The sequence below is a fragment of the Ornithodoros turicata genome, chromosome 1 (genome assembly GCF_037126465.1).
Source record: "Ornithodoros turicata isolate Travis chromosome 1, ASM3712646v1, whole genome shotgun sequence".
NCBI classification, from domain to species: Eukaryota; Metazoa; Arthropoda; class Arachnida; order Ixodida; family Argasidae; genus Ornithodoros; species Ornithodoros turicata.
In genome coordinates, this window is record NC_088201.1 from 123,554,386 (window position 1) to 123,626,474 (window position 72,089).

A 72,089-nucleotide genomic window follows, 5' to 3' on the forward strand; every position below is an offset into this window, starting at 1 on the left:
GTCGCAGCACACGCCTGCAGATCGATGCAGACGACTGCGATGCAATGTTTTTACTGTGTTTGAGAGACAGGATTAAAGCCCTAACGAACCAAAAAAGAAAAAAAAGGGATCGCGCAGCTACAAATTGGGAAGCTACTGTTTGACTTGGATTTTGGGGAAGACAGTGAGCAGGAGTAATAATGTTAGAATTTACTTTTTGGTGATGAGTGATATATCGTGTCCTAATCCAACACTCTTTTTTAATACATGGTACAGCTAAAGACGACCCTCTGTAGACTGTACATGTACAATGCAATGCTACTATAGTCCTTCAATGCGAGTTCTGGCCAAACCTTTGAAGAATCTTAGACATACAGAGGTTCAAGAAATCAGGAAGAATGGAATGAGACCACCTACTGTCCCAACACACAGACCGTGTGCCTGACCGTAAACGGAAGGCGTCAGGGGATACAAGTTTGACACAGGGCCTGGCTGTACCTACTGGGAGCCACAGCCGATACCACATGTTAATGCAGGTGATGATGACACGACGTTTTTATTGAGACACAGGGGCAACATGAAAGCACTGTCGAACAACAACAACAAAAAATAAAAAATAAAGAAGCTCGCGAATACAAGAGGTCCTTTCCGACCATGAGGTTGATGACAATGAATGCAGTCACTAAATACTGCTTTGAGATGCAATATGCAACGTCATGGGAACAAGGTTAGACAGAGACACTCACGCTAGCAACTCAGCTTATACGTACTTGAGAAAAACAGGGTAGGACAAACCTGGCAGGTGTGTCTCCACAAAAGCAACCTCAGTGGAAGAAACGATTACACTTCTGGCTAACGTTAACATAACTAGCACTTAAAGTGTTGCTCCAACACTCTCGGGTGACGAATCACGGAGAACAAGCCTGTACTACCATTCGAGTTCACCAGCCTTTGAACAAAAAAGTTCGCAAATGTATTGCGAACTTCTTTGGCGACCTCAGCATATACGTTACTGCCCTAACGTCGTACACTGGCAAGGCTATCATCTTTTCGCCATAGTCCATCGTTCACTCTTCCATCCCTCTCTTCGTAAACTACATATCCTCGAGGGCAATATGGGCTGTGCCTCTCTTCAATGTCACGTGTACCTTAAGAAATTATGCAGGCACACAGTGGCCCAGACAATATCATTAATCTTCTCATGCGATGCTTGAATTGGTTGCCTCAAGATCCTCCGCCTGGAGACCAATATTCCGAAAGTGTTCTATGTAACGCGACATGCCCTTGACAAACGGTCGCTAAATACCTTTTTTCTGTAGGGGCAGTTTAGTGCCAGGGTTTGCCTCATCGAATTCGTCATGAGCGGAAATGCAGCGTCCCTCACAACAACAAGTGGCATTTTGACATCTCACTCTGGGAGCTCTTTGTAAGAAGGAATTGAGAAGTTACCTGACTTCAGCTTCTTTCCAATTTCGCAGTCTCGGGATACCCCACTGTCACTCCAGGTCCCACACTCCCCAACGTCTACCATTATAAACCTGTACTTTGCACCGCACAAAGCTAGCAAAATGACACTGTGGCTGCCCTTGTAATTGAAAAATGCAGAGCCCTCATTTGGGGGAGCCTGTATAGAAATGTGCTTGCCGTCTATAGATCCGATGCAGTTAGGGAAATTCCACACATGCCAAACATATTTAGCAATCGCCGTCCACGTTCGTGCTGTTGGTTCCTGCAGTACACAACACAGCAATGTTTGACCACTCTCTGTAGCAAGTATGACACACATGAAACTACCACGAAACATGCTATCAGCTAGAATTTGCTCTAATAAGGACACCCGTACCGGCATGTAAAGTGGCATCAATACCTTTCTCAAGGCCTTACATGTGTCCCTCACAATGGAACTTGTTCCTGTTGTGCTAACTCCGTAATGCTTTGCGATTATCCTCATTGAAGATCCACGAGCCAGGTAGCTGCAACAAGAACGTTTGAAAGGCATATTTAGGAAGAGACTGAGGCAAGTGTAGCCATACAAACCATTTCGGTTAAGATTTTGAGGGCAGTCGCTGGAGATTCAAACAGAGGTGAGGAGAATGCTATATCTATGGGTTTTGCACACAGGTGATTGGAGGTACGTGGAACAGTGTCTGACGTGATTACCGTAGTGCGAAAGATAGTCGTTCCTCTGGGGAGATGGACTCGCGGAACTACGTGTTCTGGCGCCGAACTAGTGGGTCCACCAGGGAACAGATGGTGTCAAACCTATGAAATTCCAAACGTGTGTTTCCTGTCAGAAGCATAACATTACGGGTGTAGAGTCTACATCAGCTCACTGTGGAACCAAGAAATTGCGAATGACATACCTTTCTTGTGGCATCCTAGAGTATTCGAATATTATTATTACCGTCGCGCCTTATTACCGTCGCGCATGTTTTTCACGAGGTGGTGGTATTCATCGTACGGCATTCTTTTCCTCAGCAGGCTCCCCACCCATGTTCTCGTTTGTTTTAACTTCTGCTGTAGGAGCAAGGCAGCGGAGGTGTACTGTGCTACAGCGGCCCCATTTACGATGTGGATGTCTCAATATAGCTCTCAAGAAAACCAGCAAAAGCGTCACAGAGCGTTCCATATCTGCCATATCGCGGAGCAACACAACGCAAAACGCTCGCTGCCTCCCCAATAAGCATGCGCAGAAGCAATGTGTGGGCGTTGGTTGTTGTTAATTCGGCCGACGGACGCACGTCCGTACGTGCTAGTGTGCAGATGCCGATGGATGAACTTGCGTCTCCACGTCGTGCAACGCCAAGGCGTGTTGCACGCATCGGTGCGCTACGCAACAGTGAGGACTAACCTTAAAGCATGGTTCACACTAGTGCGTCCTGCTGCGTGTGGGCGCCTGCGTTGGTATGCGTGCGTTGTAAGCAATCCGTTCCACTGTTCACATACCTGCGTCCGAATGCGTGCGTCACCAAACCGTAAGCCAATGAGCGCCGAGCGGAGTTTCCACTCCAGTGGCCGCCATGTTGAAAACAGTCTCGCAGAGAGAAACCTACTGCGCAGGCTCGGAAGGCGGCCTCGCGATTCGTTCTCCGCTTGTGGGCTGCTGCGTTTGTCCTTAAAAATTGAACTCGGGCTAACTCCTTGCGTTCTGCTGCGGGAGGTCGCGCATGTATCTGTTGCCACGGTAACCAGCGCCCGCACGCATCCGCACGCAGGAGAACGTACTAGTGTGAACCATGCTTGAAGCATGGTTCACGCTAGTGCGTTCTGCTGCGTGCGGGCGCCTGCGTGCGTATGCGTGCATTGTAAGCAATCCGTAAGCCAATGAGCGCCGAGCGGGATTTCCACTCCGGTGGCCGCCATGTTGAAAACAGTCTCGCAGAGAGAAACCTACTGCACACTCTTGGAAGGCGGCCTCGCCATTCGTTTTCCGCTTGCGGGCTGCTGCGTGCGTCGGAAAAAGTTGAGCTCGGGCTGAACTCCGTGCGTTCTGCTGCGGGAGGTCGCGCACGTATCTCTTGCCACGGTAACCAGCGCCCGCACGCATCCGTACGGAGCAGAACGCACTAGTGTGAACCATGCTCGAGTCGTCACATTTTGGGCTGGGTGTGTTGTGTTTCGTTCAATTTTTTACTTCATTGGTGTCAAACGTATGGCAGGAAGAAATGGTATCGACGAGACAACGTCGCACGATTTAGTGGGCCACGCATGCGGACGCTGCTTAAATAGTTGTGGTTCTCCCAGCTATCTCCACGCTGCCAATTCATATGCGTCAGCCCATTATCCACCGTGCTGGTGCTTTATGTGTGAGGGTCATCTACGAGCAGATCATTTTCTTGTAGGTAAGACCCTTTTCGCTTTCGTTTTTCTCGGATGAGCGTTTCCCGCCGTTGAAGATACGTGTTAACGATTCCTTGATCCGTTCTTGCAATAGCAGTTCGGATGATTATTTCTGATTATAGCACAGCACGATGTGTTGAGAGGAAACAAATGGATTTTCTGACTTGTAAAAAGCGGTCACGATTTTCGATAACGTGGGGGTCGTGGTGATGGTGGTGGTGCAAAACACGTGTGGAGTGCCACTTCTTAGAGAGCCAAAGATGATTTATGCGTTTAATGATATTCAATTAAATGCCATGTTGAAGGACCGTGTTACGTTTATGACTATTTCATGTAGGAGCTCCCTGTGGAGATGACTCAGGTCTTGCGAAGATCACCTTATCGGCATCATTTATTACGTCGCTAGCATATTTTCAAGTGTAGCTGTCTCATTCAAATACTTCAAACAGTATCATGTCTTTAGAATCTACTGTTGAACAGACATACGTAGCCATTTGACAATACCAGCAAGCACATTATTTTGTGCTTTTGACAAGAAACTTCTATTTCCAGCGTCCCCACGGCACGCTCTTCGTGGTCATGCTGCACTGCACAATACCCCACATACACCCTCAGCTGCATTAGGTCGTGCTCCTGAAATTTCTATTATGCGACACATTGTTGAAAGAAGTTCACAAGACTCGACTCCGTAAGGCGGCGACGTGTAAGTTGTAACTACTTCATGAATAATGATGCGTTTCTCGATAAACGCTACGTTTGAATACAATGAACTATACTTCAGTCGTTATCAATAATTAGTTTATGACTTGTCTGCTATAGATTTTTTGTGTGTATATGACTCATACTCTGTGTATCTTGATGTTTCATCCTGTGATATAACGGTCATTAAATGTTGTTACACTATAAATGTAAATTACTAGCTCACATCTATAGTCTACAGTTTATATTTCGATCTCTGTGTCAAGATGCAGATATGTAATTTCATATTATCCTAAACTATTGCAGGTATTGTAATTTGTTGGTTTATGGCTAGTATGCTGTTCATTTTTTGTTCTTTTTTTCATTGATATAAGGGCAGGTGTGCCCCATGCCTCATTATTTTCAGGCCACAGGCGCAGTATTCTATAAACACATGTATCTGTTATTGTGACCTCTTTCCTCCAATAAAGTGGAATTATTTGGCGAATTTTTGTTGTATTACGATTTAGATATGTGCTACTAACGCTGTGGGAAATACTTAGCTATATATCCAGATGTTCTGGTTTAAACGAGATAGCGGCGTACGCGGGCTGTGGAAAAAGGGTCAATCCGGTTAAAGTGATGCGTTAAAGTGTGCACTTGTGCTTCTTATTTTTCTTTTGACCTTCGCAAGAAATCTGGTATGTTACTTGCTTTGCGCAAGAACGTGCCTTTTATGTCTGTTATACACGTTGTGGATGCGCTTGTGTGTGTAATATGATTTTGCAGTGCAGTATTCCTAGCCATTGTGGCGTACTTGACTGTCAACAGCCACGTCTTTTAGATAAGCGACAAGCTATGCCTATACCAGTTTTATGCTACAGAACTAAAGCGGGAAACCGTTTTGTGCCATGTAGCATTGCCGCCCTCCCCCATCATGCCAGCATTGCCGACAGTTGCTTATCCAAAAGACGGTTAACACGACAATCAATAAGCCTTTTTGACATTCACAACGTCCTCCGTTTTTACTCTCCGTTTTTACTCAGGGCAAGGTTACGACGGATGGAATCACAGTCAACTACTGGCTCTTAAAATAAGAGTAAAAAAAACTGTTTAATTGTTTGCCTTTAATATCCGTCGCGGTATCCATCCGTACAGCGCTAACGTATAGGATACGTAATTAGGATGCGTAAAAAACGCATCGTTTTTTTAGATACTCGTACTATTCGATTTTTTTCCGAGAGTGTACAGGTTAACGGCCGTGGTGTTTGTGTTTATTAGCGTTCCTTTGAGACTCTATTGTTCTTCCAGTCGATTCAGCCCCCCGACTTCATGAAGATGAAAACGACCTGGCTGTGCTTGTAGGCACATTACCGCGCGTGTGCTACTTTTAACTTGTGGTCAACTCACTGTAGTTTTCATCTTATATGTTCTTTCAGGCCCGAACGGCTATCTCACTCCGCAAACGGAACAAAACTTCCCCTTGTGTTCCTGGGGATAGCCTTGCCCGTGAAGACGGATCTCCCAAGGAGTCATTTTTCCGATGGATGTCCCCCACATCTTCGAGTGGCCGCGGTTTGGACTTCCCACAAATATCCGTCGTTTGTTGTCAAAGGAAGTTACACGGAGATGCCAGGACGTTGCACGGACCTACTTGCATACGTTCTCGAGGCCCTGTATTTTCTCATTATTATTGATGCTGTTTTAGTGAGCTGCTGCGCAAGTGCACAGATTCTTACTGGGCCTGTAGGAGTATTTCTCTGCCATTTTGTCCCAACTTCAGTCACTACATCTTTCTTGCTCTGTTGCTCGTTTTTGTTTGTTTTCGTGTTTCCGTTACGTACAATGAGCACGAAGTTTTCAAAAGGGAAAATAAAGATGTACATATATAAGCTCTTAGAACCATGAAGATCGCCTAGATAGGCAGTTGCATACCTTTCCAAAGCGAAAACAGATACTATACAGGGTGTTTCACTTAAGAGTGACCCCTAATTATTAAAAAAATGTACTTAAGATAAAAATTAGAAACCTTCTGTGTCATTATCGTGAAGGATTTTGCCGCCCAAACAGGTGGTTTTCATCAGTGTACCTCATTGATTTGTCTAATTAGCTTAATTGAACTCAAAAAATTCCCAAGGAAAGGTAATGTATTTTTTCCGCTAATTAGAAAGCCCATGGCCACAACATCCCATTTCAGTCACAATTACGGTCTCTTTCATGATCTTTCCACAAAAATTTGACAACCTAAAACACTTAAAAACTGCCCGAAAAACCGTCGCTCATCAAGGCGCGCTCGTTCAAGTTGCCCCGCCTAAAGTACGGGGAGGAGGGAAGGACAACACAGGAAACAGCACAGAACATCCGATGTCGGTGATTATCTGTAACTGATGGCTGCGAACAGATGAGCTTCCGAAGACAAAATGCATGATGGGCGAGGTTCCCGCCCTCCCTTTATTCTTTTTTTCTGTTTTTCTCATGCTGTTTCCATGCGCAGTGGGAATGTCTTCGGGCCTTGCCGATAGCGCCACCACTGATGAAATCCGAAAACGGACTTGCAGAGATGGGAAGTTTTCAGGTGTCGAATTTTTGTGGAAAGATCGTGAAAGATCCTGTAATTCTGACTGAAATGGGGTGTTGTGGCCATGGACTTTCTAATTAGCGCAAAAATGTTTCCTTTCCTTGGGAATTTTTGGAATTCAGTGAAGCTAATTAGACAAATTAGTGAGTTAAACTGATGGAAACCACCTGTTTGGGCGGAAAAAACGTTCACAAGTATGACGCAACAGGTTTCTAATTTTCTATCTCAAGTATATGATTTTTAATAAGTACGGGTCACTCTTAAGTGAAACATCCTGCATATTGCTTGTTTCGCGAGCATTCACAAATTCGAGAGTCCTGTTTGCCTGCAAGTCAAACAAACGGGTGGGTTGTTTAAGTTTAATGCCATTGCGTATACCAATAATGGTGGACTGAAGAACTGCTTGACGTATTAACTCACTATGACGATAACGTCTGTGTTTCTTGCTGCTTTTGGTTTGAGGCATTGAGTTGGTTCATCGAAAGTCGAACTCACGCCGCAATGAACCTTGCCATGTTTCTCTCTCTCCTGCATAGAACCCTCATAATAACTAGAAGCCAAGTCAGCGAAGGGGCGCATCTCAACATGTGAGCCGCCATGATCGATACGGTAGGCCTAGCGTGTTACGAACGATGTCTCCTACGAGTTCCGTGCTCCCTTCTTTCATGTCGCCGTACAAGGTTTAAACCGTACGATGCTCGTTCCCTACGGAATCCAAGCGCACAGATGATGGCAGACAAAACAAACACACTTCGCACGCGGAGCACAGCGGAAGCGGAAGCGACTTGCATTGGATTGGATACCATTGCGTCGAACGCGGCTGGTGTTCAGACTTGGAAAGGCTCTGATCGAATCCGGCTGATTCCACAATATCGATTATGGTGCTTCCAGGACTTGGACATTGGGAGAGGGTCTTGTTTTCGTGCATCTCCGTTGCTCTCCCACATCACTCTCTCTCCCCCAGGTTTTCTTCTAGCCTGTCTACTTATTTTATGCTCCTTATTATTTTACTTATTATAATGCTCCATGTAACCCTATTCGGGCAATTCTTCAAACGGCCAATACAGTACACGCTGCGGATGTACTGTACGCACGTACAGTACACGTACACGTAAACGTACATACGTGCAGATGTATACTATATATCTTGAGGGTGTAAGGCTAGGGACGTCCATCCATGTAGCTCTCCGAGATGTCCACCTGACATCCATTTCAGGACATGGACATTGGGATCTATTTCGAACGTCCGCAAGAGATAGTGCGCAGCTCTGGGTCAGCGACTCTCGGAAATTGTCTCTTTGAGCAAGCTCGGAATTATTTACCGTCGAATACGAAGGTACAGGAAAGAATGCTGCGTAAATGGGAGGATCCTCTGACATTAATATGTCTGTATCATGTCTGTCTCGTTTTTCTCACTGTGCTTAGACGGCGGAACTTCAACCTTGTCGGTGAGTTCCAGGAATTGGAAAAAAACCACGAAGGAACAATTAAATCGGTAGCCGTTCATAAGGCGACAAAGGACCAGAGGCTACAGTTGCGCCGCTAGCAGGCAGGATACGAGCTAATTATACTGGTGAGTAATATGGATGATCTTTCTTATTTACATAAGGTGGTGATATTGTGATCCTGATCTGTATAAACGGACGCTGTATGGCTTGCAAACACAAATAACCACAAAGTGGTCTTGACGTAGGCATGAGTAGCTCATCAGTTGGCACTTCACGATACTTTGCAAATGCGACGTCCAAGTGCTTACGTGTAGAAATAAGGAGATGACCCCGCACAAGCATTCGCCAATACAGCAAAAGATAAACACGAGTCAAGTCAGCACACTTCAAGTCAGCACCTATGCCATATGTGCTTTGCGTAATAAAGTGATTCTATTCCCTACTTTCCTGCGAAATTATTTTTATACCGGACTTGGGATGTCTAAAGGCACATTCAAAGTGTTAAGGGGTATACTAAAATAAATGTAAAACTACATTGAACGTGTAACTTTTATCGTCATGACAACGTTGGAGAAACGTTGTCAAGCGCTGTTTATTTTTATGATCTCATGTCGTACAGCCTGGTACGTTGTATTCACATATAAACTGCATTTCATATGAAATGCAGTATATATGTGAATAAAACGACATGAGATCATAAAATTTCATGGCATGCATGGTCGATCCAACATTCATTTTGTTTATATCCAACGTCTTTTCTGCATCGAATAATTTACAATAGTATCTTGATTAGGATGTGACACATTGCAGTGTGCTGCAGCCAGCTGCACCGTTTGATTGTTTGTTTGCACGGTTACTTCTTCAACGTTACCTAAATAAATTTTATCTAATAGTTTACCATTAAATAGGAATTTTTCATTATGGCTTAGAATTATTTTTCCTTCGCGATTCCCCCACACTAATCTTGGTGACAGGTTCTCTCTCATTAAATTCCTTTTGTGTTGTATTTCCCACAGCTTACAGGATAATGTGAGAATAAGAAAATGTATGCTTCACGTGTCCTCAGCATCCTGTAATTGCTGCCACCGGCAGTTGGGCTAACAATCCAGCAACTATCCACACACACGCTCACAAAAAGAAAAAAAAAAGGAGAACACACGACACAGAAAAGCGGACATGACATGATTGGTTGAGAATGTGTCATGCTGTACATTTTTTTTCTGTGTCCCCGGCTCTACATTTTTATGAACATGTGCCATGTTGCCTACACCCTTGCCCCCTTGCCGCAAAAAGAGCTGTAGACATAAAAATGCAGATTCTGAGAGGCACATAAACGCACTGAAGCACTGAACTGTTGGCAGTCTTCTGATGTGCATTATACACTGCTCATTAACCCATGACAAATATGTCGACAAACATTGAAATTTCTCGCATTCAACATCAAGGTGCTATTCGTATTCCATCTAAGTGACTAAGTTACGTGTCTTCTAAGGCTTTTAAAAAATTGACTTCTTGAAATGTACACGAAAACTACCTTTCGCAGAGAATAAGGTTCTGGCATACAAAACCCTTGTACAGCGTGCCTTGGAAGCGGCGTGGGGACCCCTGTGCAGACAAAGATGTTAGAACCCTTGAAATGGTTCAATCGAAGGCCGTTAGGTTTATCATTAAAAAGCACACTGACGGCTGTTGATAGGCTTAAGCTTCTATGTCGGATCGTGTTAGAGGATCCATACTTCATCCTCCCAGGGTCCTCTTGACTAGGGTGTGCACATCATATGAATATTGTACCCTCTGTAGTCTGTTCAAGTATCAATGTGTTTAAGTACAGCTTTTTGCTTTCCACAATTGACAAATCAGATGCTATTGGTGGTGGAACCAGGGAACACACTTTCAACAAATTTTCGCAGACTGTATGCTTGCACCAGCCATAGCCATGATAATGGCTGCAGTTTGTAGAAATAAGTTAGAAAAGGCTGAACAAACAGGCAGCACGTATTGTGGTTTAGGTATGGTGAATGAGCAGGAAATAAGGTACTATTTCCCAAACTTTGGGTTGAGTCTCCCCCTTATGGTCGTAGCTACCGCTCCGCCAATAAAAGCCGAATCATCATCATCATGGGTCTCTCCCAAGACGTCCGCAGAAGTAGCACAGGGAACATGGACAGCTTGAGGAAACGGACAGACCTGCACACAAGTATGTAGACTTTATATCCTGCTGCATCAATTGAGTGCAAATGTCACCTTACTGACTTTAATATTGTGCTGTATTATATTGTGATGTGCATTATTATACGTGCTGTCCAGGACATGTATGTAGGTACTTATACATAGTCATGTAAATAAACTTTGTATTATTAGCATTTTTGCAGTTTGAAGTCCTTGAAAAAAAACATTGCACAACACCACAACACAAAAGCTACATTATGACCCCCTTTCAGCAACCTGAACTGAATAATGGACAGAGCGCTACGATGGATTGCCAGCTACCTCAGTGGACGAGCGGTCTTCATGCGTACCAGCGAAGGAGACAAAGTTCAGAGTGGTTTCTGGCGTTCCTCAAGGGGGTGTGCTTAGCCCCACACGTTTCAACGCCTTGTTGGCTCCCCTCCCATCTCTTTTACCGCGAGGAGTGCACATTAGCATCTATGCGGATGATATATGTCTATGGTCATCCGGTAAGTAGTGGCCAGCGCTGTGCGCTCGTCTGCAGAATGCCCTCGACATAGTTGCTGACTTTCTGACTCAGAGGGGAATAGACATCTCGCACGTAAAGACGGTGTGGTTACCTTTCACAAGAAAACGTCTTCAGGACTTTCATCCTCAAGTCAACGGGCAACGCCTGCGAAGAGTCACTCATCATCGCTTTTTAGGGATCGTCGTTGACAGATCGCTGTCCTGGTCTGCAGAAGTACGGCACATCAAGGAGAAGACTGACTCTACTGTTAATGTAATGCGATACATCAGCGGCACCCGATGGGGAGCGTCGTCCAAAGCTATGCTGACTCTACATCATCTGATTCGCCGGCTATTGGCGTATCATGGCCCGATTTTACATGGCTTGTGTAGAACTACAAAGTCTGTCCTCGAGAGTCTACTGGCCAAAAGCGTCAAAGTATGCTTAGGTGTCCACGCATCCACATCAAACAAGCTGACGGTTGCTGACGCAAGGGAACCACCGCAGGCAGCCCTTCGGATGCAACAGTCGCTTCGGCATTTCGCCCGTTGGTGTACGCGGCATGATCGCCACTACCTAGTTCAGGCCATGCATCAGAGGTCCTGCTCCTCGTACTCAGAAGCTCTCCAACCATACCGTGGTACTATACCCCGACATAGGTGGCTCAAGTCACCGCTTCCTGTCTGGAGTATGGCGATCCCGAGGGTGAGGCTGACGGTTCCGAATCTCTCTGTGAAGAAATATGTACTATCTGTGTCCAGCGGCAGCTGACTGCCGACTTAATACATAACATCCAGGACCGAGTGGTAGTATACACAGATGGCTCCACTACAACGACTGGATCGACGAGTGCCTTCGTCATACCTACCTATGGTGTTGAAAGTGGAGTGCGTTTGTCCTATGCGACATCGTCGACAGCAGCTAAACTGTACGCTCTGCTCATGGCTTTGGAATATATAGCGTCGGCTCATTCACAGACCAAGTGGGAACTACCAGTGCTGGTAACCCTGTAGCTGCTGATGTTGTAAAACTACACGCAGATGTGGTGGCTGCTGGACACGACATGTTCTTTCAATGGACACTGCGGCATACCTGGGCATGATGCGGCTGATGCTGCGGCACGCAGAGCACATCAGAAGCGTGCGTCACGACTCATATTTCACCAAGTCCGACGCCAGGGCCATGTTGACTGCTTTCCCATACAACCAGCAACGTTCAAAGGACATTCTGAAACGATCCCGACGTCCTGGTCCTTCATGGACGTCAAAAGGATGTGCACAAAACATTATTAGAGATGTCCCAGTGATATCAGATAAGGATTCCTTGTAGGATGTCACTCGGATTTTAAAATTACATCCAACTCGGACGTAGAGCTCGACTAAAAATACGAGCATATTTTCTGTGCAAAATGTTTTTTTGACCCCCATGATGAATGGTACATTATTCATTCCTGTGGTGCTGAACCCCTCAAAACAAAACGGCATAAAGCAGAAGTAGATAATATTTGAAACACTACGACTGCATTTGACTGGCAGCTACTTTGGTCACTTTTACCTTGCAATGTCATATGCAGCAAGGAGAAGCGCGAAAGCAGACAGAACACCTTCTCCACTGGAGATACAGAATATATCAACATGTCCATATCTAGAAATAAATGTCCGGTGGACATCTCTGGGACTTCATGGATGGACGTGACTAGCCATATATTCACAGCATTTCCCGCCACAGCTGTTTCAAGAATAGTCCGAATCAGATCCATCACAGGATGTTACATGGATCATTTATTGCAAGAGAGAGAGAGAGAAATGGAGGTTGTATACACAATGGAATTAAACTTAGATACCTCACCCTTCATTTTGATTCGTAGGTGAACAGGACCCTCGGATTTGTGTAACCTCGCGTGACAAACAATGTGTAGTATCTGTCTTACCCATGGAAATTCCTTGAGAGCTCAGGTTTCCCTTCAACTCCGCGTACGTACATATTAGAGGGGGCAGAAATGTGAGCCTGTTATCCTGCTTAGGATGAGAGCATCTTTGCTAAAACTGACTGCATTGGTGGACCGTGTCTTCGAATGTGACAAAATGGTCGCCGGGCAGTATTGCTTGCAGTACTGCTCCATGGAAATATTTTTCAATTTTGTGAGCTGTTTTGTCGGTCTTTCCCACTGTTTTTTTTTTGCACTTTAAAGCGCTGCTACGCTTATTGTTAGATGAAAAAGATCCATTTCAGGTTCGTAAAATATAGTTCGGGATGATATAAGGACTTCCCTAGGATCTCCCGGGATGTGACTTTGGCACTTAACAGGTTGTCCCACAGACGTCCCGGAAATGATAAAGGATGTCCAAGGAACGTTTTTATTGTCCGGAGGTGAACGTGCTGAGGACGACCACAAGTCATCGTTGGCTTGCTGGGTTGTGTCGCCAACTGGCTGAGGCACAGTGGCTCTCCGGCGGGGCTCGCGCCTCGGTGCTACACCGCGTTGACGCGGAGCTTGCCTCTACTTTCCCGACGTCGTTCCCTAGGCCGTTTGCGTCACTTTACCACCGGCTCCGCCTTAACGTACCCTACAGCCGACGTCTTCTTCACAAGCTTGTAAAGGCGGATTCACCCAACTGTGGCACCTTTGGGACTGTTGAGGACATATCTTATTATCCTGTCCACAGCATCAGCAGCACAGACAATCTCTACAAGCTTCCTTAGGTCGGCTGGATGGCAGACTATTTGATGTCGTTAAGGTTCTGGGTCCTTGGACACCCGACCATCAGTTTCACGCAGTGCAAGCGTTTGTGGGATGTTGCGCAGACTCCAAGTTGGTAGACACAGTGTGACTGACAGTGTGTGTGGACAGTGTGTGTGTGTGTGTGACTGACTGCGAGTCACTCATTGGTTTTATTGTAGATATGCATTTGTGTTTTCCTAAGTGATCTCGAGTAGCCGGCTCTCGTAAAGAGTGCCTATTTCTCTTTTATTTTATTTGCTAGTCAACTCAACTCAAACTTGTAACTCAAACATATAACACTTAACTCTTAACGGTTGTAAAAAAAGCAGTGTGGGTTAAGTTCAAGAATTAGCAACGCTTCATCTTGGTTCAGTTAAGTAGAGTTGGTGAAACCACGGAAGTCACCGAAACATTCATCACATCACCAACCAAAGTTGGTAAAAAGAACTGAATATTAGCATGAAGTTTTAGCAAGCAATGATGGCCAATCGTCAGTAGCATTTTGACTACTGCCTATATAGCTGCAGCATAATTACAACTAATCCAGAAAAAAGTAGTACAAAATTTGTAGTTATTCTTGTGTAGCTTCCTCTGCATGGTACTAAAAATTGTGATCACTCCAAGGGTTTAGCTTCTTGCACCATATTCTGTAGCATATCTATCGGCCATTTGTGTTCCCATTAGTGGTGATGTGGCAAACTAGTCGCTTCACCCACATACCAGCATTCCTATGTTACACAGAAAATGTAGTTACAAGAGTAGTTTAAACCACCTTGCGGTAGTTGCAAATGCTGCTTAGTTACTTTAGAATAAATGTAGTTAATCGTTCCAACTAGAACAACAACAACTTTATTTTAAGAAGAACAGGAAGTTTCATCGTCAGATGCCATACTCTACCCCACAGCTGATGGTGGTGCGAGAAAGGAAATATTGTCCTACGGAGTCCAAGAGCTCTGAGAGCAGGCATTCGTGGGCCATGGGCCAAGCAATTATAGAGACAGGAAGCAGGAGTCCAGGTTAAGAGATCCGAAAACGGGAGTTTGGAAAGGTTGGTAGTGTGGCCAATGACGGAAAATATGCTCTACGTCTTGTTCTGCACCGTAGTGACAGCATCTGAGCAACTTGCCTCAAGTGGTAATGCCATTGAGCTGCAAATGCCACATTCAGTCACATTCGATGAATTTATGCACAATCTTGGCGAGAAGTGTTCTGTGGCATCCGGAAACCAAGTTTTGGATCAACATTTCTCACTATATATAGGAGGAGAATGTCAGATGACCATTGACAGGAAGCCAATTCGTACAATGCATTCATCTGTTCACCGTTGGCACCTTGGTTGCTAACACCACAAATCGTTTTTAAACAAATCGACCTATCATACGAAGGAATTATTTTTTTTTTTTTTGTAAACATTGCCGGGTCAATTGCTTACCTCAATATATCCAGAATATGCGGGCTGGAGTCGTACAGCTGGCTAACCTTTTCAGTGACTTTCTCTTTCATCGTTAATTTCTTAGGCAAATTGAGGCTTTGTATGTATTTGTCCCTTCTATGTTGTTCCAGCCTCAGAACATCAGTTCTTTCGTGTTCATCAGTTGCCGCCTGCGTCGATCCCGTCGTATAATTGTGTGTGAGAGTGAACAAAAATGTAAGAGTGAAAGGAGGATGAGTGAGACAGAGTGGTTGGTTTGTCCCTTCAGATGATGCACCCTGGAACAGCTGGCTAACATTTTCAGTGACTTTCTCTTTCATAGACAACCCGCCATGAGATATTCATTTTCTCCAGCATATGGAACAATGCAGCAATAACAATTTTTTAAAACAGAAAAGTTTATTTTCACAATTTTTTAGAAACGCAACAATGCAACAATGCCTTTCAAAACATAAGAGATTGATTACATATAATTCAAAAACAGTTGTGCCTTTCCATAGCTTCTAGACGTGGAAAGACTAATCTGCAGGGAAGAACTCCATGCAGCATATCTAAAACAGGTAGTCCCCTGAAGTATCCTGCTGACTTCATACTCCAAGCAATTCTTCGCTTCCGTGCTGGTGGTATGCGTAATTAAATTAAACATAAGGTGAACAGGGATCACACGAGTGGATCACCTCACCCATCAACTTGATGCACGGAGAAAATGATTTGCGGATACTCCCTCTCTGTTCTTTCTTTCTTTCTTTTTTTGAAAACATTGTGCGCGTAGTCCTGGAAGATCCGGGGCAAACACGGGCAAAAAAAGAAAAGAGAAGACCAGACGTGCTATTTCCACTAAAACACGTGTCTTATGTTGTTTCTTCACTTCTTGAACATTCGTATACGTTGTATTAAAGGGACCATGACATGAGTTTCGCAAATTCCGTGTACTTTGCCGGAAAGGGTTCCAATGATTCCTAACTATATACACACATATGCTCTATACCGTAGTCACTGCACTGGAGGTGCAGTTAAAATAGCGGGGCGTGAGCGCAGGATACACCCCTCCGAAGCGGGCTTACGTCATCACTATCCAGTCCTCCCAGCCAACTGTGGACGACCCCGCGAGACCACGCTGATCCATCCTTTAGGTTTGGACAACAACGACGTTGTATACCTGCCGTCGAAATCAGTAGAAATATGGCAATATGCAAATTGTCAGCGATGGAGGAAGAGATTATGCGACGCACACTGCGGCTCTGGAATCGTTCCGTACGCAGCAGCTCCCAAAAGGCCACCGACACAGACTTTTTCTGACAAGGAACAGCAAAGAGGAAAACGTGCTCCGGTAACCATGTTGGCAATCAACGACTACATTACACATCCGGTAGGATTCTGTATCAACGATTAGATGCTGTCTTAACTCCGGGTCAAATTAAAACATAGTGCATGGCGAAGTTTGCAAGCTCGCTTGCAAATTTTACAATTTGCTCGCAAAACACCGTCCGCGAATCGGCAACATCCCTTGTGTACGATGTCACGGCCAGTTCGCCTCGTAGGCGGGTCGTAGCAGTCGCCGTTCACGAGCATGATTAATATAGAATATTTTCGTTGTCAGAACAATGCTCAACTTCATATTTGACAGGGTGAATACGTTAGTACATTTATGGCCTTCGCCGCTCGTGCACCAGAAAAAAAAAAAAAAAACGAATCATCATCATCATCGTCATGATCGCAGGCTTGTCAAATATCCTTTCATGATCCCTTTAACACTGCGTTTCGATTAGATCTGTATATGTGGTTTTCGCATACCATCAATTTTATTTCCGAGAAAATGATTCTTCAGCAGCTTCGTAAGTTCTACTACACTCCGCTGTAGACTTTAGAACACATGTATCTATCGTAGCCGATGGCCTTGATTGGGCCACAGAGATCTCCAGGCAACACGGGTCCACATTTTCGGGATCCACCACATCAAGGTAACAAGTACCCGCTGGAAGGAATAAAACCGAAAAATATTTCAATCGATTCATTCTATTTGTGGATTGACGAGCATTTACACGGTAAAAATCCCGAACCTATGAGTGAACGAGACTAAGGAGGAGATAATGAGTTGCAATGCTCATATGTCAGAATGCATATTGTCGGCGGTATTACCCTGATCGAAGACTTGCCCTGCTCAATCTCGGTACTGCCAGACTATCTGCACCTCAGGCTAGTGTGGCACACACCAAATTTAGGCCAGCTGGCTTGCATCTCAGTATACCTAGGTTCTACTGAATATTGTTCGTTTGTCGAAGAACACGAACTGGGGCAAGGGGGAATGTTCATATTTGACAGTCTCACTGATCCTAGTGCACGGTGCGCTGCTGTTAAATACATTGATGCATGTACGCATTTGTGCAAACATATGTTAATTCTCGCCGTCTATGAGTACATTATGCATTCTTCCAGATGAATATTTTATCGACAGATGTAATACAGTGGATGTCTCTATGTACGCTCTTTTGTTGAGTTGCCGCCTCTATCAAGTTTCCTGACGTTAAGTCAATCTCCTAGAATCGTAATGCAAGCCAAAAAGTAGGTTCTCTATAGGAAGGGTCGTGTTGGTGGACGTTTTGCCAGCGACGTGCACAGCAGAAATTTCCGTTCGTTCTTTCTACAACAGGAAAATGAAAGGAAAGTCCAAAACACGAAATGAAGAAGAAACGAAAATGATTGATGGCATTTCGTATGGAATTCTACATGTAATGACACTTTGAGTCTATTTACCTAAAGCTGGCTTTTCGATGTATTACAATAATAACCATCTGGAGTAACATGTCATGAATCCAGTCATCAGTATACTTGCCTAATTTGAGCCATCGCGTAACACGGTGTGGGGTACCACGTAGGTCAAATTCAGCGCCAGCAACCATAATTGGTTGATCTGTGCATGCGCGTTGAGAAGTCTCGGGGAACAACAAAATATTTGTGTACGTCCCTAGTAAAAAAAAAAAAAAAACCTGCCTGAATCCACTGTGGAACCAGCCTCGAAAAGCCATTCCAGGCTGGAGCTGGGCTGGCCAAGGCTGTTTACATGCTGGGTCTAGTGCTGTTTGAATTTCCATTCTGAAACCATCCAACTTCCATTCGGAAACTAAGATGGTTCCGTGCTGGAGCCGAGCTGGAAATGGGATTGTGCGAGATTCTTCGCTGCGAACGATGTGAAGATAATGTTGGCTTATATAAGGCAAAAAAAAAGCCAAAATTAATTTTAAAAATGTGTGCAAATAATTTATGCCCAAATATAAAAAATAAATAAATAAAAGAATAAATAAATAAATACCCAAAAGTGTGCAAGGTTATGCAGAGAACTCCACGTACATGAGTAGATTGCAAAAAAAAATATTGTTGATTGGCTTTGCGCTGCGAGACGTGCGCTTTCCCCGTCTGTCAAACCGAAACTATAGCCACAATGCTCTCATCGTAACATGCGACCAACCGCCATCGGCATCAACTCAGAATCTGCTTTGAATTGGGAAACGTCGGTTGTCGTGTTGGCGTCTAAAGCGCAGCCTGGTAATTTAGATGTTTCCTCCTGCATTTCACCATCGCCGACTGTATAAAAGTGTGAGCGTCTTTGCATTTGTGTAGTCGTGTGCTCTGTTATGCATTTTCTTCCTGAAACCGTGCACGAGCACAATTACGACAAAGGGTATGCGTCGTGTGTAGTACGGTTGATCCTCAAGTCCTAAATCTGAACCAAGAGGTGCAGTAGTGACCCGATACTTATCTATAGTTATCGGAACTGCCTTCATGATGTGTCATTGTCCAGCTTGCACCGGACGGACTTACTTTGTCGGACAGTTAAATGAGAACGAGCGACTAAGAAGTGACCTCTGTGATTTCGCACTTGCATCAAACTTTGCATCAAATTGTGTGATATCACATTATCGTCTCATAGTGTTGCCACTGTTGCTGCATGTACACTATTTGTAGTATATCTATTACCATACCTGTTGTGGGGTGTTACTTATTCTTGTTAAAATAAATATTTGAATTTATTGCTGATTGTCACTATATTCATTTGTTAGCGTGCTTCCAGTTTCTGCTTGTATAAGATGCTTCTACTTGAGCGGAACCTCCTGCCTTGGAACATAGGTTCCAGCAGAAGGTAGGCTCAAGTGGAAGCACTCCTACATCTGGACCCGATAATCCGGCTGGAGACATGCTGCATATCCAGCCCTGTCCCAGCCTGCGTCCACTGTGGAACAAGTTCTAGACCAGTCTTTCTCCGGCTGGATGCAGCCTGTTTCTGGCCTGGTACAAGCCCGTTTACAGGCTAGATACAGTCAAATTCCAGGCCGGAACCAGCCTGTTTCCAGGCTAGATCCACTCATATTCCAGGCTGGAACAAGTCCAATAACCCAGCTGGAATTCCCACTGCATTTCCAGCTGGAGTTTTTACTAGCGTGAGTCAATTTTTGTTCCCCAGCTTCGGGTCTATACGTCATGAACAAAATGATGTCTCTGGCGCGCGCAAGCAAATTTCTGTCTTGCCCTCTGAAGTAATCAGCGTTCTGCGACACTGCTCTTCGCAGTCATGTATGATTACTTTTGTGAAGTACATATACCAGGTACCATCTCGACAGCTGTCTGCAGAACAAGGTGTATTCGGGCACTTTTGGCGTTGTTGATAAGAAGCTCGGCAACGCGAGGCGTTTCTTCCAGTATTGGTCCACTTAGCCGTCATATATTTGATGGACCACCGTAGTTCTCCAACATGCAAGCACTAGCTTAAGAATTTGCTGTTATTATTATCTTCTGAATATATTTTATGTCCCATACGTTGTATGCCATCTTTGCGAAAGTTAGTACGGCTCAGCGCGAGTTTATCTGCAGTCAGTATAACTGGGATATGAGAATGCAAGTGTAGGATGCTGCCTGGCGGTCTCGTGTCATGTGCTTCTACCTGTATGTAAGCGATGTACGCTGCCACAGGGATTTCAATAAGAGCTGTCAGATATTGGTCACATTTCATAATTCTCGATGACGCTTTGGACGGTGACGTGACAGAAAATTGATAGGACGGCTACGTATTTGTAACGCGATATTCAGCGTCATCTGTGTCTGAATCAATGCTTGATTATTGATTGTTGTGCAGTGGCGTTGTGTAGTATGCAGTGGCAGATTGAATGCAGTGGCGATCACAGTCGGGTGTAGTTCCGTATCAGGACCACTCGTTTTGAAAATCAGTGAAAGCTTTAGGAAGGTAAACATTGCATAGAAGTGAAAGAAGGCCATATGCTGATTCTAAATATGTAAGAATGCTAAGCCTAACGGATTCAAAAGTTGCCATCTTGCAAAAGGTAAGGTCTTTGAATTGGGCTAAATCACGTCACTTTAGCGAGGTTGGGTTAAATTGGGTTGGGCGATAGGGGGGGGGGGAGCTCGAGGGGCGCCCCCACCAGGCACGCACTAGGTGGTGCGAGCGTGGAGACTGTTCATCTGGTTAGATCGGGTTAGTGAGTCCTCCAGTAAAGATGGCGGATCGCTTTCAAGACACAGGCGATGAAATTTGATTTTTATACGTTTCACGCAATATACGAGGGTGATTCCTGTTTAATTCTGTTACTAATTAGTTCCACCTTTACGTAAAAGCGTTTAATTTTTTTTTCTTTAAAAAAGAGCCAGTAGTCCCGATACATTCTCACAGTCAATCTCGAGATTCGGTCACCCACCGAGCTATTGTAGAGGGGATAGTCTTCCCCCACAAGATACCTCACCGCCGTTGATTGAATGTCCCAGGGGGCAGATGTTCGTGACCTCACGTCAGGACCATGCCGGTACATCTGACTGACTTCCAAGCCGTTGTCGTCTATGGCGGCAACAGACAGGCCGCTACAGACGATGACGACGTTATCTTTTCGCATGACAGGTTACGTTACCCCCGTGAGTATTATGCGGACGACGACTTGGGTGGGTCTGCCCTTGACCATATATTGATTCCTTTTTTCGTGTCAGTAAAAAATTGTTTCTCAATGTAGTAGAATTTTAATTAAAATCTGCTAGGTCTTCACGTGAGCGTCAACCAAATTCGTATGTGTACCATACATGATACACTATGCTGTGGAGGGTAGAAATGTGTGCCCGCAATGACTAGGGGAAGTTGCGAAAACGGTCCTTATTTTATACGTCTAAGTAAGCACAAACATTGCAAGTTACAATGAAAACCATTCCAAGTAAAAAAATAGACAATAATTTCCTCAGTGTGAAGCAAAACTGCAAGGTTGTGGCACAGCTAGGCACGTCTGAAACCAAAATGTGCCATAATATTCGCATTTCTCATTAGTAAATCTGCCCGCACACTGTTGATGGTAGAAGAAAGTAATACAGAACGGCAACGCTCGCATGAAAATACAAAAAAGGAAAATGAAAATTGAGTAAAGACACGAAGAACGAAAAAACTGCAGCCATGGCGGGTGATCCGGGAGAATACCAGTTCGCATTCAAGTGCCCGGGGAGTGAAGGTCAAGACGAGGTGTGATGGGGACTGAAGGGTGGTGGATGGGGCAGTCGGCTCTTGGACGGTGTGCAAGGAGGACAGTTTAGAAGAAGACTCAAGTGAATAAATGTGAGTCGGTATACTTTCCGTGTCAGAGTCATTCTTGGTTGGCAGTAGGGAACGAACTAGGCCATTAGAGCACACACCCGTGGGATAGGCTTCCTAAGTAGGAGCAGATCCCACAAAACATAGAATACACACACACAAAAAAGTTGTTTCACGTCAAATACTGTAAAACCCTTCTATTTCGCGAGCCCTTAATTTTCGCGAATTTCGCGAATCGTGAAAATTCGCGAACTTTAGGGGCGCGCGAATATTTCAAAACAGAAGGAGAAGAAATCGCGAAATTTAGTCGCCGCGAATATATCCCTGTTACCCGATTCCCGAAAATTTAGTGCTGCGAAATTAAAGGGTTTTACAGTATCAATTCCTCTGTCTCACATGCTACTTCTTCGTCTTCTTTGAATTGCTGGCTTCACAAATGGCACAACAAATGGGTGTATCTTTGGACAGTGTCGTATGACGTGATTAGGAATATGGCGCAGTTGACGAAATTAGGCCCTGCCACCTACATATAGATATATAGGGATGGAAGCGGTATGTAGCAGATAAGGAACATCATGAAATAAAGGGTGACGCTGGGCAAAAAAGAACAAAAGAAGAAGAAACTGAGATGGGCCACACTAGAAGGGTACAGAATGCAGGCTCGTTGAAATCTTCTCCGAGATATTTATCTTGATTGATCGAATCGTGAAATTCCCTACTACCACCTAGTTTTATTTCTGTTCGCCAAGACCATAGGAGTAAAATTAACCTTTATCATTTTTAACGGCTATTTTTTTTAGAATGCGTAGTTTTTCGAAACAACACCTCTATGGAACAGTCTGTCATGTGACCTTGTCCTCCCTTTTTCTAGCGATACCTTTCAAACGCTTAATGTGATATTCTTCCTATGTAATCATTTTTGGTAGCTGCATTTGTGAATCGTTTAGGTGCCTGTCTTTGTTCTTTTTCAACTTGCTCAAGTGTGACAGCCTTTGTACCTTCCAATCAATTCCCCCTCTCCTCTACACAATACCAGATAATGGAGCTGTATGATGTCGATAAAAGTAAACAAAATATATACTGGATTTTTCTCTAGCAAGTCCAATTTAGGAACGTCAATGTTCAATTTCTGAAACGGGTTACTATTTTGAACAAGATAACTATTTAAAGAGATTGAAACGTTTATTTTACTGATAAAGAAGCTTTCGGTAGCAGGATGGCACGAAGGACGGACTCCGTCCGAAGGCTTGTTTTTCAGTAAAATAAATGGTTTAATCTCTTCAAACACTTATCTTATTCACTTGCGAGTGCTAGACTTCTCCCATGTTTTGCCTGTAGTTTTTAAAACAACAAAGGCAACTTTTGAAAACGTAAATCCTTACCAGGAGTGCGAAGCCGGAACCTTTTTTTTGATTATTCTATCTATAGCATATATAGTAATTGAGGTGATAGCAGCCGGTTTTATTCTGACGTAGGACAATATTTTATGTTTTCCTACTGAAACACGACAATCGTATTGTTGGTAGAGAGCGTTTTCGGCTTAAACCTGGGTTTTCGTTTCGCGATTCGATTTAAGTAAGGTTCCTGTACGCAACGAGGTGATGCACGACCTTTTCACGTTGATTTGTTCAACAACCAAGTCTCTATAGACTTTGTCACACAAGCCAGGACTTGTATTGACAGCTTATTGTCAGCAATTCTTTGGCGTGTCACGAGACCGTGCTCAAATTGTCTAGTGGCAAATTGTCAAATCTTTGGCAAGATGTATTAACAAAGTATTTTCACATCATTTTACTCGACTTTTACTTGTAATGAGTAACTGATCAAGAGTTGAGGAGATTTATCTGATGTCGGTCATCAGTTAATTTTAATGATGCCTTTCCGGGCACTGCATATGGTGGCTTGTTTGACGACAGTCGGACATAGAAGCAACCTAGACGAACCTATGCAAGTAAAACCGATAAATGCTAACAAAAACGGCCAAGGAAACGCAGATGATACGAAGACTGTCATACCATAGGACATATCCTTGTACTAATTAAAGCCACAGGAATTATTGAAGTCTATTAGGAGTTGTGAATGAAGAATGAATGCCTAAACTATCTGCTCCTTAGGGTTTAATGGCTCTATGATGACCTTATACAGTCAAACCTCGTTAGAGCAAAACACGGTATAATGAAATTCGAGATAGAGCGAAATAATTTGGATTCCCCGGCAGAGGGCCATAGAGATCAATGTATTTGAAATCCCGCTACAACGAAATACGTTTTAGCCGCCATCTCGATACAAGGAAAGAACCAGATAACGTTTATAACTCCAGAGCCGACTTCAGGGTCACGAAAACAAAGGGCGCAAGCAGCGTCATGTTAACGGGGTGAAAGGGTAAACCAAAGACGCAATGGGGTCGGGAGGAATGTCGTGCCTAAAAACGAAGTCTGAGTCATTGGAAGGTTGGGGATTTTCCTTCTAACGCTTATGCTTTTGGCCCTGGCTTTGAACAGTGCAGTTGCAGCCAAGTTCAGGACGAAGGAAAGCGCATGAGACGCAAGGCGATATCGCGAGCGCGTGGGAAATGCTTCGTTGGCGCCCCAGCGTACCACAGAGCCGGCCTTAGACCGATGTGGCCAAACTCGGCATGCGCCGGGCGGGCCCCGCGGAGCAACTTGCAAAGCAAACGTAGATGTCGAACTAAAGCGTCAGTAAACATGCGCAAGAATTGAAGTCTAGACACCTGACACGGTGGTGGGCGACGAAACGGGAGTAGACAGACCAGACGCAGCAGGGCTGCTTCCTCTTTCGTAGTCAGGTCGTGTCAAGGGAGAAACACGATCGGTGAAGTCGTTGGCTCCGTTAAAAACATGCTGTTTTACAGCCACTTGAACCTCCCCACTCTTCATCTCAAAATAAAGTTGTTGTTGTTGATCCCCTCCTTAAAACAGAAGAAAAAAAGGAGGGGAGCGGGATGGGGGGAATTAAAGATAAAGAAAGGGGGAAAGGTCAGACAGGCCAAGGCCGACTTGCTATTCCCAAAAGAGAGAGAGAAAAAAAAGGCGGGATGGGGCGAGAACAAAAGGACAAGGATAGTATGTACACGATGCGGGTATGACTTTTCTCTAAACTGTCGACGGATTCCCTTCCCGCGCTCCAACAAATATGTTTTCTGAACAGCATGGGCAACTGCAGTTGTAACGAGCCCGGGGCGTTCGCGGATGTTGAGCTCTTGTGGGAGGGATATTTACTTTTTGTAAACTATATTGCGCCTGTCCCTCCCTTTTGCCGGTCCTTGTCTGTTCGATACAGTTAACGACCATAATTGGAAGAGCTAAGTCGATTGTTCTTGCATTGGGGTGGCTTGGGGGCTATTCGTCACGGAAGTGCCCGTGAGTATGGGGAACGAGTTTTAAACGCTTCACTGCATCCCTTTAAAATAGTTAGTATTCATTTCGTCGGATTAACGAAGATTTAGCTCAGCTCCATCTGCTAGTGGTGTGTGTGCTCGTGTGACGTGATTCCTGCGTGGGATATAGGAATCGTCGGAAAGGGAAACAAAAAAAAAGAGAGAAGAAACACTGTCAAGGAGCCCGCGAAGAGGGAATCACACACGTAACATGAAAAACGGTTAGGAGCAACTAAGATTTATTTGAACATGAACTTTCGTGCACGAGATTTGAAGTGCAATCTCGTGCACGAAAGTTCTTGTTCAAATAAATCTTAGTTGCTCCTAACCGTTTTTCATGTTACGTGTGGGATATAGGACGAAGGATCTTCATCGGACAAGAACTGCTGTGTCACCAAGCGGGTTCCCAGCTCTGACCTGCCCCGCCATATAAGATAGATCTATTGTTTAAAGACTACTACTCTACTCAGAACCACACATCAGGACTAACACGAATAGTACTCACGGCCTGGTGCGATGGGATTCCAAATGACGCAACTATCGCACTTGAAGTACAGGGCCCTCAAGGGAGAGCTTTCACCTGGGTCTGCAGTTGTAAGGTAGAAAGGAGGTGTTTATGATGGACATCCTAAACTCAGCTTTACAAGTTATTAACCGAGGAAACAAACCAGACAAACAAAGAAGGTCGATCTAGACACCCAGGCTTTCTCAAAAACAACCCTTCTGTAAACCACACAACATTTGCGTAAAACCTGCCCAGAAGTGGTCTGGCCATACAACGGGTCCAATAGAACGTTACATGTGAACTATCGACCATTGCTGATTATGTGGATAATGTCATTCAGTTACACTAATATGACTGTAGAATAATGTACAGGAGCAGTTACCGCGAATAAACTTTTCCTTTCCTTTTCTATTTTAATTTTATTCACTTCACGTCACTTGAGGTCGCACGTGAGGTTGTTCTTGTGGCATGCTTTCCAGATATACTGCACTTAACGCACACAAGTGAGTAACAATTGAAGCAAAATGACGCAAAAGTTCCAGAGAGCACTGACCTGTACACAATTCACCTACATGTGTGAAAATACTCCTTAAATTCCTTCTACAAGAACGCTCAATATTTGATTTGTTCAGACTAAATTCAACAATGCATCGAAATATCTGTTATGTGGATGAGGTGGTCCATGTGGTGTGCAAAGATTTGTAAAGTCGATTATTGTACCAGTTGTAGCAAACAACCATAACATTCAAGCCACTGCAAAGTGAAGCCGTGATGCGGCAGCGCAATGCACTACCTATAGCGACAAAATTCCCCGCATTGATGCCTGGAGAACCAATTATAACTCGAACCACTCTATAAGTGTAATGCTCAACGTGTGGTAGTACGTACCATGAAGAAATGTATGTTCTACACAGGCGAGACCAAGGACAGCTGAAATTGTAGTACCGGCCTCGGTGGCTCGGTCGGTAGCGTGTTCGCCTTCTGCTCCCGAGATCATGGGTTTGAACCCGGCCGAGGAAGCCAGCAACCTGGTGGCAGGGTACAAGTTGCTTAGACACGCCGTCTTCCGCGAGGGACGTTAAATACAGGGTGCCGTGTGACGACCTTTCATCGCACGTTGAAGAACCCTGAGGTGGGCAAAAGCAATCCACGGACCGACCGCTGTGGCGTCGCTCATGATCTCAGTTGTCTCGCGACGTAAACCCCCAATTATTATATGAAATTGCAGCTGTTCAGAGAAAAAAGTGTGGTGGCGACAGCTGTCAGGTCTGATGTAGGTCAGGTTCTTCGATGATGTATTTCCTTGAGGTGTCCAAGCTGATGCCGCATGCAGCCGCGTCAATACGCCTGCTACCATCCGTGTTTAAGACCCCAGTTCGCTAACGTATTCGTGAAGGTGCGCAATCTAGTTCCGACATATTTCTAAGGATAGTACTTGTCGCGCAGTCGAGTGATAAGGCTACCTACTTCTGACAATAGGAACTACCATGGGGCAGAAAATAGTCGCAGTTAGAAACCAGCGTTTTTCTGGCGTCGGGGATCGACGACGACCATGATGGCACAATAACCTAATTGATTTCCTACTTTCAGCGCTTTTTTTATGTCACAAAACGCATACGATATGATTCCGATATGATTGATTCCTAATTGGAACAAGGTTCACGTAATCGTCCGGATTCACACGATGTGCAGCACCGCGAAATCATCCACGATATTTCCGTGGGGAATGACACGATATTCTACCGTTAAGAATCCAGCGTTTAAAATCCCGGATGTTCAAAATCCCACATTTCTAAATTAAAGCTTTAATATGAAGAATGCCAGAATGATAGTGTTGGGTAATACATATTACTGAGGAACCTCGAACATTGCGTGATTTTGACGTCAGTAGAAGCCCGTGTCGTGAATAAAAACTAGGGTTTTTGCGACCCCTAGGCTTAGCATAGCGTTCATATCAGAGCAGCAAAAATCATTAGATTTTGGTTAGGTTAGGTTAGTTTTCAAAGTTTAGGTTAGCTTAGGTGTTTTAGGTGTTTATTTTACAGTTCATCACGCCGTTCGGGGGCTCCCCACAATTGGGCATGCATGCGACGCTTCCGTAGTCCCGTTTATGATTTTGAGCCTATGGGACTTAAAACTGTGGATTCTTGAAGGTGGCAATACGAGATACCCCCTTTGCGTACAAAGGCTCACACGTGAAATCCCAGGTATGAAATGACCTTTTCCTTGTCCTTACTCACATGGAAAATTGTTAATATTGCTGACGTTGTATCCAGGGTCTGCGGTCCGTGTTCCCAACTGCTGGTATCGCTTGACGCTGCACAAGAGGAGAGACATGATCAATTATAAGTATATTGGAGGGAAGTCTGTATCGGGTTAGGAGGGATGTTTACCAATTGAAACTGGAGGCTATAGACTACGGAACTGGCAGAGTTCAGTTCACGAGTGGTGGTGCTTGTAAGACCTAGGTAACTTAGCGTGACCTCAAATACGACGCGAGTGTATTACATCACATAAGTCTGCCAAAGAAACGCTTAGTGGGGGAACTCCTTTCCAAAAACACAGAAACCACCGCGATGAGTCACTACCAGCGTGCTCGTCCAACGCTCTGAACATGCCCCGCTTGCGGTAACGGTATAGTAGAAAAGTGAATATCTTCCCGTATTCCGCTAACATCTGTCTAGAACTGTGCACGACCTGGCAGGCGGATATGTAATGCTCAACTGTTCCACACTGCTCCGCATGTATGTCCAGCCTACACAGTTTCGGTCAAGTAATACCCCTGGAAAATTGAATGTCATTCCCACCGAATGATATTCGCACTAAATGACATTTGTTCAGTGTCACACGTTGAAATCAAATGGCAATGCGAATGATATTGGCCCAGCGAATGAGTTCCCCAAACTCATTCGCTTTTCCCTCTCGCATCGGCAGCGTACCCTCGCAGTAGAGAGCTATCAAAAACGACAACGATAAATCGCTTGAAGAAATGAGAAACGAATGAAAAGTTCTACTCCAATATTTTATCACGACTTTGATAACTTTTGGCGCGAAGGAAGGAAGGAAGGCTAAACACTGTTTTTCGGAGAACTACCCTCGTTCCCCGTCGCCACGTTGCGAAGTGCGGTTCAGATGGGCTTCTTTGTTACATTTGCTAGTGGTACTTAGCCAAATAAGTGTCTTTCAAAAAGCAAATAATCTAATGTTTTGGTAGCTTCGAGCAAAATAAATAAAACATAACTAATGTATCTGTATAATGCTTCAGATGTTTGGCCCTGGTGTCTTAATTATCGACACTGACATCATTGACGAATGACATTCTGTTTCTTCGTGTAGTCGGTGTCAGACAAACGAATGACATTCGGTGCGATTGCCATTCGCTGTGCATGTCATTCGGTTGGCCGTGTGACAGGGGTATAATATTTCATTCTCGACTTTGACTTCTTCATTCTCCTCACTTGCTATCTGGAAGTGACCTTTAGCGTGTGGGGTATATATTTGCACATGTGTACCTTCATACAGAAATCGTGGTCGACCAAAACAAACAGGGTAGTACTGAAAATTTTATGTCATTTAGCTAGACTGACGTGGGCCGTGTATAAATGCTATAACTCCGGCGCTAAAGTAACACAAAGTAAAGTGGACGCTGTGTGCACAACAATAATCATGTGCGTGATCCCTGAGCTCCTCATACACTGTTGCTCATTTTCGCTCTCTTTTTAGAAATCAAGAAACGCTAAGGAATGTTTCCATGTGTCCAAACCCATAACCTGCTTTGCTCTGTATCTGGACGCGCATTAGGTCCATACTAAATTGAATTTAAGCGTGTGTTCTGCGTGAACAGGTGTCGATCGATATACCACAAATTTAGCCATTACATATGACGAAATGCAGCTATGCTGCAGTAACATGAACATACATCACTCATGAGCAGTCAAACAATGGCCAAAAACATGTAAATATTGATTACTTTCTGTCGGCGAATTATTATCATCAAACGAAATGTAATCCCTGATTCATGTAGGGGCCACCGCTTTGTCGTGGGAGATACCTTACCCGCATCATATATCAACCTGAACATTTTCCCTCTTTTCTTTCATTCTTCGCGCAAGTTTTGTTATGGACGAATGGCTTCCAATTTTTTTTTCTTTTGTGTTGGAAGAGGAGATTGGAGAAACATCTCGGGAAGGTTACGTTCAGTACGTGCACGAACACTAGTATTAATGACTGGACTCTCATAGTGCACAACGCTACAAGGCTTCTGGACACGTTTAATTAGCAATAAGAGCTAATTGGGACCCCCCACATTAATCAGCACCCTCCAGGGAGCCACCACACTAATTGGGGAACGTCTATCTCGTGTCCAGACCACCCGAGCGTTGTGCACTACGAGAGTCCATAAAAAAATAAAAAAATAGGTAGAGATAGAGTGGAGAGAAGGAGTTTAATTGAAGATCAACGACGCCATCTTGAAGAAAGCGGTCCGGAACGGCCGCTGACCGTCGCTGGGCGACGAAGCACAGAGGCAGGTTGCAAAGCATCGCAGCTATGACCACCAGTTCCGGACATCCTGTGACGTCAGCTGTGACGTCATCATGGCATGTCTGGGCAAGTTAGGACAGCTCTGGACATGCAAGGAGAACAATACTCGTAATACAGAGGCTGGGAAAGCAAGAGTATGCAAACCATCAATAGCTAACAAGAAAATAGAATTAGTTACACAACAAATGATCCCACCACAACAGGAGCGCAGAACGATGCGACTGCTCTATCCGACAGCCAGGCAGAGAACTGACTCGTAATGGTTTTGTTCTCCTGTATAAAGCCCCACAGCTGCACCCCCTAGCGGTTACTTTCTCAACTAATCTCACAACAAAATTATTAAGAAACACGCCAGCGCTAGTGCCGTTCCCAAGGCAGAAGAAGACAGGAAAATGGCGGGGATGACCGCACAACAGCAACCAGCACCCGACGTGCACTGGCACGAAAATCGCAAACAAAGCGGGAACAAAGTTGACGAAAGCATTAGTTGCACAACAAATCACCTCACTACAGCAGGAGCGCAGACCGATACGACTGCTCTCCGCGACAGCCAGCCAGAAACTGACTGAGGCGACGGGCCGCGGCAGCTACGCATGCGCGCGCGCTCCTAGCGCCCTCTGGGGCGACCACCTCCGAGAGGCTAAGAGACAAGAGCATTCCTGCGCCCCCTGTTGGCCGTTCTCATTGGTCGAGACGTCATCCTATTGTCTCAGGGCTACACTTTTTCCACTAATGCTCCTTTGGACAAGGTCAATCCAGAGGAGGCACAGTAAGCCGGTTTCGCCGCCGCGAAAATAGTGTCGCCGCTGGCATTTCCCGCCAAATTCCGGCTATTTACTTTCCATTGGCTCCGGTCCCCCACGTGACCTTTCTGGATCATGATTGGCTAAGGCTCATTTAACTGGTGGATTCGCCCGCGTTCGTTTCTCCGAGGCGCCGACCCGTCTGACCGTTGTGTAGCTCGCGTCTACGTATGTGAGCTGGCGGTGATTTCGTTTCGTGGATTTCGAAGATCTTCGAGCCATGGACGAACGCCTGAATGAAAGGTAAGCAGACAAACGTATGATGCATGTCAGTGATCAGACGTTTAATACTGTCGCCTAACTGTGTGCATGGCTTGTCCCGTATTACATCACTTTCAGCCGGTTATCAGTCATGATCTGGTAGATGATTCTGTGTGGTGTTACTTGTTGCGTTTTGTTCCACCATTTGAATGTGTCTGATGTTTAATACACTGGTGTGCATGAAAAGGTAAACAGCGTGCATCGCGTACGCAGGGCTCTTCGCATTTTGGCATTAGTCGACATTAGGCGCGTAACGCTGGCATGTCTTACAGAGCGTATTCATCCAATTAACGTTGCCTGTGCTCGGGTTTACCATAATATTAACAGGTTCCCTTGTTTTTTTTTGTTTTTTTTTTCATTCAGACACCGACATCAGCTGCTCGTGGCTCTGCGATCCGCGAGCATGTGGCCCCTGTCATCGGAAAATTCGAAGTTGTGCTGGGATGAAACGGATGGCTTCTGCGACTCATCACGTGCTATATATATGTATAATAATATCTACTTTCTCCAAACCGAATAGGTTCCCTTAAGGATTGTATAATATGATAGTCACGCTTTCTGTTGCTCGGCACTATTTATTCTCTATTTATTCTGCAGTATTCTGTAATACTCGTGTAGATTTACTTGCATTCAAATGTTGCTTCTTGTGTATATGTTTACCGTGTCAATAAATCTGTACATGTGAATTCCTTCGTCTTCTGGATTTTCATTTTCTGTTTCCCGATAATATTAGCAGATAGCCTGGCGAAGCGCTCGGAACATGGGGGGGAGAGAAGATGAGTGAGAAGGTGTGGAGAGGGCACGCAGCGCACATGCGCAGTTCGATCAGCCAGCGCGCGCTTTTTGGCGCCGTTTTCCGGCTATTTTGTCGTGATTCGTTACGGATGATCACGTGGTGAAGGGGGGGCGGTGGTTTTCGTGGCGAAACTGTGGAAGCTACAGCTGCACTCCACTGGTCAATCTACAATGAAGCGATGGCATGACGTCATCATGCACCTGCGTGGCTCAAGGACGCGTGCGCTCTAGACAGGGGACCTATTATTTATTGAATCACTATCTCAAGATTATTTCCTTTATTCTTCTATAACGATTGAATAGGAAGCTACTGCAGAAGAGCACCATGCATGAAAGCTGATCGTAGGAATTCCAAAGTCTTACTAAATGAGACTTGCCAAAGAACAAAATATCCTAACACGTAACTCCATCAACGGCAAATAAGAGGACTAGGCACTCAACAAATCAACACAGAGTACGGGTAACAAGGAGCGCAGAACGATGCGTCTACTCCGTCCGACAGCCAGGGACGGAACTGAGTCGTAATGCTTTTTCTCCTCTATAAAGTCATGCATCTATCCCTCTTGCGGTTGATTTCTGAACTAATTTATTCGCGAAATTATTAAGAATAGCACTATTCCCATTCAGGGCAGCACTATCGTCAAGACAACAATGTTCCTTGTCAAAAATGAAAAAATACAAAGCGCCAACAAATGAAAGCATGCATGTCGGGGCAAGTCAGAACACGTCAGAACAAATTGCACGACTGCTGGGCAACAGAAGAAAACAAACACTTGAACAGAGTGAAAAGACACTCACCATCATTTTTCACGTTCACAGCATTCCCCCATTGTAAATCCGCTCGTCACAAAATCCACCTACATCGTCGAACACCATTCACCAGTGACAAACCACGCATCCGCACCCCATCAGAGGCAGACAGAACCCCACCGAAGCTACGCTCTTCCACTGACAGCCAACGCAATTACCAGGAGCAGAATTTGTGTGTCCAGACCCGTCAGTGTTCAAGAGAGAAGTGAATCCTTGCGCCCCCTGCAGGCCGTTCTCATTGGTCGTGACGTCATCCTATTGTCTCAGGGCTACACTGTTTTTTTTTCACTAATGCTCCTCCAGACAAGGTCAACCTGAAACAATACTGCTGCGGTATGACGTCATCATGCAGGTGCGTGGTTCAAGGACGCGTACGCTCTAGACAGGGGACCTGTTATTTATTGAATCACTATCCCTAGATTATTTCCTTTATTCTACTATAATGATTGCATAGGGAACTAGTGCAGAAAAACACCATAGACAGGAGGCGATTGTAGCATTTCATTCCCAAAGTCTTGCTGTACAGGAAAAAAAAAATTCAGCAAGACATGCCCATCCCAGCCGAGAGCCATGCAGCTAAGTGAATAATGACGCTTTGTTCCTCCTGAATAAAGTCACACACCTGTCCCCCTCGCGGTTACTCTCTGAGCTAAGTTAATAAGAATAGCTCTTCTCTCATTCAAGGCAGCACTATCGTCATCGTCAAGAATATTCCTTGTACAAAAAGAAAAAAAACTACATGTAGAAGGAAAGCATGTCAGAACAGGCCCAGGCATGTCAGCGCATGTTTGTCAGACAACAAGGGGGAAAAAAGCGAAAAGAAACAAAGAAGAAAACCAGTATCAAACTATTTCTAAGCAAACGCACTCCTCTTATTCAAAAACAGTGCGCATCATAAATCCGTCCAGGGCAATACACACCATTTTTCTATTGCTACACTTTTTTTCCACTAACGGTCAATGGATTGCTACAGACTGCGTGACGTCTCACATCCTGTCTGAAGCAGAAGACACCGGCAAAGACTCCTATTATTTATTGAATCGCAAGATTATTTCCTTTGTCCTACTCTTAATGACATTCATTCTCTCATTAAAATTCAACAAAAAAAGCACCCCGCATATTAACGATTTTCACACCAAAGGCTCATCATGGTCATTAGAATTACAGTAAACTACCACTGCTCTTTTAAAATAATAAGTGAAACCACTCAACATCACCTCCAGGCTTATGTAATACATGACCCTTTCTATGTTCATATATTCGTTGTCTGAGGCTACACCTGCGAGCAAAAAGGCGCGGAAGCCGGGTGGGCAAAGTTCCATTCGCGCACGCCAAAGCACAAGACACAGAACGCCTTTACGGGAACATGATGGCATTACCACCATATTAATGATTTTCTACCTTGCATTGCAGTTTAGAAGAACTACTACAAAACTATAATTTTACGAGCCCATTAAAATTCTACTTTCTATGGAAACTATAATTGCCCTATTACTTGGATCGCTATTAATGAAGCGCTCCAATTTTTTCTCTCTTCCCATTTCAGCCTTGTCATGCAGTGAAGCAGACTCACATCCAAAATAATTCATTTACACTGAGGGTGCCGTGCTTCAGGAATTCCCATCCTGCGCTCAGATGCAAGCATTTCTTCACGGATACCTTTAACAGCTGACTTCCTCAACATACCGAGCTCCTAACAACATCTAACAAACAATCAATCAGAGAAACCCTCTTCTCAGCTGTACCATGCGACTTTCTTCTGCGTAAAATCGGTGATTTGAGGAAGAGAGCAGCGAAAAATTGCGCGCACTTGTGCTTGACTTAAAAAACCTGAAGCATATGCTAATAAACTAAGAAAAAGACACTCATGTCTGCTATCTGATCGTGCCACATACGCAGACGCATTGCCCTTGCGTAAAGAAAGCACAGGAGAGGGATACACAAATTTCCTTAGGTGAGCAGGGAAAAGGCTTAAGACCTCAGGTCACCACACATCGTCACGCGGCTAGCACAACATGACACCAACAAGATACTAGCAGCAGGAAGAACTGCAACACTGCTAAACAAGTCGAGACATGCCATGATGACGTTACAAATCAGGAAAAAAGCACACGCATGCACGCAAAGTGGACAACGCATTAAACACACGGAGCGCTCAGGAATAATCGTAGCGTTACCGCACATCGCTACGAAGCTCAACGTCTAACGCAAGATGGCAGCAACAAGATATTAGCGAAGGGTAAAAATTGCAACACTACTGAACAAGTCCAGACATGCGACGTCGCATACAAAACACTGCTCATCGGGGAAAAGGCCTAAGCCCGCGGCGGATCATCATAGAGCATACACAACTTCATTTTTCTATTTCGCGTAAACTAAACGCGGTCTACTTGGAAAACGACGTACAAATTTTCTTAAGGATCAGAGAAATATAGAAATTGCTACTCCGTGCTCAGATACCAGCATTTCTGCTCAAAAACCTGCAAAATTAAGCACTGCTTACTTCGTCAAGATATCGAACACCCAACAAAATCAAACAAACAACCCCACTTCCACTGGTAGAACACTATTCAGCTTTTACGCAGGAGGCTTTCTTCTACATAAAAGTAGAGAAAATAAGAAAAAGAGCAGCGAAACATTACACGCACTTTTGCTAGCATAGCTATAAGAGAAAAAATAAATAAAATAACGACGCACACGCTAATAAACTGTGACACCCATTTCTGCTATCAGATAATTATTGCATAATGCCAAATACTGATTTGCATTGTCCCTGCGTGAAGAAAGCACAGGGCAGGGATACACAATTTATCTTAAGCGAGCAGGGAAAGTCACTTCTACTCGGACAGCTTAATACCATAAAGTCTGAATTTTTGCAAAGAAAATAAAGCTTGAACAGCGCTTCGAAGGTGACAGACACATACTAACAAACAAAAAAACAAACACTTCTATTCATTTCTATTGATAAAGGCGTAAACCACACTACAAGAACAAAGCACACTGCTTCAGGAAAGCGTATCAAATGCAACGCAACAGGACCGGCTCTCATAAAATAGCCTGCCCAAAAGAAAGACTTCACCAGGTTCGCGAGGCAATTCCATTAAAAACGCTCTCGGTCTATCCTACAGATAAGAATGCAAGCGCTGCTACCCTTATTTTTTAAACCACTATTCCACGCAATAGTACATAAATGTATCACTCGTGTCACATGAAAAGGCACACACAAAGAACTTACTTGTCAAGTGGGATCCCTGGTTCAGAAAAGCGCGCGCACTCACATTTTCACACTCACAAACACAAAGTCTATTCTCACAACCACATAAATCCACATTATTCCTCAGGTCAATAATTATCCTACCATCGTCAAAAGATGGCTCACTCTTGTATGCGATCGCAAAGCGATATGTCCTCGTTCCGGATGTAATAGGATATCGCCACTCGACCGACGCGAACCAAAAAAGAAAGAAAGGAATGCACGTTCGCTATACCTCCACGAAGAAAACGGTGCCGTGCTTCTACGCAGCGATCATCATACAGCAGTGAATTGTCTTCTTCGTTTTTCTTTTATTTTCTTGCACCCATATATTTTGCAAGAATACTATAAAGACCCAACAGAGCAGTGCGCTCCCGTCAACACACCTTGGGCTGACCTTACACACCCGAAGCCTTTTCTGAATACATTCTGCTGGCGCTGGAATAAAAAGATGTATCGCCAGGGTACAACAATGTCAGCTCTGCTTCCGTTTAAGTGATAAAACAGTGCGCCCGAACCGCGCCCCACGCGAGCCGCACGCGGGCCCGTTCTCGGGACGCGACGCGCGCGATTCCCCGTGCGAGCGCAACGCGGGCCTCTCGGTTTGGACGCGCGCGATCCGTTTCCCCGAGCAGGCGCACTGTTTTATCACGTACGTGAGGTACGTATGCTTTTGGAACGCTCTATGGGGAGATAGGCAGTGTCCGTTAACTGAAACGATGTTGGTGAGTCAGTTCCACATGGGCCGGTGTTGCGTTCCTCGCTGTCGCGACAACAACGACAAGAGCCCAATAGTGCATGTGTTCTCGTTCCCAAAGGTAGAGGCTCTCAAGGTTTCAAAGCTGAAGGCGATTCCACGCGCAGATTTTAAACCCAGCATTCGTTCCAAGGTATGTAAGTAAACTTAAAACCACTGCCGCTGAAATGCGCTGTGGGATCTTGCTTACATGGTGATTCTAATACGGTCGTCCTCATTCTCTCGCAGGTCTGCGAACTGCATTTTCAGCAATCGGAATTGTCGCGAAACTCACGCACAGCGATGGGGCCTCTGGGATGACGACTAAAATCGAAAGCGATCGACTGCGATTGGTGCCAGGTGCTGTGCCTTCAGTTTATTTAAACTGCCCGGCCTACACGTCATCTACGCGTGCTCGTCGCGAGTCAACGAATTCCAAACGCGCCAGGATGAAGAACACGTCCCTTCAGAAAGCCCTAGAAATTTCACTGGAACCAGAAGGGAACCAGAAGAGAAGACATTATGAAGAATTCAGCGTCTTCTATGACGACCTAAAGCAGGTTAGGAGGCATCTGCAACACCAATTTTGGACAATGAGCGTGACCGACAAGTGTGTGATGTTTCTCCACATTCAAAGCAACCCATCATCGCACTTCAGGTTTTATGTAACCATTTAAGTGTTCGAAGGAGTAAAGTAGTATTTTCAACGTTCGGATAAATATATAAACTTACAAGTGCTTCAGTCATCAGTTGGCCCTGTTGCTGAGTTGATGCTAAATTCGATTACGTGTCTTAAAACATCGCTTTGAACAACAAGAGCGCGACGTCGCTTGCTTAGGCACGCTCTGGCGACCGTCCAAGTAGCAGAGGGAAGCAGCAGAGGGACAACTAGCGTGACGTCACGGCGTGCATGAAGAGGCCTTGTGTTATCTAGGTGGTGTTGGCTGTACTTCATGAATAAACGATGACATCGTTCCATCGTTCGAGTCCATCATCATTTCAAAGGCAGCCAGAGCACTACATAATCTTAAACGCATGACAATTCGTAGAGGCTCTAACGTGATACATTTCTGACCACCGTTGGGTCCGTCCTTTGGGAAACCTGCATCCGATTAAGACACGTTCCTATCAACCCCGCCTTAAAGGAGCAGTCTAGAGGCACACAACTTTGTTTCTGTTTTTGGTCGGTATGGAATGTTAGGCGTCAGAAAGCAGCTTTCCCCACAATTAGTGCAACCGTAACGAAATTAGGACGCCCGCAATAGCTCCCTGAACCTCCCGTGCGCAAAACACCCTCCTTCGCCTTCACGATAGACAGGTGACGGACTCCAGCAAGCGCGACACTATGTGACGCGAGTGGTAGGGACGTTCCTAATTGGACCTGGGATCACATGATCAACGTGAGCAACACCGCGCAGGCCGGAGCGTCTGCTACCGCTTCGGAGACGCCATGCGTTCTCCAGCTGCGTGATGTCCGAAACGGAGGATTTGATGGCTGTCAACGACACAACCACGACTTTTTGGGACCGCAGACACCACGGGAAGAACCGAGTGGTGCAGCCCGAAATTAACTGCGTCTTGTACAGCGAAACCCCAGTGCTACCCGACAGTGTGCAGCCTCTCTGACAGTTTTCACCGCACAGTTGGTTCAGTGGCTAACAGGTGGCGCCATCATCGCCGTCATCGCTTGCTTTCTGCTATGTGAATTTTGACGTTGCACAGAAGCCACGGACATATTACTCTTGTGATTGCAACCTTATTGTGTCAAGCTGCATATCTGCTTTTTTTTTTTTTTTAGAAAACGTGATATAAATCATATAAAGGATAGAGGTCAACAAGACACCGCTCGCAATGTTCGTAGCAGACGGTTTTTCCTACCAACGAATGAGGAGGCTCTCTACCACAAACGTCACACTTCGCGTGGGTGATTTGAGAGAGTGGGTGGGCGATTTTGCAAATTAATTGAGTCGCGGTGAAACAACTTTGGACAAAAATATTTTTGGGGAGTGCTTTTCACATACTGCTTTACAAGATGACAGCAGTTGGCCATGTTAGATACCACTTTAATGCTCCTTTAAAAAGGAGACTTCGGAACGATCTTTACAAAAAATGTTGCACAACGGTTTTGGTACATATTGGCCACCACGGGGGTCAGACTAGCCCGGAGAAGTGTTGCCGCAGCGCCGCCGCCATACTTTTGGCACGGAGTCTGTTGCTTTCCTCTCGGGTTTCCCTCCCCTAAGTTTGGCGGACGTTTTTATTGTGTGACGTGCTCCACACGGTGTATGCGATCTGTTTGTCATGTACATTAGAAGAATAAAGACGCAATAAGAGCTTGCCAATAATCATCTGCCTGTTTGTCGTCATTCGCGTGTCACTTTTGTGTGCATGTGAAACGAATGGTTTCGGTCTCCCCTCCCCGCCCTCGTCTTGGTACTGTCGCCGTACGTCGTCCATGCTCGCAGACAGCCAAAAATGCCGGTTAGCTGCGCGAAGTGCAAAATCAGATACAGCAAATCATGCGGCGTGACGTTTCATGCGTAAGTATTAAAGAGCGTACCCAATTTTTGACGGCCTTCAATGGCATATATACAAGCTAAACCGCCTTTTTCCGCATGCTTGAAGAGAAACGAAACTGGCGGCAAGCGTCCGGAAAAAGTCCGTACTGTTGTTATTATATGTTCCTTGCGTTATCATCCAACAGTTTTCCTCTGCATAACCCGGACTTGCTTTCGAGATGGCTGGAGGCCCTAGGAATGCAGGGTTTCGTTCCTACGCGACATGTGAAACTTTGTTCCCGGCACTTCGACGCCAGCAGCTTTATGTCTGGATATCGCCTGAGCATGTTAAAAAAGGATGCTGTATCAAACGCAGTAGTGCCAAGCACATCTCTGACAAGTATGGCGCCAAATCCACTTTATTGCATAGTGCCAATACAGTCAATACAAATGAAATGAAACATCCTTGGGTGCATTGTGTGCATGCCCATGACTGTATCCTACATCATTACAAAATCAAAGCAATGGAATGTCATATTGCACTGTAGAACGAGAACGCTTTACTTGGTAATTAATATAGGTGCTCCCTGCTTTTCATGTTTATGCACTGAAAGCATACCCTCATCAGCTTGATATTTGTCGATTACAGTAATCATGAATATCAGGCAGCCATACTCTTTGTGTCTTTCCGTGTGTGTTATTATGCTGACTCCGTGTTTGTTTTTACAGGACAATGAAGCAGGATGCAGTACGGTGTTGGATCGGCCAGCCAATCCTCTTACACCTGCTGCACCCCCTGTAAGGAGCAGTTTTCACTTGTGACTCCATCCTAAAAAGATTTTAGAGAAAATTTTCAATCACGGCCAAACATGATGTAAAAAATTTAGCGTTACAAAAGTTAAGACAAAAATTGCTATGCAGGTACATATGCCAATGCAGCTTCATGAGGAGCATCCCTACTGTAGACTGCCAAGGAAGCACAAACTGGTAAATACTAGATCACGTTTCTTCTTCAGTATGGGCATCACGCCGCTCATAGCCATAGTTGCTTCGTGGTGCTAACATGAAAGTAAAAAAAGAAAAAAAAACTTTGTGGGCATCATTAGCCAAAACAAGCTTCACCTTACTGCACTTTTAACAGACCTCGGTCTTGATTGACACTCACGAAGCTGGGCAGGAATCCCCATCACAACCATCACACATGGGAGAAGACAAATCAAGCCAGCCAAGTGCATCCCCGGATGTTGATACTGCAGGTGTTGAAAATGTCTGCTCCGAAACAGTGACCTGTACACCTCAGGAACAGGGAACACCGAAAAGGCGGAAGGTACATTTTATGAAACATTAAGCTGCTAGACGTGTGCTCTGTAATTAAATAGTGCATACTGCAGGTATCACAAGGTGACACAAATATTGATAGTCCCACTACACCAAAGAGCACAGGAATTCGGAAAGAGCATGCTTACGAAAACAACTCCCAAGCAAAACAACTCCCAAGTGAAGTGTACGGCAACTAAAGCAGGGGAATCTTCACTTGAGTGCAGTTCGCCGCCGTCTGCAGGTGACACTGAAAAGAAGACACACTAAAATAAAGAAGTTGGACGATCTGATTGCAGAACTGAAACTGAAACACCTACTGGCAGAAGAAGCACAGAGCAGGATTGAATCCTTTGGCGAACTGCCCAAAGAAATAATCGAAGAATGTAAAAAGAATGTGAAACGTCCAAAAATGGGCCGTAGGTATTCTCAGGAGACACGAAAGTTCGCCATGACTCTGCACTTCTATTCCCCCCGGGCCTACAACTATGTGGCAAAAATGTTTCCTATGCCAGCAGTTGACACTCTTCGTCAGTGGTCAAAGGCCGTAGGAGCGTGGCCGGGATTCACTAAAGAGGTGCTTGACCATCTCAAATCCAAACACCAGAACAGTAAGCGAAGGGACAAGCTGTGTTCCATTATGCTCGACGAGATGAGCAGAAGAAAAAAATGTGAAGTCGACAAAGCCACAGGACGCCTCATTGGGTTTAAAGATTTCGGGGAGGCCCACACTCCACACGAAACTGATGACGCACCGCTGGCGGGTGATGCACTTGTGTTCATTGTAGCGGGTGTGGCATCACCATGGAAGATACCCTTTGGGTACGTTCTCAATAAAGGACTATCGGGCGAAATACTTAAAAACCTCCTGACAGAAGCCATCACAACAATAACGGACTGCGGCCTAGAGGTTGTAGCAGTAGTGTGCGACGGCTTGTCATCAAACGTAATGATGGGACGCCTCCTGGGGTGTCGAATACATGTCGACAGCACAGAGGACTTCAAGACGCATTTCCTTTGACAAGGAGAAGAGAGTCCATCTAATCTTCGATGCGGCCCATGGCCTCAAGCTGCTTCGAAATCTAGTGGGAGACCACAAAGTGCTTCACAGTACCGGTGAGATTTAACAATATCTGTATATCTGTACAATGCAGTACACACAAGTTGAAAAAAATTGCTCTATTCTCAGACCGTCAGGTGGGACTTCATTGAAAAGCTACAGAAGTCCCAAGAGGCCGAAGGACTTCGAGCCGCCAACAAGCTAACTAGAGCACATGTTGAGTTCCGCAGCCAAATTATGAAGGTTAGACTGGCTGCTCAGACCTTCAGCTCGTCAGTGAACAAAGCGCTCGACTTCTGCAGATTGCTCGGAATTGCAGATTTTGAGGGCAGCGAGGGCATTGTGAGGTTCATCACAAATGTGGATCACTAAGGAACTTCCACCCTTTCTGATAACTACTGTCCTGACATCCTTTCCTTTTTTTACTAGGTCATTCGACATACTAAATTCACATAGCCCCGTAGCGACTGGGTTCAAGGCGCCGTTGCGGAGCTCCTCCGTAACACAACAGGAGGAAAAGATGATAAAGCTATCCTCAAGGTTAATGACGCTACACTTATCCTTTGGCGTGCCGGTCACCCAGCACGGTCGTCGCATGTCTGTAGCCTTGCCTTTACACTAAAGAGCATAGTAGAACTTGCGGAGGAACTCTTCCAGAACGACGGGTGCAAGTAAGTGAAAAAAAAAAAAGCCATGAGGACTTGGCAAGAGAGAAATATCTTTCCTACAGGTACATCACAACGTATCGGCTGAGTCAAGACCACCTCCAAATTTTCTTCAGCTGTATACGACAAAGGGGAGGCTGGAACAATGATCCCTCCGCGTCACAAATTGCTGCTGCATGCTGACGTTCAAGCTCCCAGTACAGAAAACATGTCTCCCAGCCTGGAGGGCATTGAGACCTTGTCTCACCAGGGTAGACCACGGCAGCAGGCATCAGAAGGAAATTCACAGAGCAGCTCTACTGAGGAAACCCAGGCAGAAACCAACTTTAGCACATTCCTTGATGCTATTGATCACGACTACGGTGTCCCGTCGGGTCTAAGCAGATTCATCGAGGACGTTGTAGCGTACATGTTTTGTTGAACACGTACGGTTTTGTCGTCAGAATAGTGTCAGCAAAACTCACATGTGATGGGTGCCTTGATACCCTTCTTGATGATGACACGTCAAACCTTCTGATCATCCTTACGGACAATGGTGGTCTGTTGAAGCCATCTTCCTTTGTACAACGGCTGCTTTGTTGTGCTGAAGGAATATTCCGGCTTCAGCAGTCCAAGTGCAGAGAGCTCACAGTAACCAACATTGTCCTGAAATCATTCAACTATTTCATTGCTAAACATGGTTAAAAGTTACCGAGGTGTAACCACTATGCTGATGAGCCGAGCCATATTATCTCCCTTGCAAAGGTAACACTACAGAGATACACAAACATCAGGCTGAAGGAACATGCACGCAGGGTTACTGTGGCAAATCGTGGTGTTCAAGTAAGGCAAATGCTCACGAAACAGATTTTGTTTCGTAACCAGTAGGTGTGCTGTGCAACTATGAAGGACATTTGGCAATTTCCGCACATTCTTGTAAATATTCTATGCATATTCTATGCTTTATTATGTGCTTCTAAATATTCTATGTTTTGGTATTTCCATGTTGATACAATGTTTTAAATGCCTCACTAGTTACATTGTGAGGCAGTTTTCTGCTGGTACGAGTGATATTTGAGGTGATATTTCTATCAGCATAGAGCAATACGAGCAATATAGCTGATACGAGCTGATATTTCTATCAGCATCCATTTCGATATCGATGTGAATATCAATATTGTTATCGATAAATATCCACATTTTAACATTATCGGTAATATCGCAGGCATAAAATATTGACAATATCAATAAGAATATCGATGTCGTTCCAACCCTACCCTGTATGCTTTCCATTTGACTCGGAGAAGCGCAACGAAGTTTCTATAGAGTCACAGGTGGACACGGACTGTAACGTCCGCGTTGCACGGGTGTTCGCCGCGTGTGACGAGTCTTCCTTCAGAGCCTCATCTAAAATCCATATCTTTTTAATTGTATCAGACTTGTGTCGATTAGCAAAGGAGGTAATATCAACACCACATTGTGTATTGCATACCTGTTTGAGTCTCCTTTTGGGTACGCACGACGTCCAGTTGGCATAGGAGCACCCGGGAAGAGCGTAGGAACAGCGTGGCTCGCCAACACTATGTCGAACATCTCAGATTTGAAACGGTCGGAACATATTCTATTCTGTCGAATCATCCCACTCGATTCCAGTTTTTCGGAGCGCTGCCTCCCACTCAAAGCAACGCTATTAATCTCTCGGGAAGCGTAAATAAGGAACACCCGACGAAGAAATCGACTTGTTGCCGGAACTTTTGAAGCAACACCTCGCGTCACCTCTCTTTTCACTCATTGTTTCAGAAAGAATGAGAAAACTATAACGCGTCGAATGTACACAAGCGCAGGTCACGAAGGCGCACACCCAGTGACGCAGGACGGCCGCACAGGGTTGCCTGAAACACGTCCTCTTCACACTTCAAACGCAATTTTTGTAACGTCTGCACCGTTTTCAGCAAAGATATTTCGTAACTGCGTTTCAAACTTGTCGATAACCGTAAAAGTAAGAGAAGCCTGCAACCGATTTTGTTTCCAAGATTTTGTTCGCAACGGCTAACAAGTTGTGAGACACTTTATGAAAAAACGGGTGGTGTTACCTTACTTTCACAAAGTGTCTCACAACTTGTTAGCCGTTGCGAAGAAGTTTCAAGTCAACCTCGTTTTCAAGAACAACTTCCGTCTTGACCGCCTCACGCCTTTCGCCAAACCTGAAGTTTTTGCAAGAATCACCGAAATAAATGTGTCCCCTGTTCTTCAAACGTTGTTTACCAGATCCCCTTGGCCTCTGGTTTCTGTTATATTGGCCAGATAAAACGTTGCTTAAATGATCGTTTGAGAGAGCATTCATTAAAAGTAAAAAATAAAGCTTAAAACTCTGAAATTGCAAAACATCTGTCTGTCCCTTCGTGTTCCCTAGTCTCGGGTTTTTTATATTATGCAACAGAAGCATGTCCACACGTTACACTACAGGTGCGCCAGACTGTTGCCATACATTCTTTGAAAGAAAAATCGCTGTGGAGATTGTCGTCGGAATCTGATAGCATTTATGAGATCACCGCGCGCATGTTAAGTCGCCACGGTTTTCGTCACTCCAGTGAACTCACAAATGGTATTGCCACGACAGTTTCTGAACACCAGTTTCTGCCGTAACTTTGTTATGCGGATATTAAACACGGTACGAACTTTGAAATGAACTAATCGAAAATACGTTGAGGATGCTTTTTAACCTTTATGGATCTTCGGCAACGTGCGTGGCTTGCTCCGTAGGTGCTTCTCCGACGTGTTGTTGTGCGGATGCCACGGACGATTCCATTGGAAACGTTATAGATGATGTCACATTTTGCAGTCCATGCTAGATCACTGCACGGGCCTAATTTTCAGGCCCGTGCCCAGCCCAGGCACGGCTGCTACGGCCCGTACCCGGCCCGGGTCCGACGTCTTCTATAGATTTCCAGCCCGGGCCCTGCCCGAGCCCGACTCCGCGGGCCCGGGCCCAGCCCGTACCCGACTGTTTTGATGCTCAGGCCCGGTCCCAGCCCGCCTCTGCTTTATATTTTCTCGAGGCTCGAAGGCGTATTTAGATTTACTAAAGAGCACAAATGGTACTGTGGTACTGTGATGTTACACGCAAGGTTTGACTGCGCAGTGTGGTGATATGCTGCGCATGCCGCAGGGTAGGACTGCGGATAATTTGGACCACCTGGGGTTCTTTTGACGTGCGCTATGTTCTGGTCTCTGCTCTGGTCTCCCTTCAAATCCGCGTATTGAAAGAGCGCAGCGAGGAAAAGGATGCAGGTAATTGGTGGAGAGTGAGGAGGTACGCTCTGTGTATTACAGGCTGTGTTCCTTTGCCGGCAAGCCGCTGTGTGCTTTTTGTTTGCTTGCTTGGGAAGGCAGCGCGCAGTGGCGCGTGGGCGATATGTATGTACCTTGCGGATCAAGAGAGACTCATTTCCGCTCTATTGCGCATGCACCGGTGTTATTCCCCCTTCTCACACTCTCACGCGAACAGAATATGTCAGAACACCTAACCTAACTGACCTTCGTACAGGACTCTCACGGGAACGAAATATGTCAGAACACCTAACCTAACCCTCATACAGGACTCTCACGGGAACGAAATACGTCCTAACACCCAACCTAACTGACCCTCGTGCCGCACTTGCTGAGCGCGCCCGCCACACCAATCGTCCCCAAATGTGTGTGAGTGCAGTGTGAAATCCAAACCCATTACACGAAATAAGCATGATCACATATAAAAAGGTGATAGTTCTCAGATCAGAATACCATGGTACACCATACCCAATGAAAAAAAAAAGTGACATTGAAATTCAGCTGTTCAGTCTCGCCAAATATGTTCGCGTACATGCACGACCATGGTCGGCGTTGTCAAGCCTGTACCCGGCCCGGGCCCGGTGGCTGAAACCCGAGCCCGGCTCAGGCCCGCATAAAAAACGCAAAGCCCGGCCCGGCCCGCGGGCCGGGCTCGGGCTTTCGGGTAAGCCCGTGCAGTGCTCTAATCCATGCAGCAACGTGCGGGGCTTATAACCCTGGCAACTGCTTGCGCTCACGCAGCATATGGTTGCGGCTGGTTGCGACATCTGCAGGACCGCCTTCTCTCACAGCGGTTTCTAGGTCGAGAGTGCGCCGAGGCCCTTTCTGCCGGCGGTGGCGTGCAGGTCAATTTGTCCTTCGCGGCTATGGCGTAAGCGCCCAGCGCGTACTTACACAAGGCGGCGCAAGGCGGCAGAGAACGACATATCTAATATATCTTAATTTTAGGGTCACCAGGATCAGCTTTAACCTTGTGGGCGTCAAACACATACCATATGCAGCAACAAAGTTACATTTAAGCAAGCGAACGTATCCTTCAAACGCCTTTGAAGTGTCAGCGTGACGCTGACACTTCAAAGGCGTTTGAAGGATACGTTCGCTTGCTTAAAGGTAACTTTGTTGCTGCATATGGTATGTGTTTGGCTCTTACAAAATCCTCGCCCGCAGCGCGTCTCGGTTTTCCGTCGGCGCACCCTTTCTAAAGTTCCGAAATAACGCAACATATAGCTTTGATTGCTCTTCGTATTGAGATTTACTTAAAACAGAAACAACATGTAAATCTTGAGTATCGCATGGGTTGATTCACCGCTGGAGAGCAGTACACTACCCCGTAACACGCGAGACATTCAGATGTGAGGTACGGGAATGAAAAAAGTTATGAAGTGAAGTTATATCGAAGAACAGCAATTGAGCTCCACGCGCGCTGCGCCACGCCCTGCTCAAAAGGAAAATGAAAGGAAGAAGAAGATAAACACGAAAGAAGCACCAATGGTCATTGGGATATAGAGTATGACACTACAGCTTCTGGAGCAAACCGATAGACGCGGGGAACTCGAAGAACATTAAGGTTGGTCCTCACTGTTGCGTCGCAGACCAATGCGTGCGACAGGCCGATGCGTTCAACGCGGTAGCTGACGGACATCGCTCCGTCGACATGTCCTCACTGGCACGCACGGATATGCGGTAGTCGACAGCCAGCGCCCACGCCTCCCACATTGTCTCGGTGCACATGTGCGTACGGGGACCCAGGCAGTGTCGTGCATCGTCCGCTGCCCCACGAAATGGCAGATGCAACGTTACCGACGCTTAACGATGCTCTTGTTGAGTTTCTTGCCACTTATATGCGGACAGCAGATACTATAGACTGGCCCGCTGTGGCGCAATACTCCTCCGCGGCATTCCTTTTACAGCAAAAACTCAAACAAACTAGGACGTGGGTTGGCAGTATTTTACGTAAAAGGAAAACACACGGCGAGTACCATCACCTAGTAAAAGACATGCGCAGCGACAGCACGAAAGACTTTTTTGAGTACTTCAGAATGTCAAAGGAAAGGGGAGTTGTATTTAATATATTCTCGTTCCAAAATGAGGTGATGTAGTGCCCACATATCGTCCTGCGTGGGTGGTATGGTACTTTTGCTAAAAACACAGCTTTGACTTTCACAGGTTCGACGTCATCTGTTCCCTCGTGGAGCCATTAATTTGGCGACAAAACACACTTTTCCGTGAGTCAATCTCACCGGAGGAGCGCCTGTCCTTCACATTGCGGTAGTAACGGCACAAAAGTGCAAAGCTTTCGCGATTCTAGCCTTATTTCAGTCCTCCTTTCCAAATGCAACGTAACTAACAATAATATTCTTTATTTCAGCTACTTAGCCCATGGATCATCAATGCGAATCATTGAGAAGAATTACAGGATTAGTACTACAGCAGCAAGTGCTATTATAAGGGACACATGCAAGGTTTTGAAAAAAGTTCTGATGCCAATCTACATGCCGGTATGAGGACCATTAGATAGGTGTGGTGGATGGATTGTTAGCCCAGTTATCGTAGAAGATATAGCAGGCAGTACCCTTGTTTTTTTGCAGGAACCGACAGCACAAACATGGATTGCAATTGTCGAGGACTTCTGGCATTTGTGGAATTTTCCTAACTGTATAGGAGCTATAGACGGAAAGCATGTTGTGATCCAGGCACCACCAAATGAGGGCTCAGCATTTTTTAATTACAAGGGCAGTCATAGCATAATCCTGCTAGCTCTGTGCGATGCACAGTACCGATTCATAATGACTGATGTTGGGGAATGCGGGTCCTGGAGCGATGGTGGCGTATTCAGGGAATGTGAAATGGGGAAGAAGTTAAAAGCAGGGGGATTTTCGATTCCCTCCTACCACGGCTGGGCAGGAATACTCAAAATTTGTATTATAATACAAATACATAATACTTGCTAAAAATGGTATTATAATACTAATACATAATACATTTTGTTTTCAAGTATTATAATACATAATACTATTACTGCCCTGTATTACTCAAGTAATAGTACTAGTGATTCTTTTGTGCTGTGGCAGACAGTTATTAGAAAAGGAATCCCAGACACATTTCTGAAGCCACCGGTTCGGTCAACGCATTTTTATTTCCGTTGATTGCACTTAAGAAGAAACATCTTTTCAAATGCGCCATCTTCTAACGATCATCTGTTTGGTCTGTGTAGCAGGTTCACAAACAAAAACAATCAACCGGCATGGACGAACATAAATTAGTGTTGAACTTTAAGAAAACACTCTTAACTGATGGGTAGTCGTCCAACATGGACAAATCTACGCGCTTGTCATCGAGGTACTTGGGGACTTCCAACTTCGTACGGCACAGTGCACAACTCTCAGGGCATTCTCTCGCGGGACGCAGGGGTGTGTGTCTATAATCCCCTTTTTTCTGCCTTACTTTCTGATGCACCGACCCTGGCTCCATTATATGATATGACTCCCTAAGGACTCCGGGTTGTTCACCCAGAGTGGAGAAGTTTCTCAGAAATTTGAGTCAGCCAGTTCCTGTAATCCTCCCTTTGTTGCACGTTGAAGTGTGATCCTCTGTTGGCAGAACTAGGACATGTCATAAGTATTACGAGTTTTGCAGTAATACAATGCAAGTAATAATCGATTTTTTTTGTATTATAATACGTAATACAAATACACTTATCAGATGGGTATTATAATACGTAATACAAATACTCTAAAGTATTACAGTAACGGTATTATAATACAATGTATTTGTAATACTGCCCAGCCCTGCCTCCTACAAGGAACTTCCGAATTCAAGTGTCAAAATGCCACTTGTTGTTGTAGGGGATGCTGCATTTCCTCTCTTGAGAATATGATGAGGCCATTCCCTGGTGCAAACTTGCCGCTCCAGAAGAAAGTGTTTAACTATCGTCTCTCAAGAGCACGTCGTGTTGCTGAAAACACTTTTGGCATATTGGTATCGAGGTGGAGAATTTTACGACAACCAATACAGGCATCCCTGGAGACCATTAACGCCATTGTCTGGACCACTGTATGCCTACATGTATGTGACATCCAAGAAAAGTCCAGCTCATATTGCCCACAAGGGTATGTCGATTATGAAGACAGAGATGGAAAAGTACATACTGGACTATGGCGAAAAGATGGAACCCTTGCAAGCGTAGGTCGTCAGGGTAGCAACACATACACAGAAAACGCCAAAGAAGTTCGGAACACATTTGCAAATTTTTTTCTGTTCAAAGATCGGAGAGGTGGAATGGCAATACAAGATAGCTTTCCGTGGTTCATCACCAGAGGATGTTACAGCAGTGGTTTGAGAGCTCCACTGCATGCTACTATCTTAAGCAACATCACACTATCATAAGTTTCCAAAACGCAACTGCATAGTTTATTATTGTCAAACAAAGTAATGAGCGAGCTAGGTGGTGTATACGTGATGAAGGCACCATCACCTTGAACCTGAGGAGGTGTGACAAATATCAGGACGACAGGGCAGAAACAGGGCGTCCGGTCTTGCGTGTATTTCTGCCCTGTCGTCCTCGTATTTTTCACCGCTCCTGAGACTCAAGAAGACTTTGCCTTCATCATATATGTAGTTATCTTATTCACTCTCTTCACCAAATTCCAAGTCAAACAGCACCTTCTGGATCTGTACCTGCGCGAGTCTCTTTTTCTTGTTTGACAGAGTCTTAAAACTGTCCCGTAGACTTAACAAAAACATTGTGTCACAGTCATCAGCATCAATATGCAGGCGTGCATTCCGGCTTCCACTCGCCATCTGTGCAGTTGCTGCTGCTAAAGCCTGTGTGAGGTAGCTCGTCTTCCCTGATGCAGTCTTCCTTTTGGATGGTTTGTGGGGTGGAACAGTGGGAGGCTCGTTTCGCTCTTCCTGGTCTCGTAACCCTCTGTATGTGTCCGATGATTCAAAGGTTTGGCCAGAGCTCTCCTAGGAAGCAATGTTGTATAAGTACTTTGTGTACATGCAAAAATTTTGTGTTCAAGGTTTCACCTCGCTTTGATTTATTTCATGGCTTGTTTCGTCTGTGGGCGACGTAAATGAATCCTCGTTGATCATTGTGAGGAGAAGGCCTAAATAAGAAACGTTATACAGCGTGGTGCACTGCAATAGCAAATGAAGTGAACACAGAAAGCACCAGTACCGTATACTTGCATGGACAAGCAGGTATCACATTATGTAAATGATACATGGTGACACTCACTTCTCCTAGTACTTTATGGGCATGCACATATATATATAAGGTCTGACCTCTTTCTGTCAAACGCCTCTGGTTAAATTACCCATGTTTTTGTGTATATTTACTTGTGTATTAAAACTTTAACTGCATTTTACACTTGTGTACATATACAACCCTTTTTCTTTCCTAGTCTTGGAAGGGTTTTCGTCATGGATTGAAACTTCCGTCGATATCCTGGCCAACCTATTGGGTGTTTTTTAAAATGTCAAAAAATGGTTCACCGCCATTCTCACTCTATCATTAGCAGTCTAGCGTACATACCCTGTGCAGTGGTCCCATGGTATTCCTCGGAGTTGCCTTTGGCATCCACAGTGTTCTGTTCTTGTAGCCTGCATTAATCATAACATCATCAGGCAGAAGAGAGATGTTCCATGTCTAATGGGGATAAAGCCCTTGGTGCTGAGACAAGATGACAGACAAACACTAAAAGAACTAACTGCACTGTTCCTGCGTCATCTTGTCGAAGCAGTGGCTGTTTAATTACTGATATTATCATAGCATGCATTAATTATTACACATTTACTGCTATAATAACCGTGGTTTGACTTTTTTTTTCATTCCTGAACTCCACTGCACACCCACTGACATAGAATCAACAGGTGGTAATCACTGATACACGAGTGCTGGTTACAATTAAGTTATTCCAACGGGAATTAGCCGAGAATGATTGATTTTTTCAAGTGTTTGCAGAGGGTTGCACTTGAGTCTGTTAAGCTGGAAAATGTCCTTCGGTTAGATAAAGTTAATTAAGGATGTTGCAAATGTACAGTCGTCGTTAACATTGCTCTGAACTAAAATGCGGAAACGTGAAAATTGCGGAGTTCCCAATGAATTGCAAAAAGCACAACACCTACGGCGAGGAAGCTTTCGTATACAACAAGGGAGTTGCGCTACAGTGGAGCTATACTAATACATACTTTTTACTCTTTAAATGAGGTTTGAGGAACCCCAGATACTTATAGAGTGGCCATTTGGAGGTGACGACTTCGTCACTCCTGGCACCGCTTCTTGGCCTGTCCTCTCTCGTCTGTCTGTTCTCCCGGGCGTACCTGTCTCGGATTGTTCGCCACTGTTTTTTGCACTCCTCCGCTACAATCCGTCAGGGAGCATGAAGCGCGAAGTAAAATGCTTACGAGACATGGGTCTACAACAATAACAACAAAGTAAAACGTAAAACCTACCGTTGAGCTTCAGGGTGCGTGCAATTGCCTGCCAGGCGTTTGCTCGCTTCAAGGTGTCTTTATATTCAGACCTAGTCTTAACATACAACCATGGATGCTCTTCAATCTCAATGCAAAGCATTTCCTGCACGGTTACGTCGGTACATCCAGAATTTGCCGACTTTGCAACAGGCATACACAGCACAGTTCTGTAGTCCGCCATTACTGCTCGCGAAGCAACAGCGCATGCGTCAGATTCACTCCTCTGATTGGCCTCTCTGTTCCGTCGAACGCTTTGCCATGCAGAAAAGTTGAGCTGCCGCGAACTTGTGCAGGTGCGTGCGTCGGAGCTGTCCGTCAGCTCGTTGCCATGGTAACTGACGGACACATACCGACGCAACGGATGCCTGTGCGTCAAAACGCAACAGTGAGGACCAACCTTTAGAAGACAACGACGGTCCTGCACGTGGTTTTGACATGGGTCAATAATTGGAGGTTGAATGCCTGTCTGCTAACAGTACCACGGCTGCACTCAACTGAGCAGAGAGTTGCCGCCTCTCCGTTTCGTAGAGCCACTGGTAGAGCTCACATTCTGTTAGGACGGGTTTAATGTTGCGTTAGTTAAAAATTCTCACTGGCCTTTCGAAACCTTGCCCGTGCCAGTAACAGCGGACTCGTCGTCGTCCTGCATATCAAACCGTTCACAACCGTTTACGGAGAGGAGGCAAGGCGGTTCCTCTCCTCCCTAGAGCTTCAAGGTCATTTGTGGAAATTTTGCACTCGTTATTAATAGATCGTCGCCTTTTTACTCAGACGTCATAATAATATGAACCTCTGAACACCCGCACAACCCGCAACGTCTGTCTCCAGGAAAAGAGGCGAGGGAATTGCACGCTTTCCCCTATGCACGTGCCCATTCACCATTGGAAAAAAAATCGTGGGAACACCCATGATCCGTACACAGTGCTAGCACACACGAGCACAGACACAAAGACACAGACATACAGACACAGTTTCTGACAGTCAAAAACTGCTCAAACTTTGCTCAAACTGCAAAACTGCTCAAACTGCTCAGCCAATCGTCAAAAACTGCGACCGTTATTGCTCAGCGGCGGTGGTCCGCGTAAGAGCTGTCGCGGCGGCGCACACCTCTAGATCTAGGTGAGATGGAATACGAGATGTCCAAGCGGTGGCCGATGATCCTGCTTGCCTGATTCCCTGTCTCATCGATTTCATTCCGCCGTCACCGGTTCCGTGGAGAAACGTCCGCAGCTGGCATATTTTTATCCGGAGGCACAGACAGCTATGAGCCACGTCACTTCCGCCTGGCGCGCCACCCTCTTCTGTGTCGGCGGTGTCGCAAGTTGTGACTGACTGATGCCTGCGTCATTTCTCTCGTGTCGGTATCATATCTGTGTCGTTCTTATTAGACTCCCTTGGCGGCATAACTTCGGAACTTCGAATTGGGTGGTTAGTGCCAGAGGTTGAAAAACACACGAAGGAACAAAGGAATGGGTGATTGTTCACAAGGCGAGAAGGGACGACAACCTGACCTTCAGTTGCATCGATTCAAAACAACAACTTTATTTGAATGATGATTGGGGAGTCTCATCGTCAGGGGCGCTGAATCTTTTTCCGGCGAAAAATGTTTTTATCCCATTTACAAGAAACATTAAGGCCGACGCTGAGCTATTTGGAAACATACATCAGATCATTTTATTACAACGAGGACTAGCTCGCTATTTGTTACTTCGCGATTTTTGCGGAATATTTCCTGCAGCGTTCAAGATTTCAAAAGCAAAAATATGGAAAAGTTCGAGCTAGAGTAGCGATGTAGCATATCAGGAAAGCATGTAGTGAACGCTTGGAACCCAATACTTACTTGTTTACTGAAAGTTTGCATGTACATGCTCTTTTGTATTGTTATCATAATGCAGTGGAGGTGCAGCAGTCGTGAACAGTAATTTTTTTGTGTGAAAGGGCAGTAAACATCTGTGGGAAATTCATGCAGCTGCACCAATAATAGATGCCCAACTAAACCACTCCACCGACAAAAATGACAAAAAAATGATGATAAACATGCAGAAACTGATTTGAAGTTGTAGGGTCATATGGCTATACCAAGTGCCAGACAGCCCCATGGTTGGGTATAGCTATCGGCACTGGAATGGCCCATTTAATGGCGCATGCTCCGTTACCCTGACGGCGCCAGAGTGGGTTCACTACATATCCAATAGATGACGCTGGCTGTGGTTCGGTGCGCGCCGAACGTGTTGTGGTCGACAGCCGCAAGGATATGACTCGAATGTGAAAAAGTCAATTTGGGCCTGTTGGTACGAGTTCATTGTTCTTTGAAGAGTCAGCATCAAACACAGCACAACACACACACACACACAACTCTACGACAACGGAACAACGACAACTCAAAATGACAACAAGCTGCTCCATCTTGTTGCTTGCGTTTTGAGCAGCTTGTTGTCATGCGTTGTGCTGTGTTTGATGGTTTCTTCTCAAGGAACGATGAGGGTAAAGCTATTTCACCACATAGGCGCCGACTGCGGGGGGGGGCGCGGGGGCCCTTGCCCCCCCGGAACATGAACTAGGGGGGCGCCGCCTCCCCCGGGAAGTCCCGCTAAGAGACTCACACCAACCTTTGGGGCTCGGCGCGCCCGGGTCAAAAGAGCGAAGAGACACCAACCCCAAAAATGCATCTTGCAATTTGTAAAATATGTATCCGCCCACCATACTCATTATCACAGTAGAAAGTGAGGCGAAGAAACACAGAGGATGACACAACACATAGCCTGAATTTCGCCCAAAGCAATCAGATCAATGAAACGAAGCAGTCGGAAAGGTACCAGCAGTTGCCAATGAGGTGTAACGGTAGAATCTTCGGAACGCATATCCGTTGGGAGCGGGTTCAACTCCCGCTGCTCCATTTCATTGACCATATCCATAATATTGCGCGCATTTCGGGTCAAACACCGATGATTCAATGCATTTTTTTCCTTTTGCAGTCAGTTTTCAAAGGCGTAATGCCTTCAGTTGTGCACATGTTCACTGTTTACGTTCTCTCTGTTTTTTTTTCCTTTTTTCTGTTCTTCCTTCCTCTTATTTTTATACCAGTTCTGCATACATCATAAGATCCCGCCAGAGTGTGTGATTCTTCAGCTTTAGTTTTGTGTTCTTCATTTTTATTTTCCTTTTCTTTCCTTCTTTTTGTTTTCTTTTGCTTTCTTTTTTCTTTGCTTTTTTTGTCTTCCCCATTTCACTCTTTTTTTGGAATAACACACCGACATCCATCTGGCTTTCTTTTTTTCTTAATAAACATATCCCCCCCCCCCCGCCAGAGTACTTATTTCGCGGTGCGCCCTTGCCCCCCCTGGGAAAATGAAAACTCTCCGCCTCTGTTTCACCATACCTGGCGAAATTCCAATTCTAGACTCCATGAATTCTATGCTTGAATTCAATGCTTCAATCAATGCTTCATCAATTCTATGCTCGAATTCGAAGCATTCTACGAAAACAATACGCCAAAGAGTGCTGCTTATGTAGAGATAGAACATAACTCCACCTTTCTGGACACCACAGGACTTCGATCCTTATTGTGAAGGGGCTCACTATTTCATTCCCCGCATCAGCACCAAGACCTACTAAATAGAGAGAAGGCCTAACCACTACGCGCTCCTCCCCGGCCGCCCTGGCAGTACGTAATTCCGACGCTGCCGCGAGGAGTGGCGCTGCCAAACCACTGTCCTCCGTGCACGCGTGTAGCGTGTAGCCTGCCCATCACTCGCCGTGGGCGTGTTTACTTCCGACTTTGCCATGCTGCTGCCGTTATCAGCACTTGTTAAGGAGTTGTAATTGTTAGTTTCGCGTGTGTTAGGCTGTTACGTGTCATTTGGTGAACTGTTCACATGGTCTACTGTTGCGTGCCCATCTGCAAGTCTGACGGGAACAAGGTTCGAGATGAAAAAGTTTCGTTTCACGAGTTCCCGTCGTCCGGGCTTCGTGACGCGTGGATTAAGGCTATTTCAAGGTGTGGTGAGTAGCATGCTTCTGTTTTTCTAAAGTACAGCCCCTTCTCCCAAGTGATTGCGAGCGCCTTTCTAACGATAAGGAATCTTATTACACATAGGCCGCAACAACGAGCTGTGGCGACCAAACGACCGATCCCAGGTGTGCTCGCGGCACTTTATGCCCGAGGACTACAAGGAAGGGCTGAAGATAAGAAAGCTCAAGCCAACAGCCGTGCCTTCAGTTTTTCCACAGTACCCAAGCTACAAGCAGCCCTGCCCAAAGAAACCACGAAAAGCCCCAAAACAAAGGGCAGAGAATACTGGGGGACCAGCAGAACGGCAAAAGTAATGTTCGCACGCTTCTGCACCGTATTTGTATAACGCTTAATAAACTTTTATGCAGGCGCTCCTCAGGTGCCCCCAAGAGACAGCCTCTCCAAGAAGCAGATGAAAACAGGGACCCCACTTTCCATCGGCTGCCCCTGACAGAGGTGGAGTGTGACCCAGCAGAAGGGAACTGTACTGGTGAAATCAGTAATCCAGCACTAGCGGCAGTGTAGCACATAGAACAGAGTTGGCAAAGCTTGTCCTAAAAAAGTTCCGAAGGCCATATCTGACTAACATAACCGTCGATATAGCAGCAGAGAATACAAAGAAAAAAGTGCAGAACAAACCTCTCTCTCGAAAAGTGCTGAAGTTGTAAATTGATGTGGGTTGTTGAGCATGTAGTCTCTTGTGAATAGAATTTTCATACTCTGAGCTTGTTTGGTCTGTTATTGATTTATCATGTTTCATCTTATTATGCGGAACTAGCTCTACGGGTACGAACTTGGAAGTCACGTGCGTGTCATCGGACCGCTAATTAGTTATCGCACGGAATCCACCGCGTATTTATTTACCACAAAAAGAACTAGGTTAACCATCGCAGCATATTTACGTCTAAATATAGGCAAAACATCCGATTTCGTTGCTGCGAATGCTTGTTTAACGAGCTGAATTGCGCTGATGTGTCGGGCATTGAGCGCGATTTCATGGACACTCCGTAAACAACTGCTTAAACGCATAATATGGTACTGGCCGCAGAGAAAACGACTTACAATCGTAAGAGAGTCACATACCGTGTCGTACCGTACAGTATAATGCGAATATTTGAAGCAAAAAAGTCTTAAAACAGCGTTATCTCGGGACCATCGTGTAGTCCACCGCCCAAAAGAACAGAGGGCTTTGCGTGCCCCCTCGCGGGAGCATCGCGAACAAAAGTTTCAGTGCGTTTTTTGGGGCGGGAGCGCGGAGTGGTTAGGTCTTCTCTCTATTTAGTAGGTCTTGATCAGCACCAGCAATGGGGTAGAGTATCGCCCCCTGCGATGAAACTCCCCATCCATCATCCCGTAATAAAGTTGTTGCTGTGTGTCCGCCCTGCGAAGGGAGTCACATGACTCCGCGTGGGCTCTTATATGTGTATTTCAGTGTTACACTCTGAGAAAAAAAGGAGTCGAACGAGAGTATTAGGCAATTTTACACCCCTTGATGCAGTTTAACTCTCACCAAACACCATTGCAACTCCCTGTTTCTGCGTTTCTATGTTTTCATGCTCTAATAACTCCATTCAACCAGCGCTTTACTCCGTGGTAAGAGTTGAGCGCGAGGCGTCTTCATATTCTTGGACTGTTTTCGTTCTTTTCATTGCGTAGTCTAGCAACACTGACATCGCGCGGTCGTTTAGCGGTTGGCCGTTGTCGTGCGGGAACTTGAAACTGTATGTATTGATGATGTTCTCAACGATGAATAAGATTATCTTCGAAGAACAACGTCGGCGTGCTGAAGTGCAATGAATGCCACAACTACAAATCATGTGTCTGAGTGTCGTCCTGTATGTACTTCAGGTAAGTATGCGTCCTGTGTTACGTACACGAATTATGAAAATGTGGTAGCTGTTCACAGTTATGCTTCTTCAAGAGAGTTTCTTTTCGTAAGTGGACCTTTGTATCCTAAGAAGTCTAACTTCTTTGAAGAACAGGAACTTCAAATTGACGATAAGTGAAATCGTATTTTGGATAGGACGCTTTGTTAATTAATGTTAACAGCATTGCAGAATAGTCTGGCTTTGATGGAACGCACTGCAGATGACGAAGGTGGCAAGTTACCTAAAGGCTAGCATCACTCGGCATGGCTATGGAATGAGAACTCAACTGTGCAGGTTGTGGTAAGGAGGTACCCTGCACTGGTAAGTTTCAATGGGGTAGGTATTACCGCCGTTCTGTATTATCATTCACGTGTATCCAGCCGACGACAAGTGGTGTCAGTGCAGGGGCGGATCCAGTCCGTGTCGCTTTTGTTGTTGTTGTTTGGGGGGGGGGGCGGTTTGTTTGTCGAAGCCCCTAAGTGGGGGGGGGAGTGGGGGACACCGCTGCCAAACCTACTGTTTTGAGCGGGGGGGGGGGGGCGATCGCCCAACCGTCCCTCCCCCGGGATTCGCCACTGCATCAGTGTTGAGTTCTAATGCTGTTGTTACTGTTTCAGATTTACGAGTCGTTTGCACGGCACATTGAGCAGACAGAGAAAGAAAAAAAAAAAACTCCACAAGGGATGGATGCACATTGCAAGGAAGAGAAAGAGACTAGTTAGAGTAATCATCGGCTCATAAATGAGAATATTATTGATGAACAAGATAGTAAGTAACCGACATAGCACCAATCACTTTTTGCACGCACAGACATGATTCAAACCATTCATTTTCCTAGCATAGTTTGTTTGGCACAAGAAATTGTTAGTTATGAAAGTATTTGACTTATGATAACGTAACATATCGCCACTGCTCGGACTCCATTACCTATATTTATGTTGCAGATTATTACCCAGCATGAGTAATTCATGCCCTTGCTCATCTGCTGAAGGAGGTGCATCTGACCTTTTCACTTGTGTAAGTGCTCATCTTATTACAGGTGTTTTACAATAGATATATTGGGAAGTGTATACACACATCTATTTTAGGCAAGATATGATTGTAGGCTCCAAATTGTGAATTACATGTGACAGCAGTTTCTCATATAAGGCAACTACCCTTCTGCCAAGAAAAAAGAAAAATCTAAAGTAAATGTACTGCACTTTATGCCTCAGCCAGATGCATTTCAAAAGGCGCGTCTCCCCCTGCTTTCTCATGAAAAAGCAGAAAAGTGGGTGCCGATATGCCAAATTCCTATGCACTGATATGTTAATGTATAGTGACAGATGAACTTCGAATAACTGTTTTGTTTCCTGTTTGTAGGAGTTGGAAGTATATGCCAGGTGATAGTTGCATTGGGTGTGTGGCAACCTTATAATGCAAGGATGTACTTGTACCTGTGGCATCTTACCAGTTGTTTTCATAGGATCATATTAAGCACTGAAAGCTTCCTTTTTCTGTTCTTGCCATTTTGTATCAGAGACACAATAAATGTTTCTTATTTAGATATACTGTTTTGCAACACTTATTTGCATGATCTTCAAGGTGAGGAGACGACTGGAGTAATGTGCACTCCAGGTGAAGGGCATAACTTTTATGCCTTATGTAGCATAACAAGAACTCCCCAGTGGAGTTACGCTAGCCTCATGAACGGAGTTACTTTTACACCCAATATGCTGGAGTAAATAGGGAGCTGTATGGGAGTAACTTTTACTCTGTACCATAGGAGTAAACGTTACTCCGTAGTTCCCGGAGTTGCAGATACTCTTCAAAAGGGGTGTTATTTTGCACCCCGGAGTTAGGACGTTTTACCCCCGTAAAGGAGTCGGTACGACTCCTTTTTTTTTCAGAGTGTAGGATAGGGAGTCACCTGGTACTCATTTTTTTCCTAGAATGTACACGCTCCTTTTTTTCTTAGAATGTACACGTTTCACTCAACTTTGTACTTTGGAGGACACTACAGCGCTTGCGAAACCCAACCCCGCATCACCTTTTTGAGAATGTTCAAAGTTCATCCGCGAAAGAGCACGTCGGCAGAATTCGAAAGCAATCGTGTAAGCTTGAGAATTCGCAGTCTAATGTCAATTTTCCGATGTAGCTAAGCAAGGGTATATAACTGGGGCATAACGTGGGCAGCTTTTCGCGCTTGCAATACGTATGGCTGCAAAACATCTATTTTCGGCTTTCGTAATTTGATCTCATCGCGAGTGGCAATGGGGCAGTGTACCGCCATAACGGCGGAGACTGACCCACGACATCATCATCCCATTTATGTGTGTGTGTGTGTCTGTGTGTGTCATCGCGAGCTCGAAGCAAACGTACCTTTTGAGAGGCTTGTAACGACGGCTCAACAATGAAACACATGCTTAGCATGCTTCTTAGAAGTTCCTTAGCAAATACTTTCAAACACGGGCATATCGTATATCCTTAAGAAGGGAGATCGACACAAATTACATCACACTCAGATGATTGCCGAGAACACTAGAGTCGGAGAGCCTGTAGGTCTCCAAAGGTAACACTCGGCAAAAAGGTTTGTCAATATCCACCAGTCTTGTCCATTTTTAGTTTGGCTAAAGGAGCCTCTGGAAACTCCCCGATATCTATAATACAACGTCATACTGCAGGCATGACATCAATGGTTAAGGTTAGGGGCTGTCTGTTGAACTACATATAAGCTACCCACTTACTCTTTCGATATCCTGATACCTCGACAGATCGGGTCGACTCGCTCCGTGAGAAACGAAATTTCTCACTTCGTGAGCGACGTTCGATCCACATGTCGCCCCATGGACGCCGTCCCCAGAGCCGTGTATTAAAAGGGAGCCTGGCCATTGGGATGAGTCACTAAAATAGGCTGGACCTGTCAATCACAGTTTCGGTCCTCTGATTGGTTTCCTTTTTACCAAGGGGGTCGCCATGACACCTTACTGCCACCCAAAATGGCGACGAAAACAATGACAAAAAATTTTCACAGACTACTCTGATTTTACGCTGCAAATTTACATCCTCATATACGTTTTTCGGAAATCAGTTTCAACTTATGCTCATCCACCGATATCTAACTGAAAATAATACGTTTTGTCGCCGGTGTTAGGCCTAGTGAACACGGCGATCATAATGAAACCACAACAAAAACGGCAGCGTGCTGTACAATCTTATATTTCATTGCTGGATTTCATGGATATAAACATTCTTGCCCTATTCATGTAGATTTGTTTAAAAACCATACCGGCAACAGAATGTGTCCCAGCAGGTGGTTGTGCCGGAAGCGGTACAACGACGGAAGCAGACGACAATTCCCGACGTCCTTACGCTCCCTAGGTGGCGTTCACAAAATTTGCACCAAAATTCCACTAGTCTTGCAGATTGCGAGAGGTATTCATTTCAATCCCATCCAATCCACTTGCCACCCATAATGGCGCTGCCCATGTTGGATACGGGGACAAATAGTGAGGATAGGTTGATTGATAGCGCCCCATATTTCAAGACTTCATTGGTCGGAAAGCTGAAAAAGTGGGTGGAGCTTCAGGTATACGCTCTGTAAGCGCGCGGGGACACCGCGCATGACGCAGGAGTGACGTTTCAAGGACGCCTCTGATTGGCTGGACGAAACATGTGCTCGCTCCTAAAAGGTAAACAATGCAGCGTCTAGCCGAAGCTGAGCTGTAAAACAACGAATACGGCTCTGATATCGACATCAAAAGTGGTTTTTTTTTCTTTCTGTGATGATTTTGGCTGTATGAACAAACGTGAAAAGAATGTTGAACGTAGGAAACGCGCTTAAGCGTTAATTCCTGGACGTCTGTATTAGTTCGAACGCGCGTGCTTCATTCAGAGATCGTTCATACAGCGTCAGGGTTACGCTGTCAACCTATGGACGGATCCAGTGTGCTTTGTGTGAATGCCCTAACAGAAATGAGACGTGTAGCCATACAGCACGCTGCATTGCCGTTTGCTGCCATCAAGTACGTGTCAAAAACTGACGTACCGCAACAGTATAGAAACGCCGCCCCGACAATACCATACCACTAGAAATGGGGAGTGTATTTAAGTGTGTTTTTGGAAAGGCCGTATTTATAAATCGAACTTGAATACTTTTTCTGTAATTCTACGCATTTTCCAAGTTACACTGAAAGCACTACTCTGTTCGTCACCCGGATGTCAAGCGAAATATTCCCTTTTGTCGCAGCAATGCATCATGTGTGTACAAATGCTTCAATGACCGAAACAAGCGGGACATCCATGTCCCTCTTGGGAACGGGTAGCATACTGTGCCTCGGGTTTGGGCGGTTTGGGGGCACGCAGGAAGCGATGTGAGATCCTGAACGGTATGGGGGTAAACTATCCAAACGCTATCAGACAGGACAGATGTTCGGCCCCGAAATGCAACTTCAAAGTATATAGAAAGTAACTCGTTACTTTTAAAAGTCCTGAAGATGGTGCGTCGGTACTGTGGCGTCAAAGTAACGACTACAAACAACTCTGGTAGCTGTATCATGCCAGTCGCGACGGTCGAGTGCCTTCTCCTACCGCCGACGTTCCCGTTTGTCTTTTGGAACAGTGAAGACAGATACTTCATCCAATTGTCCATAGCACGTATTTATAAACAACACGAAATCCACAACACGTATTTACCATTTTGTCGCTTAGAAAAGACGTAAAACACGACAAACTGACAGCGTGAAAGGGACCGATCCGTCTTGTTTACCTTTTTCGCTGCTCGCACGTGGTGCAATGGGCTTCTCCACCAATAGGAGCTCGCCACATCACCGCGCGCGTCACTCCACTCTCTCCCCCTCCTCTTCTGCGCAGAAACTCACTCACAAAGCGTATAGGCATGACCAATTAATGGCCAGACTCCCTTTTAATATACGGCTCTAGCCATCCCAAAAAGCCACAGACACGAGTGCGACGGCTATAGCTTCCATTGCTGTTGACATTATAGAAACGTCTGCAGACCGTTGCTCAGCAACTCAATGTGAAAATAAGCTGGCATTGTTGCAGCCGTGTACCATATGGTAGTACAACCCCCGCTTCCTGGTTTGAAAAATGTCGAAAACACACGTGTGGCTGTCTGACCTGCTTTCACCCCAGGTACACGTGCCGGGGCCGGGATTGCAGGATCACACCACGGATACACATACTGCCAGAATATCTGTCAGGAAACTATAAAAAAAAATGCGCCTTGAAATTTTTGGCCACCACTGTACACATGTACTTAGGCTTCCAAGTCTGAAAGAAACTTTTGTTCCCCCGAATAATACACGTAGTTTGCAGCAGCTACTAGGCATTGGGCTGTTCACGCATCGCAGCACTTCAACTCGTGATCTTCGTGGAAGACAGCAACGTCAGGGCTTTGTGATTGGCTACAGCTGGTGGCAACATTTTTGGACAAGCTACAAAAGCAACTGGCAGTCATGGAGGAACAACTCTTAGCTTGCGGCAGCAGCATGTGCTACTAGGCAGTTGTCTCAGCGCCTGCTTTTTTGGACGGGGGCGACATCCCCAGGAGGGCGAATCTGATCCTCAAATTATCCTCTACATGTCATTTTGGCACTAATATAGCGTCCCCACGGTATCCTCAGAGCACCCACAGACGCTACGTGAGGACAACTTTAGAACAGCGCCAGAGCGCTTCTAGGATGAACCATTCTTTCTATTTTTCTTTTATTTTTTATGTGCTGACACATTCAACCGATAGCAACGTTTTTATTATTGCACATGCACAGAAAACAGTTGCACAGAAATATAAAAGACATAGACAAACTCACTCCGTAAGGTACTAGAATTATTGTGTATTGCCATCGAGGCGGAAGACCAGTCACAAGGACTGGCTCCCATACAACTATCTCAGCAAGCTAGGACTAAAACTAGAACTAGTGCAATGCCAACTCCTGCTTGTGAAATCACGTCATGTTAAGGATTGCTGTTCGTGCTTGTCGTCGCCATGCAACTGACCAAGACTGCGGAGAATTGCGTACGGGATAACGGCACGAAGGAAAGTAATGCTTAGTAGTGAACAACGTAGCTTCCATGCGTTTCTTTGAATAGCACAGACGAAGTTAGCAAGCGTCTTCCGAACTCCATAGCACCAAGGGCTGTTCTCTCCCTCTGTAAAACTCTGCGAACACCCGCTCGAACGAAGCTTAGAACGTGTGACGGCCCCCGAGCGCGACTACCGTGTACTGCTATGTAGCGCGCAATCCACACTTGGTAGTTTATCTCTACAACTAAGAGAATGAACTGCCGTCTATCCCGGATTGAAACGGGTGCTTGAAGGAGCGTCTGAATGGTGATCCAGCGAATCTGTGGAACGCCATACAGCTCCTCAACTCTGTGCCACAAAACGTCGGGAACTAGGCACTCATGAAAAGCGTGTTGCGCAGTTTCATGGCTAGAACAGAAAGGACATCTTGGCGAGGTGAGACCATAACGATGCAAACGATCCCTGAGCGGCAGGACATCGTGCGCAAGTCTCCACTGCAAACTTGCACGACGCGAGTCCAACCATCTTGCAGTAGCATAGCGCCACACGATCTGACGCGGAACAGATAGCTCCGGTGCACCCGTGGGTGCCGGAAGTAAGCCCAGCAGGGACACATAGAACCGTCTCACTGACCATGTAGAAAGATCAGCGTCCACGTGGCTCTCGCGAAGGCGATGGACTGATGACACGTATTCTTTTAAGCAGGGTGTCGGAGCGAACCGAAAACCGGAACCGAAAACCGAAAAAAAACGCTATTTGGGTGCGAACCGGAACGGAATCGAAACCGTATACGTTTTTTTCGCTCAGAAGGGAAACCGAAAAATATATTTAACGGTTTTCGGTCCAAGAAAAAACTTCGCCGGTTTGGGCTATAGGCGAATGAAACAGACGTCGTGTGCTCTGAAGTCATGTCATGGATACTATACGAGGGTTACGGTTACGGTGGAATGTATGTCGGTATACTATGACCCTTAGGCTCCCTTTGTAATGGATTATCGTTCGCGCACGCTGTTAGATGTAGATGTGACTCTCTAGCAATGTGCCGTAGTGTTCGTTTTAATTTGATCCCCGCAAACTCTCCTCAACAAAACAGCGACCCAAGGGGGCTGCATAACGGCTTCTTTATCGGTAATGTCGCGCAACGCGTCCCTTGTTTGAGAGCAGCTAAGTTGAATATATTTACATATACGCGAGGGCAAGCTCGTGCGAAGTGGCAACTCTTTTGTGGACAGGACACGAAGAAAATAAAACGGAGCCGTCGAGCGCGTTTGTGAGTGAAGGTGTTCCTCGATTTGCATTTTACTTGTGCGGTGGTGCTTGCTGACTAGACAGTAGCAACAGACATTCGGATAGGACGCTCCAATCCAGCAAGAAAGTACTTTACGTATGACATCACGACAAACAAGTCCGTTTGTAGCATGTGCTTCAAGAAAGGAGAAAGCCCATTTGAACAGATAATAACGTACAGAAACCAGGAGCTACGAATTTCACAGCTGTCTATTCATATTAAATACCATGTATGCGGAATAAACGGGTTTACATTTTGCAACATCGATTTTTTTTTCTGGGAATGAATATTCCCAGCAGAAGCGGAACCGGTTAAAACCGGTACGACCCGTTATTTTTTTGCTCCGGAGCAGAACCGGTACCGGAGCGTTTATGGTAGCTCCGGAACGAAAAACGTTTCGGTTCGACACCCTGTGCAAGAGAACACTGTTATCATTAGCAACATTAAAATTCTTGAAACCCGCGTGCATCGTCGACCAGAGTATCGTATAGTAGAACTACCATTATATTTCAAAAGCAGTGCTTTGTGGTCTGAAACTCCTTCTACCACGGTTACTTCAGTACTCTGCATGCAACTGGATACAAATACAAATATTTTAAAATGCGCAGTAACGATTCTGTTGCATCAAATGATCAGAAAGAATGATTTTTGCTGTAAAAATGAATTACACTTGATACCGTTTCTGCGTGAACATTTATCCTTACACGTATAAGAATACAGTGGGTGTGAAGATATTACAAGTGGCAGATACAAAGGTGAAAGTTATTTGTGATGTTTCTTATAAGAGCCAATATTCACCAAGCGGTTGAAAATCGCTAGCAAGACATAGTAAACAGCAAGGATAGAAACCTAATTGAGCACTTACATGTTGTGAAAGCACTCTGTCCATCATCAACACACGCAACATAAATCCACAATTAGTACATTCATAGAGATGTATCCCCACGTCCGAACAGTGACGGCGAAAAAAAAAATCTTGAAGCACTGAGCTCGATGGCATAATGCTCTTCTGTGTATCGTAGCAGATTTGTAATGCCCCGTCCAGCTTGCCTTCCTTGCGTGAAAATTAACGCCATCCAGCTTCGATGATATTCTGTTTTGACCACCTGTTGACAAATGCCGACGCCCGACGCCAGCCGTGTCGTACGAGCGTAACGTTCAAAAAATACCATTTCAAAAGATGATGCAAAAGATGCTGGAACAGTAGCATGACAGTGTAAGTGAGCGTCGAAATATATTACATGCCGTTGCACACAGCGCGGGTGGCAACGCAGTGACCGCACGATCCTCACATCAACGGCCGTAGTGCCTACGAGCAGGGGTAAAAACATGCACAACGTCGTTGAAAAAGACGGGAATGCTTGACAAATCGACTACATACGTTAGACACGGATAAAATCCTCAAAATGATGCACGAATGACGCCAACTGCTTGTGAGCGACGGCGCACATCCTACCACTCCAACATTTCATGAGTGATTAATCGCCCTTATGAAAAAATATTTTTCCATGCTATAGAAATTCTATAGAAATAAGTCAAAAGAGACAATAGACATGATATTGAAATTCTATAGATTTTATATGGAAAATCCTTTGGAATTGCTTTGGACAACTAATGGTTATTTGGGACAGACTTCCTTTTGACATTTGTCCAAAAGAATTCAAAAGACATTTCCGCTCTGGACTTCCTTTAGACTTCGTTTTGAAAGTCAACACGCTTTGGTTTGAATATCTATTGAAAGTCATTGACTTTTCTTTTGATTTCCCCCCCCCCTTCCCTCCATGCACATACTACGTTGTCTCGGGTTGCCTTGGCCTCAAATTTAATTCAATCTGCTGTGAAGTATTAAGGGAGAAGAACGCAAAATCACATGTGAACAGGTGCACTTTATTGAGTCACTTCATTTTTGAAATCATCGACGCGATGCTTTCATTGGTCTCCCGTAGGCTGCTGCTTGTCTACTTTCACAATGTTCTGTGCTGATCAATATCGCTGGACTTCTATGTGCTCGCAAATACGGTCCTCGTGTGAGACTCGTGTAAATACTTTGTTGCCAAGAAGCTTCAGTTAGAGTTGATGTGTCTCAGCTGCATCGGATTCTTGTCATTGATGTCATGTATGTGCAGGCTGTCAGAATGATTATTTTTTCAGATTAACTCAAACAATTTTCTTTTTAGCGTGTGCGCATTTTGATTTGCAGAGTAGGATGTGTCACTTCACGGTCTCGCTTTAGTAACCTCGTCTTCGTCGTTCGTCCTAGAATTGTCAGCCGGGAATCAGATGGGTCTGTTTATTTCTTTGTGGGTTCTGCACAAGCAAAATATGATCCGACATGTATGGGTAGGGAATTAGTGTTGCATATTGTTGAGTTGCCTACGAGCTTCAGAAATATATTTATTTGTGGGCCAGATGACGATACTCCCACCCTTATCTGCGGGCTTGATAATGATATCATCTCTGTCAGCTTGCGCTTTGATGATGTCACGCTGTGTTTTAGTGAGGTTGTGACGACGCGAGCTTTGGGAAATACCGCGAAGGATGTCGTTGCTTACTTGTTTAATGTACAGGTCTAATGCGGGTTCTCGGCCGTGATTTGGTGTCCAGGTTGATGGTAGTCGGAGGTCGTTGTTGTTTTCTTGTGTTGTATCAGCGAAGAATTCTCTAAGGCGTAGCCCTCTCGCAAAGTCTGATATGTCTTTGTGGATTTCGTATTCGTTAACAGAATTGAGTGTAGGGCAGAATGTTACCCCCCTAGAGAGGACTTGTAGTTCGTCGCTGGTTAGTGAGCGTGATATATCTATTACGGTGCTTGCGTCACCGTTTTCTCGGGGTGGCTCAGCGATGTTGCGGAGAGTTGTGGTTGTGGTGCTGGAAATGATTTGTTCGGCTGCTGCGTGTGTCGTGTTAGTGGGTCCGGTATCCGTGTCATTGTTGGAATTAGGTTTTCCGAGTTTTGAGTGTTCCTTGTTAGCTAACTCGCGGTTGAGTTGTTGAATGTGTAGTTCGAGAGTGTTTGCTTCCGCGTCGGTGAGACTGATATTGTTCATGTGGGCCTGGATCGTAGCGAGTTGCGCGTGGCACTGTTTCTTTAATACTTCTAGAAACGTACGGGCTGTGTTGCTAAGGGCTGATGCCCAATCTAGCTCTAGTTCAGGTGTCAGTTTTCCTAATGCAGGAACTGTTTTAGGGGTGAGGCCTTTAGGTACTGTGTTGTGAGCCAGGTGGTGGGTGTAGATCCGTAGATGATGTAGGTATCGGCTACGTTTCTCCATGAGTTTTCGCATTCGTAGAAAGTTCGTTGACTGCATGGTAGGCTGGTAATTAGATAGTCAACGGTGTTTTCTGCGTGATGTGCGCGTGCGTCGTGTCTGTGGGGTCAGTGGCTGTGGAGACTCGCTGTGTTCCTCGATGTCATCTGTCTGTGTTTGCGTGCTTGTAGTCTTCCGTGTCACAGTTTGCGTGAACTTTGTGTGTGTGCGGGTTGTGTTTGGAGTGTTGTCGTTTGCCGCGTGTGTATGCGTGGGTGCAGTGGTCGTTGTGGTCCCCTTTGATACCATCGTGTGTTCTGGCGTGTTTGCGGTGCTGTCACTTAAAGTGTAAGCTGGTTGAGGATGTTGTGGTTGAGCGTTTGTCAGTGCAGGACGGCATCTATGGACCATTAGGTGTTTGATGTTGTGTGCCATAGCTCGTATGCCTGCGTGGTTTGGGAGGATGCCGTCCCGAGCGAGATGTGCTTCAGCGTGGTATTCGAAAGCTGCGTGTGTGATAACCATAACGTTGGTGTGTACCTGACGCATGTGGATGAGATGGTTGTTGACAGCGTGCGCCTTCCTGTTGAACTCCTGTAGCCATGTGTCCTGGTATATGTATGCTCGGTGTTTGTTCTGTCTTCGGGGAAGTATCGTTGTCAGTACTATTTCAGCGCCTGGTCTGTTGTTTGTGATGAAGGAAACTAGTGCTTCGAATTCCTGGATGACATGTTGCGCTGTCGACCGTGCGATGTCGTTGGTCCCTACGTGGAGTATGAAGTGCGTGATTTTCGGTGGGGCGGCGGTTACGTGTGTCATGATGTCTCGTATTCTTGCGCCGCTTGAGAAGTGTATGTGAGGTCCGTGCTCTCCGTCCGGGATGTGTTCGTGTATGTACTTGTAACAGCTATCCCCTAGGAGTGCGACATGTGAGAAAGAGAGGACGGGTTGCTTACCTCCTGAGGTCATCGGATCGTCAGTAGCGAACGTAGATGGGTAGAAATCCAGCGAACCGGTAGAGATGTAGGAAGGGAGTTGCCTCAGGACAGAAGCCGCCGATATTTCGAACAGACACTGTTCTTCTTCTGGGCACCGTCCTCATGATTGGCATGGTGTTTAAAGGGTTGGGTGTGACGTGTTTAAAGGTTCATGCGAATTGTGGGTCAACAGCCCGGAGGGAAGAAAGGGTCCGTACGGGCTTCTACGGCCGTAGTGAATGGCCGCTTTGTTAGAGTGTGGAGGGGATTATGTGAACGTAGTGATCTCGGCTACAGACCGGTTACAGAAAAATGGAAGGTTCACGAACACGTGGACAAAACGGGACAACGGGCAAGAATTGGCAAGCATAGCGAAAGATAAGGAGGTTAGTGGTTACGTGGGGAAACTTCCAGAACGAGCAAAGTTTTTTTTTTAGATATTTGTAATACAGTGTTGTGGCATGCAATAAAGAAAGCAGAAAGCAGTGTCCATGCAGATGATAATGGAGGTAGAAGCGAAAAGCATATTTTATTTGTGAAGTGTTTCTAGGGTGCCTTGTGATTTGTTGATACCGGACGGGTGAGGAGCGTTGAACTTGTATATGAGATAAGACTCCCTATCACGTCTGTCGCGTGTGGATCTAAACCCGGTTTCTAGAATATATAGTTTAATGTTGTCAAAATTGTGACCGGGAACGTTAAAGTGTTCGGCGACTGCTTTGGGGAGTTTGTTGGACGTGTGGGTTCTGTGTCCGGTAAGGCGGTTGTTCATTTGTTGGCCGGTTTCACCAATGTATTGCATAAAGCAGTCGCCGCATTCAATGCAGTATATGACATTGGAGCTTGTGCATGCGAACGCGTGGTTAACGGGGTGGGTGTAATTGCTCGCAGTGCTTTTGATGGAGTTAGTGTGTTGAACGTGCTTGCATGTTTTGCAGCGCGGGAGGTTGCAGGGTCGTGTTCCCGTGTACGGGGTGCTCGTTTTGCTGATTTTGGCATTGACCAAACAGTCTGCTAGGTTTTTTGCGCGTCGGTATGTCACCTGTATGGGATGAGTGAATATATTGCTAAGTCAGTCACTGCTTTGGAGGAGGGGCTCGTGCTTCTGTAGAATGGCTTTGATGTTTGGAAGTGCGTTGGAATATCTTGTGATGTAGCTTATTTGGCACGCGTCAGGATTTTTTCGGTTTTCCAGAACCTCGTTTCGATCGAGTGTGAGTGCCTTGCGGCGGAATTCGGTTAGGAGACAGTCTGGATAGTCCCTTTGGGCAAGTGTACTGCAGAGTTCGTCAAGCTTCTCAGTGTAATCTGTGTCGTTTCAACAAATTCTGCGTAGTCTTACACTCTGCCCATTAGGAATTCCAACCTTACAGTGACGCGGGTGGTGACCCTTGAAGTGAAGATATTGTTGTTTCTCAGTTGGCTTTTTGTACAGGGTTGTGATGAGGTTACCGTTGTCTAGTGATATTGTGGTGTCGAGGAAGTTAATTAAGTGAGTTGACTGTTGTGATGCGAACTTTATGTTGCTATGCGCGGTGTTCAGTAGATCTACGAGCTTTTGAAATTCATGTTCCCCGTGTTCCCATATTATCAGTATATCATCGATTGATCGAAGGTACACAGTGGGTTTTAATGAGAGGGCGCTGAGAACTTTGTTTTCTAAGAACCCCATGAAGATATTTGCGTATGTGGGTGCAACAGGTGTGCCCATACTTGTACCGTGTACTTGTAGGTAGTATTCGCCATTGAACTCGAAGTAGTTCAGTTTAAGGACCAAGTCCATTAGAGCGAGTATGGTTTCCGTGTCTTTTCTGGTATTTGTTGTAGAAAGGTTATTGCAGAGGGCTGTGATTCCGTCGTTGTGTTGGATGTTAGTATACAGTGATGTCACATCCAGCGTGGCTAGTATTGTGTCCCTACCAACTGTACAAGTGTTGCTTATATCTCTGATTATTCTGAGGAGGTGGGGTGTGTCCTGTACATGGGATGGCAGTGTTGTCGGAATGTGGTTTAAATAGTGGTCCAAGAATTTCGAGAGTCTTTTTGTTGGTGTGTTGTTATTAGATACAATTGGCCTGCCGGGGATGTCAGCCGTATAGGGCTCGTTGCCCTGTACCTTGTGGATTTTGGGCAGTAAATAGAAACAACCTGCGCCTGTGTTTGATGGGGTGAGATATCTGAGGTCATCACGTGTGATGAACTTTCGTTCGTGGAGGTCTTCTTTGGTATGGGTTATTAGCGCCGTGTACTCCTTTGTTGGGTCATGGTCCAGTTTCAGGTAGTGTTGCGTATTGTTGAGTTGCCTACGAGCT

General features: G+C 45.4%; 2 protein-coding genes and 1 long non-coding RNA gene across 3 annotated transcripts; 1 reads left to right on the forward strand and 2 right to left on the reverse strand.

The window, feature by feature from the left end:
• Positions 1-17,108: 17,108 nt before the first annotated feature.
• On the reverse strand, positions 17,109-36,544 carry LOC135368623 (uncharacterized). The gene is made up of 5 exons (XR_010414832.1): positions 36,277-36,544; positions 28,071-30,454; positions 26,719-26,858; positions 25,831-25,911; positions 17,109-17,329 (listed from the first exon to the last, which is right to left on the reverse strand). It is a non-coding gene; the product is annotated as an uncharacterized LOC135368623 (long non-coding RNA).
• A 13,958-nt stretch (positions 36,545-50,502) lies between these two features.
• On the reverse strand, positions 50,503-52,540 carry LOC135384778 (uncharacterized). The gene is made up of 3 exons (XM_064613966.1): positions 52,339-52,540; positions 51,419-51,486; positions 50,503-50,847 (listed from the first exon to the last, which is right to left on the reverse strand). The coding sequence occupies exons 1-3, from the start codon at positions 52,538-52,540 to the stop codon at positions 50,503-50,505; spliced, it is 615 nt and encodes a 204-aa protein (XP_064470036.1).
• A 3,694-nt stretch (positions 52,541-56,234) lies between these two features.
• LOC135384785 (THAP domain-containing protein 5-like) lies at positions 56,235-56,896 on the forward strand. The gene is made up of 3 exons (XM_064613972.1): positions 56,235-56,361; positions 56,456-56,681; positions 56,740-56,896. Exons 1-3 carry the CDS (start codon positions 56,235-56,237, stop codon positions 56,894-56,896), a joined length of 510 nt encoding a protein of 169 aa, XP_064470042.1.
• Positions 56,897-72,089: the final 15,193 nt, after the last annotated feature.

Excerpts from the sequence above, each read along its gene's own strand:
- LOC135384785 (XM_064613972.1), top strand. The coding sequence starts at position 56,235 with ATGGTCTACTGTTGCGTGCCCATCTGCAAGTCTGACGGGAACAAGGTT. Across the intron at positions 56,362-56,455 it reads TAAGGCTATTTCAAGGTGTG|GCCGCAACAACGAGCTGTGG; the intron begins GTGAGTAGCATG and ends TATTACACATAG. Across the intron at positions 56,682-56,739 it reads GGACCAGCAGAACGGCAAAA|GCGCTCCTCAGGTGCCCCCA; the intron begins GTAATGTTCGCA and ends ACTTTTATGCAG.
- LOC135384778 (XM_064613966.1), bottom strand. The coding sequence starts at position 52,540 with ATGGCGGACTACAGAACTGTGCTGTGTATGCCTGTTGCAAAGTCGGCA. Across the intron at positions 51,487-52,338 it reads ACGCACCCTGAAGCTCAACG|GCTACAAGAACAGAACACTG; the intron begins GTAGGTTTTACG and ends TGATTAATGCAG. Across the intron at positions 50,848-51,418 it reads CCATGGGACCACTGCACAGG|GAGAGCTCTGGCCAAACCTT; the intron begins GTATGTACGCTA and ends ATTGCTTCCTAG.